The 68,602-nt window shown below is 40.0% G+C and overlaps 1 protein-coding gene across 1 annotated transcript; it reads left to right on the top strand.

Annotated features, from left to right (window-relative positions):
• The first annotated feature begins 12,368 nt into the window (after positions 1-12,368).
• On the top strand, positions 12,369-38,752 carry itga7 (integrin, alpha 7). Its single transcript, XM_052569927.1, has 25 exons — positions 12,369-12,707; positions 23,388-23,509; positions 23,617-23,696; positions 24,330-24,585; positions 24,667-24,768; positions 24,960-25,167; positions 25,246-25,439; positions 27,138-27,226; positions 28,618-28,745; positions 30,149-30,244; positions 30,375-30,436; positions 30,527-30,696; positions 30,819-30,968; positions 31,680-31,795; positions 31,977-32,160; positions 32,261-32,335; positions 32,411-32,490; positions 32,579-32,656; positions 32,861-32,963; positions 33,299-33,505; positions 33,588-33,704; positions 33,807-33,920; positions 35,233-35,331; positions 35,419-35,544; positions 38,363-38,752. The coding sequence occupies exons 1-25, from the start codon at positions 12,520-12,522 to the stop codon at positions 38,510-38,512; spliced, it is 3,294 nt and encodes a 1,097-aa protein (XP_052425887.1). The 5' UTR covers positions 12,369-12,519; the 3' UTR covers positions 38,513-38,752.
• The last annotated feature ends 29,850 nt before the right edge of the window (positions 38,753-68,602 follow it).

Below are 68,602 nucleotides of genomic sequence, written 5' to 3'. Positions count from 1 at the left end.
AAAGTTGGGACGCTGTACAAATTGTGAGTAAAAAAGGAATGGAATAATTTACAAATCTCATAAACTTATCACAATAGAATATAGATAACATATCAAATGTTGAAAGTGAGACATTTTGAAATGCATTGCCAAATATTGTCTCATTTTAGATTTCATGAGAGCTACACATTCCATAAAGGTTGGGACAGGTAGCAATAAGAGGCTGGAAAAGTTAAATGTACATATAATGAACAGCTGGAGGATCAATTTGCAACTTATTAAGTCAATTGGCAACATGATTGGGCATAAAAAAGAGCCTCTCAGAGTGGAAGTGTATCGATGCCTCAAGATGGGCAGAGGATCACCAATTCCCCCAATGCTGTGGTGAAAAATAGTGGAGCAATATCAGTAAGGAGTTTCTCAGAGAAAAATTGCAAAGAGTTTGAAGTTATCATCATCTACAGTGCATAATATCATCCAAAGATTCAGAGAATCTGGAACAATCTCTGTGCATAAGGGTCAAGGGTCATAACCATACTGGATGCCTGTGATTTCGGGCACTTAGACAGCACTGCATCACATACAGGAATGCTACTGTAATGGAAATCACAACATGGGCTCAGGAATACTTCCAGAAAACATTGTCGTGAACACAATCCACCGTGCCATTCGCCGTTGCCGGCTAAAACTCTATAGGTCAAAAAAGAAGCCATATCTAAACATGATCCAGAAGCGCAGGCATTTTCTCAGGGCCAAAGCTCAGACAAATCAAAATTTGAAGTTCTTTTTGGAAAACTGGGACGCCATGTCATCCGGATTAAAGAGGACATGGACAACCCAGGTTTTTATCAGCGCTCAGTTCAGAAGCCTGCATCTCTGATGGTATTGACATCTGGAAAGGCACCATCAATGCTGAAAGGTATATCCAAGTTCTAGAACAACATATGCTCCCATCCAGACGTCGTCTCTTTCAGGGAAGACCTTGCATTTTCCAACCTGACAATGCCAGACCACATAGTGCATCAATTACAACATCGTGGCTGCGTAGAGGAAGGATCCGGGTACTGAAATTGCCAGCCTGCAGTCTAGATCTTTCACCCATAAAAAAAAACATTTGAGAGAGTGAGAGAGAGTGACGTGACATTCAGCCAAGTATGGTGACCCATACTCAGAATTTGTGCTCTGCATTTAACCCATCCGAAGTGCACACACACAGAGCAGTGAACACACACACACATACTGTGAACACACACCCGGAGCACTGGGCAGCCATTTATGCTGCGGTGCCTGGGGAGCATTTGGGAGTTTTCCAGACTCCCTGAAAACTACAGTTGTTAAGCCACTTCTAAAACAGAGCAATCTTGATAACACCATTTTGAGCAATTATATACCAATATCAAATCTTCCTTTTATAGGCAAAATTATTGAAAAGGTAGTTTTTAATCAGCTGAACAAATACTTAAACTCTAATAGATACCTGGACAATTTTCAATCTGGTTTCCGACTGCATCACAGTGCAGAGGCAGCGCTCATTAAGAGAATAAATGATATTCAATTAAATTGTGAATTTACTAGATCTCAGTGCTGTATTTACACTATTAATCATAACATACTACTACAGAGACTGGGAAACTGGGTCAGGCTTTCTGGGATGGTACTCAAATGGTTCAGGGCATATACTTAGAAGGGAGAGGCTATTATGTGAGTATGGGAGAGCAGAAGTGGACGTCCCTGACATGCGCAGTCCCACAAGGCTCAATTCTTGCACCACTCTTGTTTAGCATGTATATGCTCCCACTAAGTCAAATAATGAGAAAGAACCAAATTGCCTATCACCGCTATGCTGATGATACCCAGATTTATCTAGCCTTATCTCCAAATGATTACAGCTCCATTGACTCCCTCTGCCAATGCATTGATGAAATGAACAGTTGAATGTGCCAAAAGTAATTGCATTTGGAAACAAGGATGAAGTTTTCAAGGTGAATGCATACCTTGATTCTAGGGGTCAAACAACTAAAAAATTCAGGAATCTTTGTGTGATTCTGGAGATGGACCTTAGTTTCAGTAGTCATGTCAAAGCAGTTACTAAATCAGCATACTATCATCTAAAAACATTGCAAGTCTTGGAGAAACTTGTTCATACCTTTATCACCAGCAGGGTGGACTATTGTAATGGGCTTCCAGTTATATTTAGGATTGATTTTAAAGTACTTTTATGCATTAATAAATCGATCAATGACCTAAGACCAAAATACATAGCAGATATGCTCACTGAATATAAACCTAACAGACCACTCATTAGGATCGAGTCAGTTAGAAATACCAAGGGTTCACACAAAACAAGGGGAGTCCGCCTTTAGTTACTATGCTGCCCGCAGTTGGAATCAGCTTCCAAAAGAGATCAGATGTACTAAAACATTAGCCACTTTTAAATCTAGACTCAAAACTCATCTGTTTAGCTGTGCATTTATTGAATGAGCACTGTGCGATGTCCGAACTGATTGCACTGTATTTTATGTATTGCACTGTATTTTATGCAACCCGAAATGATTGCACTGTATTTTACATAAAATCATTATATATTTTTAACTGTCTTAAATTCTTTTTAAGTACATTTTTCAATCGTTTTCAAAGTTTTTAAATTCCTTGTTTTATTTATGTGATTATAATAATATAAAACTTCATAATCATCGGGAAGAAGGAAACCTGCAGACAATCAAACAACTCTTTAATAATAAACACAAAACAGCGCGACAGCCCCTCGCAGACGACTGTTGCGCACAAACAAAAACCAAACACAAAATTAAACCCAGGCCTGGTCCTCTCTCAACCTTCACTGTCGTTGCTCCTCTTTTGTATCCTTCCAATCTCCTCCGTGGGACTCGAGACCGATGAGTGGAGCAGGTGTTGCTCATTTTCAATCACTCCACCGGCCTTGCTCCGTTCCCACGGCTCTCGGCCCCGCCCCACTCGTCACAGTGATTTTTTTTCACGATTATTTTACTTTCTTTTTTTAAAGCACTTTGAATTACCATTGTGTACGAAATGTACTATATAAATAAAGTTGCCTTGCCTAGTTAAAATCCTTGCTACTATGTTGTTGTTTGTTTGGTTTCCTTAAGCTTCCTTAAGTGTAAAGGAGGAACCATATCTAAAATGTTAGAAAAGAAAAGTCCATAGTTTGTGTTACTGTACATCTTTATTGGATATGCTAAGGAATTGAGAAATCAGTTTATAAATAAGATATAAATTCAGATTATAAATTGAGATTATTTACAATGCAGTGCTTGTGGTAGAAGTGATGGTTATACCATACTTGTAACAAGGAATAGAATTTACAATTTTATATATATGGATGGAGTTTACACAAGACTAGAAAATGATCTGAGATATCATCGCTTTGCTCTAGAATTTCAACACCATTAACATCAATTCAATGTGAAAGTATTAAATCTAGAGGATGATTCCAAAAATGAGTGGGTCCTGACATGTGATGTCTAACCCCAATAGAGTTCAAGGCAAGGCAAGGCAAGGCAAGTTTATTTATGGCGCTTTTCCACTGCATGGTATGGCACGGTACGGCTCGGTAAGGTTAACTTATGGGGAGGTTTCCACTGGGTACAGTACCTGGTACTTTTTTAGGACCACCTCGGTTGAGGTTCCAAGTGAACCGTACCGTTATCATAATGTGTAAACTCTGCTGATTATGGATTAGCCAGAGAGAAACATCAGTACCTGCATCACTGACACAAACACAAAAGAACCGCTAGATTTAAATCAGCACTGCCAGCCAAGGATCGAACGCAGCTGTTTTGAATGAGCGCACCTTTTATAAACAACCAAAATGTTTTGTTGTATGTTGTGGAGGTACAGACGTTCCTCTCGTTGATAGCAGAGCGAGAGCTTGATGGGGCAATGCGGAATGAAAACGTTTTTATTAGGAGTCGTGGCAGTTGAGGCGGCGCATCTATAGCAACTTGTGAGTAATCCCACCTGTTCTAAAGCGATACTAAACTGCAGTGGAAACGCAAACCGTGCCAGGCCAAGCCGTTCTGTAGATTTATTTATAAGTATCTTAGCCCATACTTGTGGCACAAATTTATTTTTTTCTTTTGGTAATCTATTAATTTAAGATAAATTTATTTTTGTGTAGTCCTACTTATTTCATTCTTATATATATTTAATCTGTTTTATAATTGTCTCTGTACACAGAAGTGCTTGATTTAAGGATGTGTGAATCGTCATGGTCTGTTGATTGCTGCTATTTATGTATATAAAGCTAAAGGCCTTAAAATTAATATACAAACAACATTATAACATTATAACATTATATTCTAATCTTACTGGTTACTGATTGACTAATGAGTTTTGGTTGTCAGTCAGGAAAATGAACAAAATGCTATCACTTTACAATTCTCCATCAAATTTATGCTGCACACAAGTTCAGCCTAACTCAAAAACTTGCATACACAAGCTGAGATCCGACATGCCATTTAATGTTCCGTAGAAACAGAACACTGGACACCCATTTTTTATTTTATTTTTATTTGTTTAATTTTTTTTGTCGTATGTTTGTTCCTAAAATGAGACTCATTATGCTTCACAAAGGTTATATTTTGATTTCAATTAGGTAATGTTGTAGAGTAACGCTTTAAAAATGTTTTAAAAGTATTTCGAAATCATGCCTAAATAAATGAATCTGAAAATAAAATGTTTTATATATATATATATATATATATATATATATATATATATATATATATATATATATAAAATATATATTATAAAAAAATCAGCCAAGCTGTCACAGTTTTTAGATCCATGCTCTGCAGCTACTGTTTACTAGCTGCACAAACTAAAGCATGATGGGAAATGGCTCGTTAACTACCTTAACTATACGCCTTAATGCCCATTAGTCTAGAACAATCAGGATGCTTTGTTCTTGTCAAGAATGCATGTCTAAAATGCATTTCTAATTTAGTTGGTCTGTTTTAATTATGCATGAATGTTCCCTACAGCTCACTCTTCTCCTGGACTGCAGCCACCTACTATACTCTACAGTCTATATTCAAGGTGAAGTGTCTGGCATTTCAAATGAGCCAATTTTGATTCTAAATATATAGGTTTATGATTATAGAGTGTGTGACTGTGTTGGTTGGGGTGCACAAAGATGAAACAGCTACAGGAAATCTCTTATAACTCTGCCAACTTTATGGAATAAGATGGAATAAGATGCATTTATTCCGTGATTGTACATACACATTACTCTGAATTTTGTGTTGTGCCAACACATTCTCACTCCTAACTTGTCACATATTGATGCCTGGACAGGACCCCTTGGAGTCATTTTTATTGCAAAGGGTCCCCTTTTAGCATATTTTATTCAGCGTGCAGGGCCCTCCATTGCATTAAATAAGAAACCCTTGGTGTCAATATGCCACACAAAAGGTACAGGGATTGTGTACATCATGATTAAATTATACATTGAATAATAATATTTTCTGTATTGCATATATGTTGGGGTGTGATTTTTCAATGTAAACAGTCATTACTGTTATATATAAACAAGATAGAACAGGCAGATACAACTACCATCATAATTTATTCAAAAAGTATTAGTATTCCAAGTGTTCTGAGGCAAATGATTGATTTGAGAAGAAAAGATTCAATTGCCGTCTCAGTGCACTATCCATCTTTTCCCTCAACGTGGAAGTTAGCCTATGGGTGAAACTTCTGTTCCATTAGCCGCTATAGGTAAATAACGAGGAGATGGAGAATAACAATGTGCAGTAAATGGTAAAACTGTTTGCAGTACAAACCAGTGTGTTCTTAATTAATATAATAGATTCAAATAATATGATAGGACATTGTCAATATCAAGCAGCAAAACTAACTGTTTCGTACAGCTAAAAATAGCTGGATGCAATTGAGACCGGAAGCTTTACCTATAGAATTTACAAATGGTGGCTCCCATTTTTCCGTCAGGAAAAGGTGGATAAAGCCATAGACAGTAAAAGAAATGGACACAGTGACCCCATTGGATTCAACGGAGACAATGAAGTCAATTAGAAGCACGCACTTCCTGGGGGTCAAGCGTACTGCGAAGACTCAAAATGAGCTGGATGACGTAGATGTCACGTGAGCAACCTGTCTGACAATTGTAAGTCTTCTAATCGCTGTGCCAAGAGAAATCTGAATCACCCACCGAATCTTGCAGACATTATTGAATAATTTTGTCCCGTTGCTTTTATGGACTCTCTATGGGCTTCTCCCTTGACTTTATGCCTCCATGTCCCCCCATTTGCCTTGTGGAACATAGACTCTCACTGTTTAACTCAAAAACCCCAGGAACACTTTCGTTGGTATATTGTCTTCAAATTCAATCAATATAGTTTCACTTTCCTCTCTTATTTATTTTGTAGTCTTTAACCTTTGAGCTTTGATTAAATCTTCTTGATTTCCTCCATTCCTACACTCACTGGTACTCCTGTAATGACTCCTTTCTTTGCTTCCACCACCATTTGTCCCAATTTTTCCTGCACTTTCCACCTTTATCTTCCCTATTTCTTTAATTCTGAGAGCTTTCTCAACTTGATTTTCATTTGCACATCTTATCAGTAGATTGCCATCATTTAGGACCTTTATTATATTATTATTACATATATTATTTTCCCTATTTTATTTGCCAGGGCTGTTGTCAAAGTAAATGGGTTGATTTTCTTCATGACACTTTGCGATTTCTCATTAAATCTTACTATGACTGTACACTTTTCAGGTCTTTCTCTTACAACTTTCTCTTCATCTTCATTCCACGATTTCTCTTCAATATCACTTCTAACTCTTTTGCTGCCTTTTCCTTGATTGACATATATCAATTTCCCTACTTCCACTTCATTCTCATCATTCTCATCATTACATTCCATGTCAGCCCAACTACCTACCTCTGATACATTCACGGAACAGTCGTGCTCAACCACCTCAAAAGAGATATTTCCTCCAAGACTTATTATTTTCGTAAAACTTACGATTAATAACTTTCCGATCTTGCCCCGCTGACGCTGCCGCCATCTTTCCCACTTGTCCGCAACCCAACAAGCCATCTGCCATTTGCTGCAGTCTGTGCATATTCAAAAAATGCTGCCAGGAGAAGCCTTAAAGGGTTAGTTCACCCAAAAATGAAAAGTATGTCATTAATAACTCACCCTTTTAAGACCTCCTTTTATCTTCGGAACACAGTTTAAGATATTTTAGATTTAGTCCGAGAGCTCTCAGTGCCTCCATTGAAACTGTGTGTGCGGTCTACTGTCCAGAAAGGTAAGAAAAACATCATCAAAGTAGTCCATGTGACATCATAGGGTCCGTTAGAATTTTTTGAAGCATCGAAAATACATTTTGGTCCAAAAATAGCAAAAACTACGACTTTATTCAGCATTGTCTTCTCTTCCCGTGTCTGTTGTGAGAGAGAGTTCAAAACAAAGCAGCTGGAAGCAGTCCCTCCCCTCCACTCAAGTAGTACACTGACTGGACTGCTATGAAGATGAACACCGAGCCGAGCCAGATAACGAACAATAGACTGACTCGTTCACGAGTGAAGAACCGGTTGCATGGGTTTTCGGATAACCAGTAGTTCTTTTGGACAGTTTGATACAATAAACCGATGTAATGGCATCATTTGCGATGATTTGCCCTTGATTCAAGACTTCGGTTTACCCGCGCTCATAACACTAGCACAGAATCAGTTCAGAATCAATCACCAAAAGAATCAGTTCGGTTCAGACGCTCTGTGTGTTGGTCTGTTTCATGCTGAATCACACATGCACAGTATCATCAGCTCCTCGGTTCATGAATCGGACATGTCTGACAGAAACGGCTCTTCACTCGTGAACGAGTCAGTCTATTGTTCGTTATCTGGCTCAGCTCGGTGTTCATCACAGCAGTTCAGTCAGTGTACTGTTTGAGTGCATGAATTAGTCCGGGATATTGGTTTGTTTGAACTCAGAGGGAGTGTCAGTCACATTAAAAAAGTTAACAGCTTAAGTCATTTGTGGATTAATGCGTATTAGAGATGCGAACCGTTTAAAACGATTCAGTTCAATTTGGTGAACTGAATGATTCGTTCTCGAACCGGATATCCAGACTGCTTTGATTTGAACTCTCTCACAACAGACACGGAAGAGAAGACAATGCTGAATAAAGTTGTAGTTTTTGCTATTTTTGGACCAAAATGTATTTTCGATGCTTCAAAAAAATCTAACCAACCCTAGGATGTCACATGGACTACTTTGATGATGTTTTTCTTACCTTTCTGGACAGTAGACCGCACACACAGTTTCAATGGAGGGACTGAGATCTCTGGGACTAAATCTAAAATATCTTAAACTGTGTTCCGAAGATAAAAGGAGGTCTTACATGTTTGGAACAGCATAAGGTTGAGTTATTAATGACATAATTTTCATTTTTGAGTGAACTAACCCTTTAAAATCAGCCTTGGTTGTGTAATGCTATTAACTCTTGTGTGTATCGTGACCAACTGCGTCATACTAAGGCATGGGAGTATCTTTTTGAATGGGATTTAAGCCCGTTAATGGAGTGGGATAATTTCGGGCGATTAAAACTGTTTTACTCTGGCTTCAGAAGACTTGGATTGCAACATGATTTGTTTTTAATGCTTTTATACTATTTTTTATGGTCAGTTTTAGCAATAAATACCTGTGACTGCACTTATATTTGTCCGTTAAGTGTTTTATATTGTTCAGAAGTGGGTAGGTTTAAGGTAGGGGTGGGGTTAGGTGCTTCAATTAAAGTATACATTTTTATTAAATTATTTAAAAAATTTTTTACAAATAAATGAATGAAAACCATTAAATTAAAACAAACAACTACAAACAACGTAGGACCTTGCACATCGAAAAGTGACACTTGGGTACCTTGAGAGTCAAAAGCAGTAGCCCCTACTGCGGAACACAAGATCCAGGGGGGTTGGTTGGAGCCACATCTAGGGGGTGGAAATTGGTAGGTTTAGGAATGGAGATGGGTGGGTTCAGGGATCAGGGGTGGAGACGGGTAGGTTTAAGTATGTGCAAGGTGCGAGGAGTTGGATCTGAATCCAACCTTGCCCCCTGGATCTTGTGTTCTGCAGTGAGGACCATCTCTCAAAAAGTGACGCCAAAAGGGGCCTGACCAAGCATCAAAATGTGACGAGTTGGGAGTGAGAATGTGTTGGTTGTGCATTGCATTTAAATTTATTCATTTAGGAGATGCTTTTAATCATGGTGACTTACAAATGTCCCATAACCTATAATGTAATGATTGTACACATTATAAACTGCATCAGGAGCAAATAGTTTGTCTTAAACACTCAAAGTACACAGTGGCAGGTACACATCCAGATTAGATTTTAAGTACATGATTTGTATTTTTCTAGGATAGTTAAGTGCTTGTGGAAGAGGTTTGTCTTCTGCTGCTTCTTTAAAAGTTCTGATGGTGGTATCAGATCAGGTCAAATTTAGTTCTACAAGAGAGACACGGTAAGGGGGTGAAGGTTTTGGAAAGTCACTTTGTAGCTAGTTATAAAGGAAAATCTAGGAACAAATGTCCATTTTGCATGTAATAAGACATAGTACTTATAGGAATTAATTGTAATGCTCACCCTTATAGGAAGATGTTACAATTATTAAAAGGGGTCAGATTATACTGTATGAGGTAAAATAAGTGTTTTTAAAAATATAAGACAAACAACAAAAGTAGAATGAATAAATAGTGCATTTACAATAGTGAACTTAAAACAACACAACAAGACTAGCATAACTTAGATTGTTAAAAGCAGATTGTCCAGTTGAATCATACCTTAAAATAATCCTTAAGAATCCTACTGTGCTGGTAAAAAAGTCAAAAAATGACCAAGGTAAAAAATGTCCAACAGTGTATATACAATCCAAAGAAAGTGATAATACAAGATGAGTGACATACTGGAATGGTAAATCCATTAAAACAAAAAAAACCCTCCACAATCCAGTGTGTTCAGTGTTTGGTCAATGACCTTGTTTGTTTTTCATGCTGCTTACTTTATACTGGTCTACAGCCTGATTCCTGTAACTGTATGTGACTAATCACATGATGGGCAGACCCATGAACATTTAAAGACATCCGCTGACTCGCTGTCTAGTCTCTGTTTCCCTGGGTGTCCCCTAGTGAGCTCACTTCCCCTTAGGCACTTCACCGTAGGCACTAGAATTCCTCTAGTCTGGTCCTGTCTTCACAGTAATTGCACTCCTGTTAATTACACCAGGTGCAGTCACTTGATTGTCATCAGCCTCCTTATAAATACCAGTCTTTCCCTGTTGTTTGTATGGAGTCCTTACCTTTCGTGTTTCCAGTCTTCTCGTCCTCCGAGACCCCTTGTTTTCCGAGTTCCCTTTCCTGTTCCTTTCCTTTGTTTTGGACTGTCTTTTTGGTTTTGACCTTGGCTTGAGTTTTTGACCACGATTTGGATTACCCCAATAAACATACCTGCGATTGGATCTATCTCTCTCCTGTGTCTCACTGGTCGCAATCGTCACATCCACACATTAAATAATTAAGAGGATTAAAAGGGCTAAGACAACATGTAAAACAATTAAACCTCAAATATATATATATATATAACCATCTTAATATATATTGAGTGGTAAAAACATGTCTTTGCATGACATTGTCACAAAATTATTGCATTTTATATATCATAATGCTACATTTGTTACTGAACAACTAAGTGAATTGAGCTTTTTATAATATCAAATAAAAGGGAGGATATAGCCCACTTCATGTCAAACCTTAAATTGGAACAAAGGCGTTCTGTTCTGTCTATTTATACCAGATAGTGGTCTGTAGAAAACAGACATTGCTACTATAGCAGATAACATCAAACATAAAGTACACTAAGCTTCATTGAAATATTAACTTTAGACAAAAAAGTCTATTAAGTATACTTTTGAAACCTTCAGGCAGTGTTGTCTGAATTAAAACATTGAAAAGTCATGGACATGCCTTGTCATGTGTGAACAGTGCTTTCTGATAATATCCCATCTTTTATTATTAACTGTTGCTAAAATGTGTTTTACTCCTGATGGACCGGCACTCCTCACTCTAAAATAGCATTTCATTTAACACGAAGCATTGAGGGCCACAGAAGTTCAAAATAACATTCACAAAAATAGCAGAGAGTTCAACAAACCTTAATCGTCTGTCTCAGTGTGGGAAAACAGAAATGCAACTGTTGTTTTTATCTTACAACATAACTGCAAATCAATCCATATTCATATCACTAGTAAACTAATTCTGAAACGCCTTACCATGTGCTTTTCAGTTCAGAAACTTGTATCTCTCTTTTCAGAAACGGGTTTATAATTTGTGAGATTTTGACTGACAGTTGCATGAGGCCAGAGAGGAAGAGAGGTCACGTGACTCATGGAAACAGCTGTGGGAGCATGTCACATGCATGACAGGCTGAGCTGTGATTACAGCACCAAAGCATCTTTACATTCTCTTCATCATTTAATGTTATAATTACAGCTCCATCATTGCCTCTTCATGCATGCTTTAGTTTGTATCAGTGAGATCTCATCTTAACAAAGTCAGTTTTGTCATCGTTTTCTCCCCTCATGATGTTCAGTGGACACAAAGGAAGATAACGTTCACATGTTTATGCAATGAAAGTGTAAAAGGGTGGATGCTATCAAAAATGACGAAAAGGCACTGTAAAGTTTCATTTTTGTGAAATGAAAGTGTTTTAACAGTAGTCTACAGTTTCATAGTTTTTTTTGTGTGTAAGGAACAGTCCAAACTGTAAATTTGCATTAATATTAAAAATAATCTTTCTAAGCTCACTTTATCTTACCGTAAGTTTTGTTAAGATTTTCAGTAGGTTATGACTGAAAATAGTCAACCCTAATATTATGATTTTGTAAAGTAAATAGATTATTTTGAAAAATGGATGTTTGTAGAAATAAGATGAACTTACAAACACACTGCGGTGTCAGGACCTTGAACACAAGGCTAGTATTGACATGAGCTGGTAAGTAATCAACCCTGTCAGGCTATATCACTACAAACTAACTATAACATTTTGCCTGAGATGCCACAATGCAATCGGATAACACTTCAGGACATCATGTGTCTGAAAGCATGTTTGAAAGGTTGCAAAATCTACAAATCACCATTTCAAACAGGAAGTTTTGTGGAGCGACCGAACACTGATCTGCAGATGCAGGTCCTCGTATTGTTCAGAGTTTAGTCGTATCTAGTGATCCTGATCAATGTGCCACGGATCGCTGAGTGATGATGTCAGCTGAGGGGGGTGTGGGTGGTCTATTCACGGCTCTGTGTGTGTGTGTGTGTGTGAGGAGGGGCGGCCGTGCACTTGTGCAGTCTTTCTTTGGCAGTCTTACTCCTGCCTGGAGCCCAGCTCAGACTGACACTGCTCGTTCTTCTAGTGTCTTGTGTTCATGATCAGCAGTTGCTCCAGGACTGTGGTGTTTATCAGAGCTGCTGAACTTTGTCATGTCTCTGTGGTGCACACAGCGGAGGTGCACGGCTGGACTCTGCTGCCTCCTGCTCACTCTCTGCTCCTGGATCTCAGCGTTTAACCTGGACACAACAACAATCCTCATCAAGGAGGGTGAGGAGGGAAGTTTCTTCGGCTTCTCTTTGGCTTTACACCAGCAGCTCACACCTGAACCTCACAGCTGGTGAGTCTATCGCTCGGCTTTTATCGAAGGCAAAAGAATGATTGTGAGCTGAAACATGATCTTATATAGCAGCACTCTTCATTGGTGTCAATACTTAAATAACACTAGGAATCCGATTTTTCTCTTGGAGATTTTGTCAGTTTGTTAATGTGTTCGTGTGAGATAAAGCATTAGATATCTCTCATGCTGAATCGCTTGTGATCAGAGACAGGTCTGTTCATGCTCAGAATGATGTTCAGTCAGTGACACAGCAGATATTGTCGTGCACAGAGACTGTTAAAGCTGGACGCTTGCGGTCTGTCAGACATACAATGAGTGTGTGAGATGAGTTACAGTCAGAAGCATTACGCTGTGCTGAGCTCACGGCTTATTATCAGCTATTATTAGTGGCCAGCATCACTCTTATTATTGCTCATATAAGGGTGATAATGTATGAATCTTCAAGCACTAAGCATTATTTATTTGAGGATTTGATTCCACAAATCATGTGTTCTTGTGGAGAGGTTTGTTGCTTTTCTAAGTGATCAGGTGCATAGTTTCTCCGACTAGTAAAGGGTGAAAAAGACAGCAAGACTAGAATCTAATAGAGACGTATACATTGTGATCATGTTTTAACTAATTGTGTGGTCCCACTTTATATTAGGTGTCCTTAACTACTATGTACTTACATAAAAAAATAAGTACAATGTAGTTATTGTGTTCATATTGTATTGTAAAACACTTTTGCTGCTATTGAGCTGGGATGGGGTAAGGTTAGGGAGAGGGTTGGAGGTATGGGTAAGTTTAAGGGTGGGTTAAGGTGTAAAGTATGGGTCAACAGTGTAATTATAAATGTAACTACAGAAATTAAATACAGATGTAATTACATGTAGTTTTTTTTTTAAGTACAATGTTAAAACATGTATGTACACAATAAATACATTGTACTAAATTATTAATTAAAATGTAAGTACATTGTAGTTAAGGCCACTTAATATAAAGTGGGTCCAATTGTGCTTTATAACATGTTCACTTCCTTTAAAAAACCTCTGTAAAATATACTGTTATATATTAAACAAGTCTTTTGTGCGTTGCATGATATCAGCAGTTGCATCATATTTAACACCTTAGAACCAATGCAAACACCAAAACACCATCACACCATAAACTATAATGCTATGTGACATACATGAATGTTCATCGATTTGAATGGAAAATAGCAAAGCATTTTTCCGCAGCTTGAATGGGTATATAGTGCCATAATACAGTATGTTAGGATGGTTGGCTAGCGAACCATTGGTCATCTAGTCACCTAATGAGGGTGCTGACAGTACCCGTTATACAGTGTGTCTCTAAACTCACTACTATATTCATCAATGCAGCACTTCTGTAAGAAATCTATCTCTGATTTCAGTACACATGTACACTGTTGTGCCTTTAAGATGTCAAGTTAGAGATGTTTAGAAAAAGTGTTTTCAGACACCTGTGATCTGATCTGATCTGATCTGTCCAGTGTCACGTCTGATCACATATGATGTAAATAACACCTGAGTTGAGTTCCTGTGGAACCATACCATTATCACAAAACGTGACGTGTAAACTCTGCTGATCACTGATTGGCTGGAGAATATCATCACTGAACTTGTGACAAGAAACCCAGCAGAACCACTTCATTTAAAACAGCACACAGCCAGCGAATGATCGAACACAACCGTTTAACGAACGAGCGCACCTATTTTAACAACTCAATATGGCTGAAACGTTTTTTGGTTGCTTCCGTGTCCTTGGGAAGTGGCACGTCTTGTCATTTTATTACACAGGGCTTTGTCATTCCCCACTGACTCATCTCTTCTGTAAATGTGATATCTCTGTCTATGAAGTTTAACTTTTTCCCCTCTCTCTTATGTAAAAGTATCGCTCTCTTCTCTATTCATAGTGTCCATCAGACCTGTATGTTTACTAGCGTCCCACACTCATACTGCAGTCTGTCTGTCTCCAGCGTCTAAAAGCAGCTTGTGTGTGTTCATGAGCTATACGGTTACAAGACACTTCTTTAGCAAGAAGCTGTTAAAAGACTTCACATTAAAAGTTTAATGTCTGACGCTTTAAGTGGGTTGAGTTTAACCTCATGGTTAACTGGCTCCCGAAAGCTACTACTTATGCATTACCGTTTAAATGTCTGTTTGTTTGTTTGTTTGTTTTAGTTTTTTTTGTCTTTGGTTTTATTTGTATTGTTCAGGTTGTTTAATTTCAATATATTGTTTATTGATCCTGGAAGGGGAGCTTCAGCAGTACAGCCAGACATAAACCCAATCTCCATGACACACTGACTTCTGGTGCTTTTCTCCCTCTTTATAAACGTTTTTTAAAAGGTTTAGAGTTTCATGTGATTCGATCCAGGGAATTCCCGAATATATGACTGTTGAACATTGACTACTAACCGCATTCAGTAAGTGTACATGTCGCAAAAAAATGTTCGCTGTTTATATCTCTTTGAGATCATCATTTCTAATGCCTCTGGTATGCCACTGATCTTTCTCTGACACACACACACACACACACACACACACACACACACACATACACACACGCACACACACACGCTCACACACACACACACACACACACGCACGCTCACACACACACACACACACACACACTGGTTTCCATGCTTTATAGGTTCATTCCATAGGCATAATGGATTTTCTATTATCCAAACTGTATTTTCTATCCCCTTACACTAACCCTGCACATAAAAATTGCCCCTCACACAAAACTACTATTTTTTAGATATTCAGAAAACTTAATTCTGTATGACTTATAAGCTATTTTCCTAATTTCCCTTTAAGGGCAATGATTTTGGATACGCACACACTAACACACACATGCACACACACACACACACACACAGTGACATCAGATCTTCCTTGTCTCAGTGTACAGGCAGTAAATGCACTTTTGGACACAAACGATTGGCCTTGTATAAGGAAGTCACATGGTGTCTGCTGTTACTGTGTTTGCACTCTATTTATACTCCGATGAGAACTGCTGCCTGTTATAGACTAAAAGAGAATTGACCCGACCTCACAGCCTTCTCCAATATAGGACAGACACATCAACTCATTATGGTCTGTTGACTACGTATTTATTTAGATTTTAGATTTGACACTGTCTTGAATACCTTCTCTATTTTTACAAATAAAATCCATGGGACAGGTTCTCATATTATGACTCAAGCTGGAAATCACATATCACATCAGTTCCATACACACACACACACACACAAACACATAAATATACAGTGGTGGCCAAAATGATTAGAACACTAGTATTTTCAGCAACTAAAAATGGTTTTAAGTCATTTATTTCTATCTTTTGCTGTAGTGTGTCAGTAGGAAATATAAGATTACATTTCCAAACATTCATTTTTTTCATTAATTGTAATAATCCAGGGAGATTTTTGTTTGCACAAGGAGTCTGACAGCAGAGATGTGATCTGATCATCATCAGTCTGTCTGGAGTGACATGAAGAAACAGAACAAACTGAGACAGACTCAGTCCAGAAGAACTGTGGCAATGTTTTAAGACGCTTTAAGAAACCTGTTAAAATTCCATTTGACTGAATCTGGGCAGAGAGAATTCTTCTAACTTCTTCTGTCCTCTGTCACGTCATCAATAAACCCCACTAACACCAGTTTCTTCACGTCATTCTGGTACAGGTAGATCTTAATGTAAATTATAGATGTTTTTTTCATTCTTAAAGTCTACTCTGGCCATGTTTGCACCTAGTAGTGAATCCTCTGTGTTTGTTCTGGTGAAGTCTTCTCTTGATTGTAGACTTTGACAGAGACACGTCTGCCTCCTGGAGAGAGTTCTTCTCTTGGCTGGATGTTATGAAAGGGTTTTTCTTTACCATGGAGAGGATCCTTGATCATCCAGCACTGTTGTCCTCCGTGGACATCCTTTGACTGAATGATGTGGACTCAACAGCAACAGCTTCCAAACACAAATGACACACATGGAGTCAACTCCAGACCTTTTATCTGCTTAGCTAATTTAGAAATAACAAAAGAATAGCCCACGCCTGTCCAGGGCTGTAGCTGGGGTTTGCGGGGCCCAGGTGCAGGTTGTGTCAGTGGGCCCTGTTCGAAATAGTTTTTTTTTTATGTTCATTTATATTTATTTATTTGTGCTATTTACACATTTATTATTTTTCCAATTTTGTAGGTGTCCAAGTACAAAAAACAAAAAATCTAATGTAAAATAGCACTGCATAGTCTTCATTGTAAAAATTTAATTCAGTCAAACCAAAATTTATTCAGACAACTTTAACATTTCACATTATCACAGTTTATTCACTATAGTTTATAAAATGGTAATAAAATATGACAAGAACTCAGAGTTAAACTGTGTCATCACAAATTCATCTTGATAACTTTGATAGAAAGGTATGTAGTGGATTATATGACAATATTTACACAACTATCAATACTCTGTTGAACAGTTAATGCTTAACTTTGTTCAGTCCGTGGTGTGAAAGGGTGCATTCGAAGTTAGAGAAGAAACACTTTAGCAAAACTTGGTCAGGTCAAAGTGTCAGAATAATTTTTGGTCCCAAATGTTTTAGCAGTTTTACTGCTAGTCCACTGTATAAAGAATTTTTGGGTGTAATATGTCACAGTTTACTTTATTTTGCTATACTCACTAACATAAATGAACTATAGTATTCTGCACCCACTATTAAACAATATATATAAACATTTGTATCTGGTGACTGAATAATTTTAGGTTTGACTGTGGATTAATTCTTGTTAAAACTAATAAGTAATTCAGTCAAGAGCAATGAGTGACTTTCATTTTCTTGGATTAATATTAAGGACACCGACAGAAGCAAGTAAATTAGACACGGTCAATGGAAGGCACATGCAAATTCTGTGTTCAAGCACTTTGAGACGCGTCTCTCTGCGTGCACCCTGTGTGCACAGGACACAGCACTCAGGTGCTGAATTGGGCTCTTTCACATCTTTTTTTGTTTGCATGATTCAATTGTAATTTGTATTTGTTCGTTCAGGTGCAGGGGGACGCAAAGGAGGATGTTGCTGTCTCTCTGTGTGGTGCGTGGGTACACAGTTGAGTTTTTCCACGTCTTGTGTTTAAATGCTTTAAACTCATTTGAATGTTTAAATTGGCAATTTGGCATGGCTTAAAACCCGTGCAAATGATAAGCTTTGTGATGATGCGCAGCAGTGGCCTGTCAAATGTCCTGAGCGTCTTTTTAGTCTGGACTCAGCCAGTCGTTGAGATCACCGGGGGGCCCTTATAAAGCACCCCACTAGCGACGGTCCTGCACCTGTCCATGACACAGCTTTTGAGTTAAATTTCCATTTACTTATTGTCCCTTGAAAAATGGAGGAGGTACATATTAAAGAGCTTTTTGATGAGAATACCATCAAATTAAATCTCAGAGTATGCATTTATTCCTATATTCATTATATAATTTGCTTATATGGGCTCTTTATATCATTTGGTTCTTTGTTGTCCTTTTAGAGTATCTAAGTGTCCCTTTTCGGAAAGACATCAAAATTGCGGGAAATATAGATTTTTGAGAATAAACCTTCAATCTTTTGGTTTACTTTGCTGGATTTAGCAAATGATGACAAAATAGACATTTGAAACAAGATAAATGGTCTATGCTTAATTGTGTGCAATTTAATCGCGATTAATCACAGAAAAAGGATGTGATTAATTAGATTAAAAGTTTGAATCCATCGACAGCCCTAATATATATATATATATATATATATATATGCAGAATTTATATGATTTCGGGTTTGAGCCATTTTGCTTTTCCAGTTGGAAAGAATTGTGTGTCTGTGTAATAGGATTAGCCCACTGTACTATATTGTCCACCATTGAGTTCTTTCTGTTGTGTGTGTGTGTGTGTGTGTGTGTGTGTGTGTGATTTACAGTCTATACTGATCACAGCCTTTACTAAAGGAATGCAAAAATGTGGAGCAGTAAATGTACAGCTGAAAGAAAGAAATGAAAGAAATAGAGCAGGAGGGGGGATCGGCTCATTGTCCTCCATTTAGATGCCATTCACATAGAGTCTTTATCATGCTAATGAGTTCCCAGGGTTTTTTGGAGATCTTGTACCACATCCAGGGCAAGACATGGTCCCTCACATTCTGTCTTCAAGGATCTTCAGCTTTCTTTCCCACTCCATAATACAAAGCTTGTTAAAAACAGTCAGGGGCTCAAAAAAAGGGTATGCAATATATTCAACGTCTGGACATTTGTGGTTCTTGCAAAACCCTTTTATCGAGACACAGTGCCATGACAAACTCTGGTAAATCTAATCCTTTTCTCTCTCTCTATAACAATTAATTTAACAGCCTTAACTTAAAAAAATAAATAAAAAAAATAAACAATAAACACCTGGTCAGCTTATGTCTTCAGTGTACAAAGTCAGATCACCAGTGATACAAACAGGCTAAAAGGTAACATGATAGTTATAGGGGATGCCAGCAAGAATGTCTGAATCCAAGTTTTCTACCATGATTCCATCAAAAAAGAGCATGTGCATCTCGTTTGAAAATATGTGCGTGTTTTTCCAACCACCTTCAATAGCGAGGAGCCATCTGTCTGATGAGCTGACTGTGTACAGCTGGAGAGTTTAAGGCCCAGTTTAGTGGCACATGCTGCTCTTATCATGTTTGCAGCAGCACTACTGCCTATCGAAGCATGACCATGGAAAGCATAGAGGCAGGGTGACTGCATGATGTGATTGACCTGTATCACCTTAGGATTGCAGGATATATCGTCGCTGTCATCCTCAGACTCGCCATTGTAGTGACACGGAGAGCCAGCAACTTGCCATGCCCTGGCACTGAAAGCTTTGTCTGGAGGAGGCAGGAAAGGACACTCACTGAGGAAGTGATTGTCCCTTCTGCGAGCCTCTAAATAGTGCTTGACCAGATGTTGGTAGCCTGCATGGAGGAAAATTCTTAGCCGCATTTTCCCTGCCCACGTGAGATCTAAACGGGCCAGCCAGGGCTAAAGCTAAAGCTTACAACTACAACCTTAGAGACCACAATCAAACAGCACACACTGATATTTATGATTATTTCTCATAGAAGAAGGACACGGGTATTGAATCGCATCTGCATCCGATTGGTTTGGTGTCACAATGCTACTTTAAACAGTTACATTTAGCCTTTAGACCCAGAGAGCCACATTTAGAAAGATAAGGTTAAATTTTAGTTTTACTTAGCCTCCTAATTGTCATTTTGTTCACCTGTGTTTTATTAACTCATTATTTGCTCCCCTACAAATACTCTGTTTTCCCTTAATTGGTATCCATTTTCGTTAATGATATGTTGGTTTTCTCGCCTATCTGCTGGATTTTCTGATTAAAAATACCTTTTGTTTTTCTCTCTCTTGAATATCTGCACAATCTCAAATGTACAATAAACAACTACTTACAGAGTAACTTTCAGACACAATTCAGTTTTGCTCTGTCAGAAAGAAAATAGAATAAAAACCAGCACAACTGTGTTTTGTTCCTTCACATTACATGGACCAGCAAATTAATTAATCGGGCTATGAATACAGTCGTTTGCAAAGTTAGATGAATCAGCTTTTAAAAACAATCAGTTGATTCAGCTCACTCATTAAGACAGTCACTTGCAGTAGTTTCATATTTTTTTTAAAAAAGTAGCTTATTTCATTTAGCAAACATTGAATATTTCTACATTAAAATCTTATATTTAAACTTAAAGGGGGGGTGAAATGCTATTTCATGCATACTGAGTTTTTTACACTGTTAAAGAGTTGGATTCCCATGCTAAACATGGACAAAGTTTCAAAAATTAAGTTGTACGTTTGAAGGAGTATTTCTGTTCCAAAAATACTCCTTCCGGTTTGTCACAAGTTTCGGAGAGTTTTTTTCGAGTATGGCTCTGTGTGACATTAGATGGAGCGGAATTTCCTTATATGGGTCTTAAGGGCACTTCTCCCGGAAGAGCGCGCGCTCCCGTATAGCAGAGCACTGAGAGCACAACAGACTTCACTGATCAGAGCAAGAGCGTCGCGAAATGTCACAAAAGGAGTGTGTTTTTGGTTGCCAGGGCAAGACAACCCTGCACAGATTACCAAAGAAAAAACAGCATTAAGAGACCAGTGGATGGAGTTTATTTTTACAGAGCATTAACGGAGTTGTGCAAGTGTTTTTGTTTGTTCCCTGCATTTCGAAAATGCTTGTTTTACAAACAAGGCCCAGTTTGACGACGGATTTGCATATCGTTTATTTCTTAAGGATGATGCAATCCCAACGAAAAAGGGTCACGATCATGTGTAGGAACTGCAGGCGGTGAGTAAAACTGCTTAAAATATGTCTGCCTCCTTGTTAGTGCGTCCGCCTCCCATCGGAGACCCGGGTTCAAGCCCCGCAGTTTCAGCCTCTGGATCTGATTCTGGATCATAAATATACGCTGAATCTGACTGTTAGCCATGGTTTGTTTTGGATGATGGTTGTTTCCTCACGGTAATGTCAGCTTCCAAACGCTCTCAACGCAAAAGCCTACTGGCGCTCGTGATTATTTAGCTCCGCCCACACGTCACGCCTTCAGCTGCTCGTGTTTTTCCGGGAAAAATCGGTACAGACTATCTTTCTCTTATGAATATAATAAAACTAAAGACTTTTTGGAGTTATGAAGGATGCAGTACTACTCTATAGGTACTCAAGATTAACAGGATATTGAGTGAAAATGATTATTTCACCCCCCCTTTAAAATTTATGCACAATCCATCTATGAATTGTTGATATAGTGATTTAATTTGATTGGTGATAGACAGAATGTGTTTTTATTCAAACTTATTGATTGAATAAGAACCTGACATAAGAGGACACATATATGACAATTACTTTTATAATACTAATAAGCCAACATCTCTGGTTTATTGTTTTGTTTTCGTTTTTTTGCTTAAAGTTATTTCAGGTTTTTGATCTCAACTGAGAGAACACATCCTGTTTATTATATTATAAAGAATATGTAATATTACATTCAAAGTCTCTGGATGTTGTGGGGCTGTCTTGGCTGACACGCCTCTGCAACATCGCATGGCTGTTGGGGACAGTACCTCTGGACTGGCAGACCGGGGTGGTGGTCCCTCTTTTCAAGAAGGGGGACCGGAGAGTGTGTTCCAACTATAGGGGGATCACACTTCTTAGCCTCCCCTGGAAAGTCTATGCCAGGGTACTGGAGAGGAGAATTTGTTCCGATAGTGGAACCTCGGATTCAGGAGGAACAGTGTGGTTTTCGTCCCGGTCGACGAACACTGGACCAGCTCTATACCCTTTCCAGGGTGCTGGAAGTTTCATGGGAGTTTGCCCAACCAGTCCACATGTGTTTTGTGGATTTGGAGAAGGCATTTGACCATGTTCCTCGTGGCATCCTGTGGAGGGTGCTCTGGGAGTATGGGGTCGGCGGCTCCCTGCTTAGAGCTGTTCGGTCCCTGTACGACCGGATCAAGAGCTTGGTTCGCATTGCCGGCAGTAAGTCAGACCAGTTCCCGGTGCATGTTGGACTCCGGCAGGGCTGCCCTTTGTCACCAGTTCTGTTCATAATTTTTATGGACAGAATTTCTAGGCGCAGCCTAGGGCCGGAGAGTGTCCGGTTTGGGGACCATACGATTTTGTCGCTGCTTTTTGCGGATGATGTTGTCGTGTTGGCCTCCTCAGACCAGGACCTTCAGCGTGCACTGGGACGGTTTGCAGCCGAGTGTGAAGCGGCTGGGATGAGAATCAGCACCTCCAAGTCCGAGGCCATGGTTCTCAGTCGGAAAAGGGTGTATTCCCCACTTCAGGTTGGTGGAGAGTTCCTGCCTCAAGTGGAGGAGTTCAGGTATCTTGGGGTCTTGTTCACGAGTGAGGGAAGGATGGAACGGGAGATTGACAGACGGATCGGTGCAGCTTCTGCAGTAATGCGGTCGCTGTACCGGTCTGTCGTGGTGAAAAAGGAGCTGAGCTGTAAGGCAAAGCTCTCGATTTACCGGTCAATCTTGGTTTCTACTCTCACCTATTGTCATGAGCTGTGTGTCATGACCGAAAGGACAAGATTCTGGATACAGGCGGCCCAAATGAGCTTTCTCCATAGGGTGGCTGGGCGCACCCTTGGAGATAGGGTGAGAAGCTCGGTCACTCGGGAGGAGCTCAGAGCAGAGCCGTTGCTCCTCCACATCGAGAGGAGCCAGCTGAGGTCGGGCATCTATTTCGGATGCCTCCTGGATGCCTTCCCAAGGAGGTGTTCCAGGCACCTCCCACCGGGAGGAGGCCCTGGGGAAGACCTAGGACACGCTGTCTCCTGGCTGGCCTGGATAAGCGGAAGATGATGGATGGATGGATGGATGGATGAACATTCAAACTTTGATTATAGCCTAGACATGTTGCATATTAATTGTACTATTTATGAACCTCAAAGCATATGTTTGTATATTTTGTGTTACTCCATAATGATGTTCTATTTGAAGGCATTTGTAGTGTAGGTATAGGGCCCAAACATAACCTCAAGCCCAGGAGCCAAAGACCACTGATCTAATGAATTCTAAAAAAAAAATGTGCAGCCATGATTTAATTTTCTTTAAACTGGTAACTGTTCGTGATGTCGTAACTACATTTAAAGTGTTAGTCTTCCTCTGCAGGATATTGGTTGGGGCGCCTCAGGCCCGGGGCATAGGAACTTTGTGGGGCAGCCGTCCCGGTGCACTGTATCGATGTCCGATTACACCGGAGAAGTGTGAACGAGTGGACATCGATGGACATGGTAACACTTATTAAGACCATTTTAGCTTCATTTTTATGTGATGAACTAAAATGTATGCTCTGCTCAACTGTATCCATTCAAGGAGAAATGTTTCTCGTTTTCTCAAGTGAGTCTGGACCGAGAGAGCAAAGACAACCAGTGGTTAGGTGTCACAGTCAAAAGTCAAGGAATTGGTGGAAAAGTAGTGGTGAGTATGTTTTATACCTGTGACAGGTAGATCAGACATGTATACAGTAAATAACATAATGGGGTTAGTCAGCCCTGCTCCAGGAAGGCTACCTTCCTGCCGACTTCAGTTATTGTCAGTCCTCCTGATCACTTTGATGAGCTGGTTCAAGTGTCTTTGTTTAGAATCCTTGTAAAGTGGCTTACTTCACCTGCCAGATCATCAAAGGCCACCTCAGTATGAAGGGTCCTTGGAAGGCAGCCTTCTTTTCAAGTTCTTCTTTCAACATTTCTAAAAGAATACATTTTGTGTCCCTGAAACACCCACAATCATCAGCATTGAGCACGCTCGAGATCAGCTCCAGCCCAGCAAATGTGTGACCCTTGTTGCGTTCTTCATCATGACCACTATGCACACTCAAAACACAACCCAATAGGAAATGAACATAGATTTAAACAAAGATAGATTTATTCCAGTTCTCCCTCAGAAATGGGATTCAAATCAACTCAAGTATCTCATCCATCCCTGTTTTCTTACAATGTGGACTTTCAATCTTAAAGTTTTAATTTGAAAATCAAAGCACAATTATAGAGAATGGGGACCTGGTCATCTTGGCATAAGCACTACATGATCCTGTTTGTGTTGTGATGTCAGACATGCGCTCATCTCTATGAGCTCAGACAACACGTCAACCAAACCTTTGAGACCCGTGACCCGATCGGACGCTGTTATGTGCTGAGTGAAGATTTGACCGAGAGAGATGATCTGGATGGAGGAGAGTGGAAGTTTTGTGAAGGTCGTTCTCAAGGACATGAGCAGTTTGGATTCTGCCAGCAGGGCCTGTCAGCGAGTTTCACACCTGACAAAAACTACATCCTCTTTGGGGCTCCTGGGACCTACAACTGGAAAGGTAATGAGATATGCTTTTGATGAGCTGATGTTTTTTTTCTCTCTCTCTAAATCATCCTTTTCTCATCTAAACTCATCTCAGGGCTGTTATTTATGGCCAGTCCAGTCGAGGATGCTCTGGTCTACAAAACAATGGAACCGTCCAAAAGCTCATTTGAGGACATCGCTCAGAACAGTTACCTGGGTTTGTAGACAAAAAACATTGACGTGTTGACATTTCAATACTTTGTTTTTGATTTGCAAATTCCATTACACTGGTATTGGCTATTGATTTTGTGGTACCCTAACATGAATAAACTCATATAACATAATCACTGACCAACAGGCAAGATCAAGATGTGTTTCCATTTGTAAATGTGTCCCTTCTCTTCACAGGTTTCTCTGTGGATTCAGCCAGAGGTATTATGAGTAAGTCTGAGCTGACGTTTGTCGCTGGAGCTCCTCGAGCCAGTCACAAAGGAGCCGTGGTTCTGCTAAGGAAAGACAACGTCTACCGGCTGATGCCTGACCACATTCTGTGGGGTGAGGAGCTGGCCTCCTCCTTTGGTTATTCTGTGGCCGTAGCTGACCTGAACAGTGATGGGTAAGACACTTTATATGTCAATGTGTAAAGCCATGAACCTGATGTGCATAAATTCTTACAGCATGATTCCACCTACAGTTGGACAGATCTTGTGGTGGGAGCTCCGAATTTCTTTGACCGAAAGGCTGAGATTGGAGGTGCTGTGTATGTGTACCTTAACCCGGCCAGCCACTGGGAAAAGGCACGACCGATCCGGCTCAATGGAACATATGACTCTATGTTTGGGATGACTGTCAGTAGTGCTGGAGATTTGGACCGGGATGGTTATGAAGGTAAGAATGAAATCAAGTGTGTTTATATGCTTTAGTTCATGGTATCTCAGAAAAACAGATTACATTGAATTCTGCATTTGGTTCTTTGTAAAAAAAAAATGCAATGGAATGTTGTATTACTGTTACAGCACAGAAGTGAGTACACTCCTGTGTAATTACACAATACTTATAAAGATCTTCTAATACGTTTTTTTTCTCTCTACATTGAGCCTACTTGTAAAGTGACCTACAGAGCAACATCATCCTCATACCTCTTTGACCTCAGATTCTATAATATATTAAAAAATAGACATGTAACAGTTATATCTGTCACGGTTTGCTAATGTGAAGAGCAAGGAGATGAAGGAGCGAGGAGTGGAATTCAAACATATAGGCTTTAAACACTTTCAGGGAACAAGGGAAACACACGTAGCTAGGGTTGACATAAACAACTCTGGACGAGGGAGAACAGAACGGGCTAGAAGTCAAATAGAGCAGACAGGTGAGGAGGTTACCTAATAACAAGGAACATCTGGAACTATTAGAACTAAATGGGGAAAGGAACAGAAAGGATCGAATAAGGGCTAAGAAGGCACATGGGGATCAAAACACACACAAAACAAGGAACAAAGTCTGACAACATCATTACCCATATAAGGCCTTTCCCTTAAATAAAGAAAGAAGAAGAAGAAGGCATTGTACTTAATATATGATCTTTACTGGAGGAGTTGTGTTGTTCATTTTCTTTAAAAAAAAAAACCTTTTAAAAATGGTGATCATTGGATTTCCATCAGATGACATACCTTTAAAGGTTCCTTCTTTTCATAATCATCTGTGACATTGGCAGTGTGCTTTAAATCACTGTCTTGCTGTAATATTCCTCATCTGCAGACTGGAAGTAATCTTGTCTGGCAGTATTTTGGTACATCAACATGCATTTATGGTGTCATCTACAAATGTCATCTCCTCAGACTCAACACTTATGTATCCCTGACCAGGTTAATGCCACATGAGATGAACATCTGAGATGAACAAATCTATCATGGACTCATCAGACCAAAGACCATGCTACCAAAATATTCACCTAGGCTTCTTTTCATGTTCTTAAACAAAGGTTATACTTATAGTTTTGTACTGAAGAGCAAACAAGAGCCTGGATATTATACAATGTCTACCTGAATTGTCAAATAAACTCGCATGATTTCCATTGATAACCCCTGTTCATTTTTTTTTTTTTTTTTTACTATATTGTGCAAGTAGTGCACTTTCCGTAGTGTTGTTTTAGGAGGATGGCCATTATCGCTCTGATTAGTGGTGCTCTGGCTCATTCTATAACTCCTGATTCCTGCAGCAATCACTGTTTTTAGTTGATCCCTGGTCTTCCTGTATCCTTTTCCATCTTTGTGAAGTCTCACAGTCAGATTTTTCAATTCCTCAGTCAGATATTCTCCATGTGGAGTTGTGATGCAGACATGCAGATAGACACAGCTCATAGGTCTATCACTGCGTTGAAAATCTCAGTGTTATCAGTTTTGTTTGTATGATGTTGGTGATGCATGATGAAGGTGTTTTCACGTTTATTGCGCTATTTTCTACTTTGGGACCTGCATATGTGGTTGTCCACAAGAGAAAATACTCTACTTGCCAAATTAGAAATAATGCAATTACAGAACTGAATTCTTTTTTATCATTTGATATTTTTTATTTGTTTGTTTTCAGATATTGCTGTTGGGGCCCCATTTGATGGAGATGGGAAAGTTTTTATTTACCATGGCTCTTCATCTGGCATTGATACCAAACCCTCTCAGGCAAACCTCTCTCTGAGACACACACACTCGCTCACTGGCTCACTAACTCACACACACAAAGGTGTGCTCAGGCGCTATAGACAAACTCAAACCTGGTCTAAAGTCTAGTGCAATATTTTTTCTTTGTTATTTAAAGAACATGTTAGTAATATGTGCCTATAGACGGGTGCACACGCAGCAGCACAAAAACATTTTTAAAAATGAAAAATTACATTCTGCCATGCAAGTAGCAAACCGTTCATGGTGCAAGGTTTATTGCACGTTACACCCAAAAAAATACCAATTTCTCATTAAGAGAATAGGGACAACTTATTTAGACCATGTACCCTGGCGTGCCGACCGTTTTCCCGTTGTTAAACTAGTAGAAATGGATTCGGACATGCCCTGAGTGCACCTGCACTGTGCGCTTTATACCATGCAATTAGATCATTAAAATAGGGCCCAAAATTCGAAAGAATCAGCAAGGTCTTAGATACTGAGCAATAGCCACTCCTGAGGGAAACTATCCCACAGAGTGTGTTTATCCCATTTAAAACACAACGCTCCTATATACTCTAATTGTCAATTAACATGGGGGGGGGGGGTCAAAAGACTCAGGGTCATCACACCCACACAAATTTGCTTATCCAATGCAGATTAAAGAAAGCTGTAACGGGAACATGCTACAATTGGCCAGCGAAATGTGGCTGTTATCTGATTGGCTTGAGTGGGTGGAGTCCATGCATTTGTGGATTTGTCAGCATGTCTTTTCGCTAGAAATGTTTCAAAATCCACACATGTTTGCAGCGATGCACAAATGCACAGAAAGCCATTCACTAATGTACAAGACATGATCCACAAATATGTGCAGTGATCTACAAATGCACAGAACCCAACTCACAAATCAAAGTTGTGTTTGTATGAAGCCCCTCACATGACATGCAAGAAAAAATTTATTATGCACACGATTTACTAATTTGTTCCCTCGATGTACTAAAACATGCACACGATGCGTTCACTATTTTGTTCCGTCGATTTGATAAATTGTGCATTTAATTTATAAATCGAGGGAACAAAATAGTAAAATGTAGCATACCTGCTATTTTTGTCCGGCATGCCATGTCCGTTTAATTCACGTTTGTGAAATCCTAAGATTAATTTGGGGATTCCACTCTATTTATTTGTTAATATGTTTATTTCTGATAATATTTATACATTTATTTTGTGGATCATAATCTATTAATTTGGAATAATGCAACAAAAATATCTCCATCTCTATGCACTACACTGAAGATATTTTTAAGTTCTTGTTCACACAAGAAATAAGTGCAAACTAATTGCTGTACTAAAGAACTAACATTCAGCCAAGAGTGTCATCTCAGCATTCTGAATTTATTTGTCATCATCTCAAGGTTCTGGACGGGCTTAATGCAGGAGTCAAGCGGCTGGGCTATTCCATATCTGGAGGACTAGATGTTGATGGGAATTTGTATCCAGATCTAGCTATTGGCTCTCTCAGCGATCAGGTTGTGCTTTATAGGTGAGATATGAACTGCCTATATATGTTATCGACATGAGCTGTGAATTGAAAGCACATGTCCTGTAACAAAAATAGCTACTAAATGTTTAAAAATAGATGCCTTGCAGTCATTATTACTCAAGAGACTTTAAAGGTGCCATCTGTCATGTCTGGCAAAAAAATCAAGTCATACTCCACATTCCATACCAGATGGGGGCAGTATGCCTCAATAAAGTGAATTGGTCTACTCTAGAGTAACAAACGAGAAACGGCATAGTCTCTATGCTCCGCCCCTACCTTCACAACAACCCTAAAGCCATAGCCGTAGCCTAAGAGGACGTTTTGCCTCCAGAGGAACGTTGGGTGATGTCAAGTGATTTTGAAACATGACATCTTCAAGCTACTCCCCTTCACCTTTACCAGTGAATATGTTCATATTCGTTTTGTTCATATTACATTTTGAGTTGTATATACACATTATTTGAATTAAATTAATTTGACAGACAGCATTCTGTCAACATCATTGGTAAACATCAGACAGCTGATGTTGACCAAGCTAGCGCCAACCAACGTAACCAGAGCTGCCAACTCTCAAGCATTCACCGTGAGACACACGCAAGTGACTCTTTTCACATGCTTTCACGCCACACATCAATTTTCTCACGCACAGAATAACCATGAAGCAAAGAGGCCACGGAGACCAACAGACTAGACAGAGCAGGTTAGTTATGATATAAAAAAATGGGTAAGTTATAGCTAGCTAATTATCAAACGCAGCTACGGTTAGCCATCGCTAACATTAGCACGTTTATCGAACAGCCTTCGATACATTTTTATGTTATAACTTCCCGAACAAAAAATACACAAACATATAAAACAAACTTCTAGCGAAATACTAACAGCATCTAACTTACCAATCCAAAAGAATTGTTGCAAGTTCGGAGTCGAACCTCATTTCTTTAGGTCCATCAGTTGTCTCCAGCGATGGAAAGCAGTGCCGATGTTTACTCTGGTTTGGCTCCTTTTCTTATCGGATTTAATTTGTGATTCCGAGGGCGGAATGTTGTATGAAGTAGTGTGCTGTACTTTCCACACGATTGACATCAGGTTCAAGTACACGCCCACAAGCCGTGCGAGTTATTCGTGTATTGCAGGTTGGCTGGTGGTTATGTTGCCCGCATACCGCCTCCCATGGCCGAAACCGGTATTACGACACCTGTCTGGCCGTGGCTAGTAATGCTAATGCTAATTAAGGTTGATATCTCTGCAGCACTATAACTTGACATTTTTTTTATGACATCATCGCCCTTATTTCTTCTCATTCTTTTGATGCGTGTAGGTCATTGTTTGGATATTTCTACCTCAATTTTTACAGATGGCACCTTTACAGATCTTTTTTGACTCTTTGATTGTTTGTCCATTAGGTCACGTCCAGTGCTCCACGTGATCCGAGACATTTCCATTGAGCCTCAGTATATTGATCTGACACAGCACAACTGCCAGGAGCAAGATGGTGTTTGGTCAGAAGTTACTTTTTATTGATTGCACTATATATTTTTTGCAATTAGATGAGTACTGAACAATATCTGTATTTATGTTCTTGTAATTCATCTTGTTTGGAAACTTGTAATGTGTGTGTTGTCTATCTAGTGTGGATGTGAAGGCCTGCTACACGTACACTGCTTATCCTGACTCCTACTCACCACATATCAGTAAGATAAACCACATCTACCATCACAAAATACAGCGTAAGTGCAGACATACACACATGTTTGAATGTTTGTATTGCTCTCCCACATCAGCACTTGGTGTACATTTTGAGGCAGACATAGAGCGCAGGAAGTTGAGTCTTCCTCACAGAGTTCACTTCCTGGAACGCAGTTCATCAGAGCCGGAGTACGTTCATTCGGTGGTAGTGGAGCTACATGGACAAAAACATCCTGACTGCAAAACAGTGACTTTGGTTGTAAAGGTAGAACATTCATTAATGCATGCATGCATTCAGTGATGTCAGATCACAAGTGGTCATGCATTTGAGATGCATGTTAATATTAGGTGAAATGGGAAGGAACTCTTATGTTCTCATTTCACTAGGACAACATTCGGGACAAGCTGCGGCCCGTCTCTCTGGCTATCACACACACTATACGAAGAAGCAGACATGGCCACCACACGGGACATAAACACCATAACCAGCTGAGCCCTGTCCTGAGCCTCAGTCCCTCAAACACACTCTACTCCGAGGTAAAACACATGGACTTTCTGTGCTCTACTCTTTGAATTTGTGATTGGTCAACCGCTGCACCGCTGACCCAATAGCTGTGTGAGTTTCATCTCTCTCATAGCACCAGGTGTTGGGTTGCACAATTAACTGGAAAAATAATCAAGATTATGATTATGGCCGTTGTGACAAATTATGAGCTTTTATATTCAGATCTAGTGCCTTTGGATGGATGGTTTCTAGTTAGACAGTCTCTAACAATGTATTCCACATGTGTCATGTTTAACTTCTGCTCCACTTTTACTTCACACATTCACTGGTGCACTTATCATTGATATTAGTATTCCCATTATATTTGTGTGCAGCTAGCAACAGTCATTACTGGTACAGGCTACATGATGAATATGAAGTGGTCCTCACAAAGTATTTTCCATTGACTTTTTTTTGTGCAATAGTCATGCAACCTTAAATCTTCACATAATACAATTATTTTCACTCAATGTTACATATTGCAATATTACCCTCAAAATGGCATACCAGTGTATTAATTGGTAAGTAATCAGATATCAACTTCATGCTTATTTTGTGAAAAGGACTAGCTTGTCTGTACATTATCTTTTATGTAACATTCGTGGAATGGTAATTCCAGTATCCCATCAGGAATTCAAAAACAGTGTCACAACAGCAAAAATGAATATGCAATGCTTAATACAAGCTTTCTGTCTACTACTCAGGTCAATTTTGTTCGAGAAGGCTGTGGTGAGGATAAAATATGCCAGAGCAACCTTCAACTCTCCTATCAGTTTGGCACAAAAGCACCCATTTCAAATGCCTTTATTCCTCTGCCACGGTAAGTGCTTACACACACATGTTCTGTCTGATTCACTGCATGTTTAGAGTGTGAGCTGACCACATCTACAGACAGTGCTGACATGCTTCATGGACGTCTTAACTCTGACATCTCACCAAGGGTTTAGCATTAATAACCCTACTCATCATTATTTAATTACTCCCACATGCTTTGTGTTTAGAGACGAGTCTGATGTGCCAGTGTTCTCTCTGTCGGATCAGAAGTCAGTCGTGCTGGAGGTCACGGTGACCAACATGCCATCTGACCCAGAAAACCCACAGGAAGATGGAGATGATGCCCATAACACCCAGCTACTGGTGTCTCTGCCCAACACTCTCTCGTACTCTGGACTCATGGGGCAGCAGGTCTACACGTGTCTCAGTGAAAGCCAATTGTCTTTCTTTTCTCAGTCATATTTCTCCTCGTTTCCTCATCCTGACTGCGTTGTGTGTTCGTGTCTTGAAGGTATTGTGTGAAGTGAATCAGAACGGCTCTCAGGCGCTGTGTGAACTGGGCAATCCGCTGAAAAGAGAGGCGACGGTAAAGTAAACTTCTCACAGTTACACTATTCTGACCTTCGAGAAACTGAGTCTGACCATGAATTCTTTATGACAGGTCAAATTTTATCTTGTTCTGAGCACTTCTGGGATCACGATAGAAACGACATCACTGTCTGTTCATCTTGAACTGTCCACGTGAGTCCAGACTTTTCAGTTCTGTTTTCTTCTGTTTATTTTGTGAGCGAAACAAATGATGTGAAATGCATGTGTGAATCACACGCAGGATAAGTGAGCAGCCTGCTTTGGCCCCCGTCACGGCGTATGCACGGATGGTGATCGAGCTTCCTCTGGTGCTCAGCGGGTAGCTGTTCACTTCCTGTCTCTGATTTTTGATGTTTACACCTGTTTTCTGAAACAACAGCTTATTTTCTCATGACTGATGCTCTCACTTCAGTTTATTTCAAAATGTTCTGTAAATAGACGTATTAATTTGTTTTTGAATATCTCATTAAATGTTCTTTAAATGTGTGGACTGGGGTTGATAAGTTGTCTTGGTCTCCTGCAGACTGGCTCGCCCCCATCAGCTGTTCTTCAGCGGAGCAGTGAGGGGGGAGAGCGCGATGACATCACTGCAGGACATCGGCAGCGCAGTGGACTATGAATTCATTGTAAGTTATTTTGCTCAGAAGAACCTGAATCATATCTCAAGTGCTGCACTACAGATATTTTTGTTCTGTTGAATTCCGTGTTAAATTCCACAATCTTGTCCGTAGGTTTCTGTACAAAGCTAGCATTTCTTCATGTTACGAATGAGTAACGAATAGTGTCATCTAGGTTATACAGTACAAGTCAGTAATGAATTAAAACAATGAAACTCAGGTGGGTTAGGGTTACTGAGTGGCGTGGTGGGAATCTATGGGGAAGTCGAGGCCTAGTGGTGAGAGAGGTTGTTTTTTTTTAAATAAGAATTTGCAATGATTATTGTTATCTTGTGTGATAACAGGTGTCAAATGCTGGGCCGTCTCTCCAAACTTTTGGCTCGGCCTCTATGAACATCCTGTGGCCGTACGAGCTGATCAATAGGAAGTGGCTGTTGTATCCGAGTGCAGTGCAGGTGGACGGTCAGCCCCCCACTCGCTGTGACCCCCAGTCAGCACTCGACCCCCTGCACCTGGCCCTCGACCAGCCGCCGCACACAGAGAACCTGAAGGTACACACAAACACCGTCAGTAGAAGCCGTGCGTCATTGATAAACGCAAGTATTGAGTGAGACGGACGGTATCTGTGAACAGGGCAGCAGAAAGGTGCGCTCGCATCTGGAGACCGAAGAAGACCTTATTCCCAAAAGCCCAGTAGGAAAAGTCACTCCAGCTGTTTCTGCTTCTGAGAGAAGGAAGTCTCTGACACTGGTGAGTGCCGACCAGGACATAGACCAAATTAGAAACTCTTTCCTGACGTATATTATTTTCTAATCTGAGGGTGTATGTGATGGATCTGTTGGTTTGTTATAGGATTGTTTACTGGGCTCTGCACGCTGTCTGCTCTTCCAGTGTCCTCTTCACACATTCTCCGGCTCGATCCATTTCAGGATCCGAGCGCACGTGTGGAACAGCACTTTCATTGAGGTGAACGATTGTTTTTAATAGTAACTCAGTGAGGAAAATAAAAGAGTTTGTATGTACTGTACATTATAAAAATTATTTCAAAAGACGGAAAACACATTTACACTTTACTTCAGACAAGAAAACAGTGCCAAAGCAATCACCGCAAACACATAAAGTACAAGCCCACAGCTAGTGAAATATAACCCATAAATGTGCATACTGTGCATGACAACCCATACATATATATGAACCAGATAAACAATGGATTGATGTACTTCACTGTGAAGCGTGGTGGGTTTTTAATGCAAGTAGCACCACAACTCCTAGACAGAGTAGTAGCATTCCTGCATACAACATCTCCGCCTCAGAGCGGTTTACCGATCATCCAGCGCATATAATGTGCACAAAACTTGAGAACACCGATCAGATTTCCTGACTGATGTACAACATAACAATAAAGGAATCCCTGGATTTGCATGTTTGAAAGATACTCAGACTTTTTATCGAGACACTTAGTAACAAGTAAACAGCATTTCCTTGTGCAGAAATGAGTATTGTAATATTCTAATTATGGTTTCTTAGTTTTAAATGGACAGAAATTCCCATTACAAGATTTGCACTAAAATATTCTCCTGGTCTGCTGTGGCATCTTTTGCTCATTTCCTTCTGTTACTGTAATATGATTCAGATACAGTCACCTCAAGCACCTTATCAAATTTATATAATAAAAGACACCAATTTTCAATATTAATTGCACCACTGTTCCCAAAAGTTCGGAATCAATACAATATTTCTTAAGAAAAAATACTTTTATTAATTAAGGATGCATTTAATGATCTATTTCCAGTAAAGACATTTATAATGCTACAAAAAAATTCTATTTAAGATAAATGCTGTTCTTTTGAACTTTCTATTCATCAAACTGTAAAAACGGTTACAGATAAAGAAGATATGAAGCAGCACAATTGCTTGCAGGATAATAATCAGAAATGTTTCTTGAGCAGTAAATCATCATGTTAGAATGATTTCTGAAGATGTGACACTGAAGACTGGAGGAATGATGCTGAAAATACAGTTTTCATGGGAATAAATTACATTTTAGCATATATTCACATAGATAACAGTTATATTAAACTGTAATAATATTTCACAATATTTCTGCCTTCGATGAATTTTTTTTCTACAAATAATATTTAATAAACTTGCTGCAAAGTTTATGATGTTTAATGCAAAGTGCCGGCGTATTTGTGCATTGTTTTATCGGCTCATCCAGTTCGACTGCCGAAGCAGAACTCTCCGTACAGTGTTCACTTTTACACTTTCTGTCCATTAGGAGTTTTCATCTGTCAGTGCTGTGGAGCTGCTGGTCAGAGCCAATATCACCATAAAATCCAACATTAAACATCTGGTGCTGAAGGACGCTGCTACACAGGTCAGACAACACACATCATTGGAGATCACACATCCTCACGTCTGAGCATCTTCATGTTAGCGTATTAACTGTTGTGTGTGTGTGCAGGTGTCAGTGATGATTTACCCAGAGTATGGGCTCTCAGACCAGCACAGCATCCCATGGTGGATCATTCTTATCGCTGTCCTGGCTGGAATTATTGTTCTTGCGCTGCTCGTGTGTTTACTGTGGAAGGTAAGTGTGCACCTGCACCTGCACCCGCTCAACAAGCATCTTTATTGCAGACGAAGGAGATAAACCATAATTCTACCACACAACTTGCATCGTTGAGCTTGGTGATTCGTCACTTGTTTGACTACTGTCATGGTGAATGTCCTAAAGAATATAAATTGGCTATAAATTTGCAGTCAGAACTTGATCAGAGCTTGATCACTGGTTGCCAGTTATGCTCTTTTCTGGAAACAGAATGACCCTCTCTTTTTTTTCAATTTATTTGTGTATAGTAAAACAGCTTTGTGACAAACAGAGCTGCTGTGGCTCTCTCTTTAAGATGCTTAAGAAAGAAGGAGCCGAGAAAACTGCAGTGGTCAGATGAAACATCTTTCACTTTATGAAACATCGGAAATGTGGTTCTCAAAAGTCAGTCTGCTGTCATTTAAAGACATGAAAACAAACCCTAAAAATAAACAATGTACTCGGCCTCATGTTGTTCCCAAACTCTTTTCCATCCACAGGAAATGATTGAGGGCAGTGCTGTAAATGACTGAAAACAGCATGAATGTTTCATAGTTTCATAAAAGCAGCCCATACAACTAGCTATATGATAGGAGGCAAGCACAGTTGTCATTCGCTCATAAAAGATGACTGAATTCTTATTCATGCATGTATTTAATGAAGTGCAGCCATGTAAAGAAAAGAAAATTATTCCATTTTCCTACCATCCATTCTATTGTCTTATATAACCTTCAGCATAATAGTTGCTCTCCTTTAATTACTAACCACCCATTGTTAGTTCCTTCTGTTTTCTTCTGTCTGTACCTACATTTGTTTGCATATTTCTGTTATCTATTCCCGTCTGGTGGAGCAGTGTGGTTTTTTCAAGCGCACGGAGAGGCAGCCTCAGTATGAAACAGAGTTTTACCGCGCTCAACTGCAGCTGCAGCCATCTGATGTGGAGAGGAAGCAGGCCGCTGAAATTCACTAAGAGCCTCATCCAGCCTGATCTTCCTCCAGCACAGCCGTCATGTGGTACAGCTCCGGTCTGCAGTGGAGTGTGCTGCTGTGCTGTGGCTTTCCAAACTAGAAGAGTCATGGCATGATATCCAGCATTTGAAAAATAATAGGCATGCCTAACAACTTACAAACGAGTCGCTGTCATTGAAGCGTCATTGAGACCTTCTTATTATGCTAAACCGCTAGGGTTTCTCTCCCTAGGAAATAGATTTAGCATGCACATTTACAGAATTACAACCCACTTGATTTGAGATTTACATTTGAAAAAAACTCTTGATGGCAGTGGTTTTAGTGATGCAAGGCAGAACAAGCAATTGATTTCCTGTAACTGAGCAAATTAGCAAATTAAAGAACACATCGTTTCCATAATGAGCATAGAGTCACAAATGAGTAGAACCTATGATAATCAAGTGCAGGTGACATTAAATGATGCGAATACCAATAAATTGAAAGTATCGTATTTTCCGGACTATAAGTCGCACTTTTTTTCATAGTTTGGCTGGTCCTGCGACTTATAGTCAGGTGCGACTTATTTATCAAAATGAATTTGACATGAACCGAGAGAAATGAACCAAGAGAAAACATTACCGTCTACAGCCTCGAGAGGGCGCTCTATGCTGCTCAGTTCTCCTGTAGTCTACACTGAACACATAGAGCGCCCTCTCATGGCTGGAGACGGTAATGTTTTCTCTTGGTTCTTGGGTCTAAATAAATGCGACTTATAGTCCAGTGCGACTTATATGTTTTTTTCCTCATCATGACGTATTTTTGGACTGATGCGACTTATACTCAGGTGCGACTTATAGTCCGAAAAATACGGTACATACCTTAGTAAATCGCCTTGCATTATTTATTCTAAATGTATACATTTTGCATCTGAAAGTGAAACTTTAACAAATGCATATGCAATAAGGTCAGCAACAAAAACAACTCTCTCTGTTACATACTCCTACTCAACATATAAACATCATTAAAGGGATAGTTCACCCAAAATTCTGCATTAATGACAAAATTTTCATTTTGGGGTGGAGCATCCCTATAGTCATTTAACCCCTTGTCGTTCCAAACCCGTAAAAGCTTTGTTCGTCTTCGGAACACAGTTTAAGATTTTAGTTTCCATACATAAACAACATATGCTTTTCTGTGTCAACAGCACCATACTTGGATACATTGTTTACATTGTTTACACTTTGATCAAAAAAGATCTTACTTTGTGTTTCCGAAGATGAACGATGGTCTTACAGGTTTGGAATGAACTCAGGGTGAGTAATTAATGACACCACTTTCATTTCTGGGTGAACTACCCCTTTAAGAAACATTATAGCCTTCTTAAAAAATGAAAGTCTACAGATCATTGATGATTAAGGATGATGGAAATCTGTTTGTATTCAGTGTATTAGGATGTGACATAGAGCCTGATGGCTAGGACATTCAAGCAATACAGGATGTGTAAAATACTGGATATAAGAGTTGTTAGACTCTTAGCTTGTGTGGGAAGGCCATCAAAAGAAGATCAGATAAGCAGCGGTTGTCCAGCACTAACTTTATAACTCTAAAAAAATAACAGATGAAAAGGAGTTTGAAGCTGAAATAGACCAAGCATGGTGTGAAGTAATGTCTTGCCAATGGAGTACATTGTTATTAGTACAATGGAATGGAAGTTTAAACCTTAGAATATCAAGTAAAATGATTTTAACCTGGTTATTAATATATATATATATATATATATATATATATATATATATATATATATATATATATATATATATATATATATATGTATGTATAATACCTCATTGTGCTTCTTTGTCTTTTACAGTGTGGTTTCTTCCAAAGGGTTCGGTATAAAGATAAAGTGCCCCAGTATAAGGCTGTGAAGATCCTGCGGCAAGAGACACAATTTCAGGACAAGACTTTTATTTTGCACAAAAAACAATGGGCTACCCACTGGAGTGATGGGACAATCTAATCTAGTATGCATCCTTTAGTCCTCAGCAACAGGGACACCGAATGCAGTGGACTCACACTAACTATATCTATATACTGCTATAGATTTGTATTCAGCATTTTATAAGTTGCATTTTTCATTGCTCTGCAGAATGAAAGAAAATTTCAGAAGGACAGCTGCATTTAGCTGGAGATACACAGTATATAAATGGAAATATATGCGCCTAGTATTAAAACCACTGTTTAATGTATTAATGTTGAATTCAGTGTAATGGTGTTTGTGAACTGTGGTTCTGTGTCAACTACAATTCAGTGCCTTTAGAACTTTGAAACGGTTCAATACTGAAACATATTTTAAGGGTCTTTATATCATATGAGGAACATAAAAGGTTTTCAATTCGCAAAAACTTAGCATGCTTCATTCAAAGACCCTCATGATAAAAAGCTATTATGTTTGTCAAAAAAAGCTAAGTATGTCAATTTAATTTGTTTAGAATTTTTTCATAGTATACGTCATTCCAAAGCAGATTTGCCGAAAGTCATACTGTTTTATCTATAATGCCGTAAGCCGAGTCCTTTAGATGTCATGCTGGTGTCATGAAGTAGATGGTGGTATGTGCCTTTAAGTGGGTTTGCCAAATCTTATTAAAAGGAAAAGACGCTCAAATATATACAAAAAAGAAGAAATGTGCATGTGTGACGCATGAGAAACTGCGAGGTCTGTTCTAGCGCTTCACATATGCTGAAGCTTCTATGTGCATTGTATTTGATGTGCACTTTTGTAACGAGCTCTCATTTATTTATCGTTTATTTGATCTGCCGTCAAACTATCTGAGATGTCGTTGTTACAGCATGCTGCAATGGGTTGCATCTTTGGATCAGACTGACAGACTGCTGTTAATGCTTTCTATTGTGACCACACACACAGTCTGTTACATTGTCTACCATTGTGACATGTTTCCATCTATGAAAGTCTTTATATAGTGTATGCATTCTGCTAACTCTGGATTGATTTGAATCATTTTAATTTACTTTAATTGTGAAACAGACACTAGGAATATATAAATATTGGATTGGGACTCTGTATTGGCAAATACCCAATAATCAAGGACTCGGATCGGGCACAAAAAACCAGATCGCGACATCCCTAAATTTCAGCATTGTGAGGGGATAACAGCCGACTGCAGCAGCCTGCCTCATTTATTTGAGAAACAATAATAATATAACAATAATAATGACGCAGCAGATAGTTTCATTTTACTGCCAAGCCTTTTGTATAAAGGCGATTAACAGGCAATATCTCCAGTACAGTTCAATGCTGCAAACTTCATATTCTATTGGACACAGTTATGTTACCATCAATGTTTAGGCTATGTATAACAATAATGTTAGGATAACTAGGTCTTGGAGAGCCACTTTCCTGAAGAGGTTTGCTGCTCTAATCAAAGACATATAAACAAGCTAATCATGGTCTAAGGGTTACTAGCATTGCATCCAAAATCATGTACTGAGTATACTACAATGTAATATTGAATATGGTTAGTGTAACACTCATTCTTTTCGGCAGAGATTAACAGTTTAACAGAGTTAAAAGGGGAATTGCTTTCAGTACTTGTACGCTGGGTGTAAACAATGATGACATTAATACACAATAAAACGTATTTTCCTCTGAACTCAAACAACACAACATCTACAAAGAGTCCTTGTGCAGTCTTCGGTCATTTCTGACCGGAGAATTTTACATTTTGAATTTTTGAAAATCATAGCTTCACCAATGGTACGAAACTTGGTTACTTTTATGGCACTTGGTATTTAACACAAATATAAAATAAAAATTGAGGGCATGATTCAAATAAGTTAAACGGACATAAAAAAAAAAATAGTCACACTCATGGTCTCTCATGGTGGACACACACTTGTACACACACATACACACCTATGAACAGGTGTGACTGTAACACTGCAACTATGTCAAATAAAATCAATAATCTGACCACAATGTAGTAAAAAAAAAGTGGCCAGCAAGGAAGGGGTTACACTCTAAAACATCAAGAGTGTAAAACGGATACATCCACTCACACACACTTACTTACACACACTCACAGACACACACATACAGAATTATACCTACTCAAATGAATTAGTAGCATAAATGGCTATAACCATATAGTCAGAAGAGTGAAACAATAAGTTAAAATAAAATCAGATCAGACTCAGAAGGATTGCTCTGACAAAGCATTCCTGTTCATTTTTGTTACATTTTTATAGAATTGTAATGTTTTGTGTAACAAAGTGCTTTCTGTGTTCAGGTTTGAATGTAGTAATAATAATGCAAAACAAATAAATAAATCAAATCAACATTTTAAACAACAAAAAATATAAACCTTGACAAAAAGTAGTCTTTGAGAATTCCTTAATATACATTTAAAGGGACAATAAGTAACTTTTTAGGTATTTTATTATCTAAAATCAATATTTTTATTCATAAATATGCCCTCAATGGTGTACAAATACCTATGCCAATGTTTAAACTAATCCTTGTAAATGAAGAATTTATTATCTTTATATACATGGGACGGGTAGGTCGACGGAGGCTTCCATGTAGTTCCGCCATCTTGCAAAACTATAATAGCAGAGAGGGACAAAAAGTACTAAGCCAACGCGTTTCCACAGCGCGTTTTCGGTCAGAGCCAGAAACGCAGGTGCAGAGCAGTGAGAGGCGCTTGAAACTGCACCGGCAAGTTTAAAAGTCTGGATTGCATTCTTATTATGGACCATACATATGCCGCGCCACAGGAGAAGAAAACATAGTCGCCAAAACAGTCAAAAATAGAACGTAAAAGGAAACGTGACCGTAGATTACAGAAAACAAGAGTTAATGTCAGGGAAGCTTTTTCTAGGTGGAAAGAGCTAATGCTGGATAAAGATTTCAAAAGAGACGCTGAAGTGGCCAGTTTTCTTCTCGACAGGTAAGTCAGTGTTACAATCTATATTATAATATTTTTTTTATATCTAACAATGCATATAATTCAGAAAATATAACGAATAAATTAGACATAACTACTAATTACAATATTTAATGTTTTCCACAGTCAGTAATTCATACTGTAACATTCGTTTGTTTATGGTCATGTTGCAGTTTGTTTGAAATAACACACCTGTTCACCTGAAGGAAAACTCGATGAAGTGCTATTAGAAGACATCCTGTCAAAGCTTTTTGGTACATATCGCCTACCGTAGATGCAACGCGCATTTGAAAAAGCGAGGCGCTGGAGAGCAAAATTAGTTTGAATACAAAATACAATTTCACCACTAGATGGGAGTAATTCCTACTTAGTGTCCCTTTAAATCTAGAGTCCTATACAGGAATCTAGTGGTTACACCATTCAATTACTGGTTTTTCTTTTTTTTGCTCTCACCAGGAGGTGCTTTTCTGCCTTCAAAAATTGGATTTCAAAGGCATAGTCTCTATTTTAATCTGAAATACTGCATTAATTGAAAAACATTTGTAAAATCTAAAAAAAAATTATATTTTCAATGGGAAACATCATAATTATCACATAAATGTTAATCAGTACCATGAAATTCTTTCAAAATACAAAATAAAAAATATTATTTAACACAAATATAATAGATTGATTTAACTGAAGAATAAAAGGTTTTATTTCAGGTGTCCGGTCACTTTTGACCATGAAGACCATGAGTGTGACTCTCAAATGAGGAGCGCACAAGGGATGGTTCTTTACCATTACACAGAATTGAGGAAACTATGTGTTGATAGTTCAATGTGTTCACCCGTGTAAATACAACCCAAAGTATTATAATCCAAGGTGCAAGTGTTAGTCCTTGAAGGGTAAGTATCCACAAAGTGTACCTTACAATCCAGCCATTAGTTTTCATGGACCTGAGTCCCATTTAAGGGTTTTTTTCACATATAGTTAATTTTAAAGTAACTAAACCCCATTCACTTAAAGTAAATCAGAAAGGGAACCAGTCCTTTTGGTGTTTTATATTGCTATATTGTTTTGCTGGATTCATTTACACACGTGCACACGCGCGCACACACACACACATCACTTACAGAGACACAGATTTCATGCACACATGGAAACATTCACGAGCATAGTGTGACGACTGGGTGAAGGAGGAGCTGGAAACAAGTGTGAGTTAAACAGTTTAATGAATATAAAACAAACAAACAAGAGTGCAACACGATGCTGGGAAGACGACAATCCAAGATGGCGGTGAGGCAGTGAGTAATCCGGATGGTGACAGTGAGAAAGGCAGCAGGAGTGGATGGCACAGGAACTGCGGAGAATCGAGCCGAAGGTAAGTCGTGATGCTTGTGGAGGTGCGAAGAGTGGATGAGGTTCCGGGGGAAGACACGGACATCCAACGCAGAACAACACAGAAGCAAGAGACAGAGATCATACATGAAACAACGTTCTCACAAACACAAGACGTGAGACAAGCCAATATATAGGGAGTGTGTAATGAGTGACAGCTGCTGCTAATGACAATTAACGGAGATGCCCACAAACTAATCAGTGCAGACACGAAACACACAGACTTCACCACAAAGTGCAAAAACCAGAGATCATGGTTTACCAACCGTGACACCAGAATACGATTAACCAAATAAGTCTGTTCTCCATCTATGAGACGCGGCGGCGGGGGAACCGGAGTAGGCGGATTAATACGTGCATAAAACAAGGGTTTCATTTTGGACACATGAAAGGCGGGGTGTATCCTCCTGTACGCTGGAGGTAGTTTGAGGCGGACTGTCACACTTTTTGACCCATGATGTAAACGGGAGGCTTTGACCGGTGGCGATCGGCCTTGGCCTTATCCGGAGCTGGGGCTCGCGGGCTCTGATCCAGGTGTGCTGGCACCTCTGGACAAACGCGTGAGCGGAGCGGACCGCGACTTCAGATTCCAGACTGGGAAAAACTGGTGGCTGGTAACCTAAACTGCACTGAAACGGAGAAAGGCCCGTAGCTGACACTGGTAATGAATTGTGAGCATACTCCACAATAGAGAGTTGTTGACTCCAGGAAGAAGGATTCTTGGAGACCAAACATCGCAAAGTCCTTTCTAAATCTTGATTGGCTCGCTCAGACTGTCCGTTACTTTGGGGATGATAAACTGAAGACAAGCTAACTGATGCTCCTAGCAATTTACAAAACTCTTTCCAAAATTTTGATGGAAATTGAGATCCCCTGTCAGAAACCACATCTACCGGGAGGCCGAAAGATGTGATCTAGGACAGTGACTGCTGTCTCCTTGGCTGTCGGTAATTTTGGCAAGGGAATGAAAAGTGCCACCTTCAAGAACCGGTCCACTACGATCAAAACGACCATCATGCCATTAGAGGGCGGGAGGGCAGTAACAAAATCTAGTGCGATGTGGGACTAGGGTCTCAAAGGGACCGACGGCGGTTGGAGGAGCCCATCAGGAGGTCCGTTGTATGACTTACCACTGGCGCAAACGGAGCAAGCCAAAACAAATTCGCGGATGTCACGAACCATACGTGGCCACCAGAATCGTTGTTTAACTAACCCATTAGTTCGACTTATCCCTGGGTGACAAGCCACGTTGGAGCAGTGAACCCACTGAACGACTTCGGACCTTAACTCCTCCGGCACAAATAAACGATTCGGTGGACAACCGGGCGGAGGTGCTACCCCTTCTAAGGCCGTCTTGACGTTACTTGACGATAAAGTAAAATCAAAGCGACCGAAAAAAAAGTGCCCACCGAGCCTGCCTGGAATTGAGTCTTTTGGCAGTTCTAATGTATTAGAAATTCTTATGATCAGTCCAAACAATGAAAGGTACCCCTGAGCCTTCCAGCCAGTGACGCCACTGCTCTAAAGCTAATTTGACGGCCAACAACTCTCTGTTACCAATGTCATAATTGCGTTCATCGGGAGATAATCGATGGGGAAAAAAACATGCAAGGATGTACCTTATCGTCCTTATCGAGTACTGGGAGAGGTCAAGGTTGTCAGAGGTGAGACTAGTTGGCTGAAATTGCGAATGAAATGCCGATAGAAATTGGTGAACCCCAGAAACCACTGTAGGGCCTTACGGGAATCTGGAGATGGCCAATCTATCACAGCCTTAACTTTGTCAGGGTCCATACGTATTCCCTCGGACGAGACGATATACCCTAGGAAGGAAACAGACTGTGCATGAAATATGCATTTCTCCACCTTGACAAAAAGCCCATTCTCAAGTAACCTCTAGAGCACTCATCTGACGTTTTGAACGTGTTCCTGGAGAGATGAAGAAAAAATCAGTATGTCATCCAGGTAAACATATATAAACTGATCTACCATATCTCTCAACACGTCATTAACGAGTGCTTGGAAAACCCCTGGCGAGTTGGTGAGCCCGAACGGCATCACCAAGTATTCAAAGTGCCCTCTAGGGGTATTTAAGGTGGTTTTCCATTCATCCCCCTTCCTGAACCTGACCAAATGATAAGCATTACGTAAATCCAATTCTGTGAATACGGATGCTCCCTGTAACCTCTCGAAAGCTGAAGACATGAGTGGTAATGGATAAGTGTTCTTTATCATAATGTTGTTCAGCTCTCGGTAATCAATAGCCGCATTTCCACTGTTGGGCCAGTGCGAGCCAGGGCTTAAAGCGGGCCGGGCGGGGCTCAAAGCCTCTGGCCAGTAGCACCAAGGCCAAAATAGTGCCGCGTTTCCACAGGCAGGGCTTGAAGCACACTGCGTGTCACTAAAACACGCCCTTTACACGCCTCTCATGAACAACGTCACAAAATCCCTCCCCTTTCAGCGGGAAGAATGAGTTATTCAGAAAGGGCACTATAGTGTGACTATTGAATGAGCAAAATGGAGAACCGAAGCAGCTGTTTGTTTGCTCCTTTTGGTGTTTTCTTGGTGGAAGATGAGGCAGCGAAGCCAAGATATGAAGATAGAAGCTCAGCGGCGTTTACGTCGGAAGCTTATGTTAGCTGCAAGGCGAAAAAGAGAGATTTTGCGACGTGCAAACCGGATGCAGCGAAAGCAGAAACGCATACAATTGATGGAAATGGTAAGAGTTGTTAAATTACATAATATAATGAATTATTCGCATCTTATATTCGGTGCGAACCTAAATTGATGACATATAACTAAGCCCTATGAGATATATTATGTAAGCAACATATGGAGTTGGTTTGATTATCGTTCTTTAAACAAAGCTTACATAAATGTTTAAACATTTATGTTAATATAGATCTTTATGAAAATTAAGTCAGTAAAGCATACCTTTCAGTGCACTATTTTCATATTCTGTACATCTTTTTATATCTGTGTATATTAATAAACAGATATTTAACATAACTAGGGACGTATTGTTTACCTTTTAGATTATCCTTCAAATGATGGATCTATTTATGTTTTGACATTTATATACATCTGTAGATATATAAAATAACTGGATAATTAATGTTTACCTTCCAATCTATTATTTTTCAGATGATGCATCACTACTACACCAATATAATGCGTACCTCAGCGGTGTGGACCTATCCCCGAACTAGTGACTGGTGGGAGAACACTGCTCAAAGATTCACAGATGAGCAGTGGCAGGAGGACTTCAGAGTTTCAAGAGAAACATTCAAATACATTTGTACAACTCTGAAGCCTGCACTACAGCAACAAGACACGTCATACAGATTATGCATTCCTCTGGAGAAACGGGTAGCCATTGCTTTGTATAAACTTGCTACAACCACTGAGTACAGGACAGTCGCTAACCTGTTTGCTGTCAGTCGGACCTCTGTTTGCCGCTGTGTGCATGCCTTTTGCAAGGCTGTGATTGAAATACTTTGACCAAAATTGATCAAAACACCTGATCAAGCCCAACTGTCTGTGATGGCAGATTATTTTGAGGAGAGGTTTGGAATTCCACAGTGTGTGGGTGCTATTGATGGTTCTCACATCCCTATTTTGAAACCTTCACAATACCAATCTGATTTTCACAAAAGAAAAGGCTGGCACTCCATCATTTTACAAGCAGTTGTAGATGGTAAAGGTATGTTCCGGGACCTGAATGTTGGACAGCCAGGAAGGGAACATGAAGCTAGCGTCCTCAAAAAGTCACGCCTTTGGGCTTGGGCCACAGACAGTAATCCTTTCTCTGGCAGATTAAGAAATATTTGTGGCACTTATCATTTTGACATTTGCTTGTCATTTAAATAAAAAGCTTTATGTTCTGACATGAATAAATGCATTGTGAACGTACTAAAACAAATGAATGACTACATTCAACAATGTTTATATTTTGGACAATGTGCCCCTTATGCAATAACTTCAAATAGTCTCTGGGAAAACAGCAAACGTATAACTTTATTTATATGTGGAATTTGTATCAGCGAACAAATACAAAGGTGCTATGAAAATGTGCAAACACAACAAACAGGTGTTTGTGCAATGTATATAAACAATTTACAAATAATTTAAAAACAAGTAATATGAAAAAGTTTGGCTTAGAGAACACAAAAACAAGTGCAGTGTTCATCTACTTTTTTTGTAGAGCTGCTGCCAAATGTGCAAAAACAGAAGCAAAAGAATCTGAGACATCTCTTCTCGTCTGAGTTGTGCCTCATACTCCAGCTCCTCTCTTCTCATCATCATGTCTTTGTTCATTTCCTCCCTTCTCAGCGCCCGCTCTTCTTCCAGCTGTTGCTGTGTAATGTCACGCATACACTGCAAAAATTCCCTCGATGCTATATTTGCAGCTTTGCGTTTGCAACTTTCTGAAATACAGAAAAGAGGAAAAAAGTACATGAACAATAAGCTCCACATCTAGGATGGTTACTCGCTTACCAGAGAAAGCTCCGCCTTTCACTTTGACCACTCCTCTAGCCCCAGCAGGCCCGCTTTGGCCCAAGGATTTCTTCGGGCCAAAAAACCCTGGCCGTTGGCCCCGAGGAAGCCCTGGCGAGGCACGATCAAGCCCCGGAAGTGACAGTGGAAACGCGAATGGCCCTGGCACGCACTAGCACGCCCGGTCCTAGCTCGATAGTGGAAACACGGCTATTACAAGGTCGCAGAGAACCATCCTTCTTACCCACAAAAAAGAATCCCCCCCCGCTGGAGAAGAGGAAGGACGGATGAACTAAGATGCTAAGGAATCAGAAATTTATTTCTCCATGGCCTCCCTCTCAGGAATAGAAAGAGAGTATAATTTGCCTTTAGGCGGAGACTTACCTGGCACTAAATCTATGGCACAGTCGTAGGGACGATGCGGAGGAAGAGAAGCAGCACGGGACTTACTGAACACCTCCTTTAGGTCCAGATACTCTGCGGGAACGTTTGGCAATACCATGTTCTCCTTCTGAAAGACAGAAACAGGGACAACAAGACAAGCAGAAACCAGACAAGATTCATGACAACTTTCACTCCACAATGTGACTGTGTTGGAACCCCACTCCACTCGTGGATTATGTTTCATTAACTAGGGGTGACCTTACACAATGGGAGCTACAGGGGAGTCCATGAGGAAAAAGGATATGGTTTCACAATGATTGCCAGAAGTGAGTAGAGTGATGGGTTCTGTGTAGTGTGTGACGTGAGGCAGTTCCTGGCCGTTGAGTGTGGTGACATGGATGGGAAGAGACACAGGCAGGACAGGAATGTTCAGGTGACGTGCCAGGAGTGAGTCGATGAAATTACCTTTAATTAACTCTGGAGTCCAGAAGGGCGTGACAGTCTTGAGTGTGATTCTCCCACTGCAGTTTCATTGGAAGGAGAGTCGTAGTTGATGTAGTTGAGGACTTCCCAGCGGAGATCCCACCAGATAGTAGCCTCAAGTTTACTACCGGGCTGGCTCTTTTACCTGGCAGGAGAAGATGGTATGTCCTGAGCCTCCACAGTACAGGCATAGTCCTTGGGACCTCCACCGCTCTCTCTCCCTCCGGGACAGCCGAGCTCTACCCACCTGTATGGGTTCGTGGTCGTCAACGGGACCGACCGCGTTCTATCGACTCGAGCGCCCCCTGTCCGGAGAGATTCTATGGCGCGTAGGACTGGTCTGACGACCCAGGCGATTAATCCGGGCATCAACTCGTAAGGCTAAGTCAATAAAACCGTTGAGTGTGGGGGGCAGCTCGAGGAGGTAGATCTCCTTTTGAACACGGTCGGCCAGCCCATGCAGGAATCGATCCCACTGCGGCCGCCAGGGTGCGGAACTGAATGGAGTAATCCGTGAACGAGGAGGTTCCCTGATGTAGGTCAGATGGCTGGTGAGCGGCTTCCCTGCCGGCCACGGCTCGATGGAATACCCTCCTCATCTCCTGCGAGAGGGTGTGGAACGAGGCGCAACACGGATGTTGATTTTCCCACACCGCCATCCCCCATAGGGCGGCCCAGTACAGTTCGCGTGAACGTGCGGGGCTGTAAGGCAAAGTGCATGAAACACTTATTTAGAAAAGTTCTGCAGAAACCTGGCTCACCGGAGTAGTTTTCTGGCGCTGGAAGTCACAGCTCTTACCAACCGTGACACATAGGCATTTGTTAAGTTTTATTAATGTAATAGCTTTAATACTAAATCGCTACATTATATTTCTCAGCAACTAGGGGGTTAAATTGATATTCTTGAAGCAACAAAACTCACAGCTTCACTATTTGCAGGAACAAGGTGCACAATTGCAAATGCAACTTTCATCACTCTCTGTTGATAATTAATTTGAATCAATTCTATAACTCATGAATCAAATAAATGTGATCTTTCAGCAGTACTTTATCTCTGTGTCTGATTTCAAGAGTGCAGAATTCTAGATCTGACAACAGCATTATTATGCTTGCTTGACAAAATATTGAGAAAACCAACATATTGTTATTCTATTTTTTTCTGAGACTTAATTTTCCAACTCTAAAGCCCTATCCACACAGAGACGCGTTTCACTGTATACACATACATTTTGTATCGTATAGGCACTTCCTCCACACAGATCCCGCGTTTTCGGAGAGTGAAAACAATATTTTTTTAACCCTCAGATGGTTTTCCGGGTCTTTTTGAGCCCAAATGACTTTTGCTCAAATTTAAAAAAAAAAATGTCCCTTTGTCCAAATGGTATGAAACCTTCTACGGCTCTAAACCCTTTCTAGATCTACAAAAAAATAAATAAAAAATAAATAAATATTGGAATGACATCTGTTTTAATGCTAGCGTGACAAAATTTGTGACACTCGTGGTCTGCAATCAAAATAAGACTAAATTCATCATCAAAATCAGAAACAACGCAGAACACATTGACAGAATTGGCACAAACAAAGTGGCACACTTCCACCAATGCAAAAAACATCCACAATGCTAAATTATATTGCTCACAACACACGTACACACACACACACACACATAGAGGAATACATTTTTGAGACTATAAAAACTGTTCTCTTATCATTTGTCAAATAAAATCATCCAAAATGCAGAACCAACACAAATATAAAGTAGTGACACTGACACCGACAATGTGTACACACACACACACACACACTTGTGAGGATATAAAACAACTGCTCTCTTATAATTATAAAAAAAAATGATGCAAAATGCAGAACCACCAAAGAGGGAGAGAGAGTGAGAGAGAGATGATAGGATGAGACAAAACAATTTAGCACGCACACACACACACAAACCTGCTCCAACCCCATCTACAGAAGTCATGCAGTCTACCATGCTTACTGCATGCAATACATTGATGCATAAACACCTGCAGTGCACTTTAAACGAGAGTGTATGAGATGAAACAACCAGTTATTGTTCCTACAATTATTAAAATTGTAGAATTATATTAAATGATTGAAATAAATGATAAAATCTTAAGACTCCAACATTTCTCTTTGTAACATTTTGTTCAGTTTTGATTCTAATCATAATGTAACATTATTGAAAAACTGGGGGTTTTTTTCAGTAAAAAAAAATACTAAACTTTGACAAAAAAATATTTTATTTTTGTTATAATTGTGATTTTATAATATTTAGATATTAATCCAACTGAATCCAACTTGTGAAAAGATATTGTTCAGTTAGTCAAATAGCAAATAGCATATAGTGGAGCTCTATAGCCATCTAGTGGTTAAAGTGATTTTTTTTATTTATTTTAAAACTGCATTTTCCACAAAAAAAAAAAATGGGTATAAATGTTAGATTAAATCATTTAAAATTATCCATGTTATGCACATGAATGAAAGTTAGAAATCTGGGTCTCTTATAAAGTGTATTTTACATCAAATGCAGTTTTTTTGTAAAAAGCCTATTTAAGTAAATAAATATTTATTTATTTATAGAAATTTAAAAGATATCACAAATCCTCCAAAAACTGCACAAAAGTTGAGTAAAAACATTAACAAACAGAGTAAAATTACATTTGTAAAAATAAAAATAAAAACTATTATCTTGTTACAAAATTAAATGTTATTGTCTGGGGTCTCTGGAGACCCCAAAAAACATGAGCGTGGACAGAAACGAAAACCATCAGAGGGTTTAACCTGTTGCCAGACTAGAGTAGTCAGAGTAAACACTTGCTACATTTTAAAATACTGCCCTTCCGTTTTTGCCTGTCCAAAATCTAGCACCCTAAATACACACTCGAATACTGTTCCAGAGTGGTATTCAATGCTTAGTGTGTCCCACCATGCATCATGTTGTGGAAATAAATCCCGAGACTTTTTGCCAAGATCACAAGAAATCACAGAAACCTTTCCAATGTAAGTTAAATATTAATAATAATTAGATATTACATATTATTTGGTAGTAAAACAAAGTGCTACACGTTTTTATTGCTGCATATATTAATATATTTATTTTGTACAACATTTGAAACTGCTTTTTATCACTTAGTTAGAAGCACCACAAATCAAAATTGTCATGTTGCAGGGACTTCTGAACAGACATTTAGAAGTTGAAGTATTTTTTTTAAATTATAATAAAGCTAAGTAAACCCTTGCATTTTTACAATACTATAAGTGTGTCGCATCAGGGGACAAGTTTGATACACACTTGTGGTCTTCACCTGCACTAGAAAACTTGGACCTAAAACAGGAAATGCATCATAGTAGTCAAGTGAAAAACCGTAAGTGTGGGTATTTGGACAAGGCTAGTGAATCTGTATTTTTTCTTAAATGATGATGTCATCAGCCCACATCTTGTCCCTAGTCAGACACCACATCAAGTAACAGCAACAAAAACACACAACAATTGTCTTTTTATTAACTAACATTAACAAAATTAATAAATGTATTGTTCCATGTTTGTTTGTAAACCACACGCTTGGTTTATGCACATAGTCCAAGTATTCTCCTCCATTTTTTGTGTATTTCTGTGGCAGAATTACAGCTGCAATTGCTGGTCTGACATGTATACTACATAGTTTTGTGTCCGTTTCGTGTGGATGCAGATATTTCTTGAGAATTCTTTTATTTTATGATTGGATAGAGAAATATCTGGCTTCGTGTGGGCGTTGCCTAACTCGTCCTAGTGCTTTAATGCAATAGAGCATCACAGTCCCGCCCACATCTGGTGCCAGAAGTAAAAATTCAATGCAATTTCTGCATTGACATTTGGGAAATAAGCCATAAAAGCGTAACCATACATGGTAGACTTAAAAACGGCTACGGCTGTACTAAGCGATAGTATATGCTTATATAAACGCCAAAAGTTCATGGGGCACTAACCTTGTTTTGAGACATTGCCTTTTATTCGCGATGTCTTGGATAAGTACTTCATTACCCACAATCGTGAACAATCCCACAATCCCACAGTGATGCATCTGATTGGTGGAGCTCGTGTAACCGTCTGGTTAAACCCCGCGAAGGTCCGTGAAGACTGAAGATCATTAATAAAAAAATAAAAATAAAATAAAAACCTGTGTTGCGTTTTTTTGCACGGTAGACTTATCAGTGCAATCGTGTGCTCCTTGGCTACCATGATGGCTTTTTTCAAGGAGGAAAACAAGTGTTCAAATGGGTGTAAACCACTTAAGATAGGGTCATGTAACGGTAGTTGAGTGTAGCGTGTCCGAGGGTCAGCTTGTGGGTTTTGTAAGGGCCAGCATGAGGGACAAGACCTACAAAATTTTGGTGAGTTTCGCAGGGAGGTTGGTAACGTTAGTTAGCATTATCGTCCACTTTAGCTAGGCTACTGTAGCCTTCATATGGTATGAGTCATATCAAGCATTTTATGATGCCACTGTCAAAACAATATTTAGACTAGGCATACCGTTTTGTCTAGTTACTGAACATTTGTGTAATGGCAACGACGTGTTGACGACTGAGCGGTGATTTTAATCAGGTACAAAGCACTGCACCATGTTGCTGTCGTTGTTGTTAACCGCTTTCAAACACGCAAACAATATATAAAATACACAATGATAAATATAAAAATCAATACACAATACCTATATAAAACACTATTTATTTACACGATTAATACTGAAAGAACTGCTATTACTGCACATTCACTATATAAAATAAAATTCACTGGAGGAAAAAGTTTGCGCGGGCAGCCGTCATCAGATTTGGAAGTCGCTCAAAAGGCTCGTTCGCGGCTGTGGGCTTCAGTCGAATTCAGTGAGGCGCGGTGGTTTATGGGATGAGTAGTTCCTGCGCACAAAATGAAAATATGTACACAGTCTTGTACCTTTGACTTTTTTTGGATTTTCTCTTACTTTTTTCACTCGAAATGATATGTTGTATGCTTATGAGTTCAGCCGTAGCTGGTTATTCTCAGACATGCTCTAAAACTCTTTAGATACGGATTTTTCCGAAAGTCAATGGGAAAAATGAATGGGAAATTTACTTCCTGCACCAGAGCTCTCTCGGGCTGTGGGCGGGACTGTGATGCTCAATAAGCCCCAAACTTGTCAGATACCCGATGTCTATTAGTGTGCTACATCTCTTCTGACTGATCAGACTTATAGTTTTCCGGGGGGCGCTAGTGAGCCAAGATGGAGTAAAGACGGACATTTCAGATCTCCTGCAGGTTTATGAACATTTATGTTTTAAAAATGGCAACTTATAACTAAAGGGTACTTAAACTGGATCGATAATAGTTTGGGACTTTAAAGAAGTCGGTCTTTGCCGACGTTTCATGTCAAATGGCGGATAAACTTCGCAAATTCAAGTATCACGGCAGCGCGTCAAAGCTAGAGGCTAACACCAGATCCACGAGGCAGCACACTCCAGAAGACAACGCTCCACAATCTACGAGCTCTGATATGAGCGAGGAGATAAAAGCTGATATGATATGTTTACTACACTTAGGGCCGACATTAACGCTGCGAGGGCCGAAATAGCCAGCAATGCTACCGCTATTCGAGCAGAAATCGCCACCATCGAGATGGACATTGAAGATGTGAAAGGTGATCTGTCATCATGGTCTGATGAGGTGAATACTCTACAGTCTACTGTGAATGAACTTCAGAGTGAGCTGGTCAAACTACGTGACAAGTGTGAGGACATGGAGGGAAGGCTGAGGCGTGGAAATATCCGAATAGTCAGCGTTGAGGAGCAGCCGGACTCTGCCAGCCCTAAAGAGGTTTCTAAAATTATCAAAGAGGCTCTGTGGATGGACCGGGACGTAAAAATCGACCGCTCACACCGAGCGTTCGCACCCAAAAAACCGAGAGATACAGAAAGACCCCGTGTCATCATTGCCAAGCTGCATTATGATGGAGACGCCGCTGACATCCTGAGGAGAGCCAAAGACCAATCCCCGCTGATCTACAATGGTAAAAGAATAGCAATTTTTCCAGATTACACCACCAGTGTGGCTAGGGCACGCGCCGCCTTCACGGATGCACGGAAAGCTCTAAGAGGACGAAGGTGTCACGGTTTTACGCTGCCGGAAGGAACACGGAGCCGAGGATAAACGAAATAAGGCTTTTAATATATCCAACACAGGGGATATCCAACATGGAGCACAGAGGTAGACACACGTAAGTAGCAAGTGAAGACCCGAACAAAACAGAACTGAAAGGACAAGGCTTAAGTACAAAGGATAATGGGGAAACACAGGTGGATGGAATAACTAAATTAACAGGGACATGGAACACATGAGGAATAGAATTGACACACCTGGGAACTAATCAAACTAAACACCGAAGACACAAACTGGGTCACGGGCAAAAACACACTAAATGAGTCCAGGTGTGTGACAGTACTCCCCCCTCGCACCGTAGAAACAACAGGGGGAGGCGTGGGTGGGAACTTGGGAGGAGGTTCCGGTGGAGGATGGACTCCCAGGAGGGGGCCAGCAGACAGGGACCACAGAAGGAGGAGCCAGGGAGGAGACGGAGGAAGGAGCCAGGGAGGAGACAGGAGCAGGAGGCGCCAGATGGTCCACCAGAGACCAGCCAGGACTGAGATCCAAGGTGGAGTCGACGGCGGGAGGAGCCATGGTGAAGGAAGGGTCGACGACACCAGGGGGCCGACAGGCGGAGACTGCACCGGTGGGTGAGGAGCCCAAGATGGAGCAGCACAGCCGCAGAGCCAGGGTGACGACGAGGATCCGGAGGGCCTAGGTGGAGCTGAAGGCTCAGGCGACCAAGGTGGAGGCGGGGTCCCGGCAGACCGCTGTGGAGCCGGAGTGACCGAGGATGGAGGTGGAACCGGAGGGAAGGAGGAGCCTGACAGAGCCGGAGGGATGGAGTGACGAGGTGGAACCAGAGGAGTGGAGTCCCGAGGCGGCGGATGGTCGACGACTGACCAAGGTGGAGCCGGAGGGACGAGGGAGCCCGGTGGAGCAGGTGGGATGACAGGCCACGGTGGAGACGAGGGAGCTAAGAGCCAAGGCGGAGCCGCTGGGTCGAAGGACCGAGGAGGAGTCCAGGGCTCGGAGGCTGGAGGCGGAGACAGGGCTTTAACACGCCAAGGCGGAGCTGGAGACTGGCAGTCCAGCGGCGAACCACCGCGCCCCGATGGCGCGGACTGAGGGTGAGCTGCGGGACTGGCTGGCACCAGCAGGGATGACGAGGAACTGGCTGGTCTAGGAGGAGGAGAGAGGAGAAGGATGGGAGGAAGGACAGGAGGATCAGGACTGGACGGAACCAGCGAAAGAGGAGTAGAGGGACCAGCAGGTTTGGGAGGAGGCGGGAGAGGGAGGCTGGGAGGGAATACAGGAAACACAGAAGATTCAGAGCTGGGCGGAACCAGCGGAGACACAGAAAATTCAGAGCTGGGCGGAACCAGCGGAGACACAGAAGATTTAGAGCTGGGCGGAACCAGCGGAGACACAGAAGATTCAGAGCTGGGCGGAACCAGCGGAGACACAGGAAACTCAGGGCTGGACGGAACCAGCGGAGAAACAGAAAACTCAGGGCTGGACGGAACCAGCGGAGAAACAGGAAACTCAGGGCTGGGCGGAACCAGCGGAGACACAGGAAACTCAGGGCTGGGCAGAACCAGCGGAGAAACAGAAAATTCAGGGCTGGGCGGAACCAGCGGAGAAACAGAAAACTCAGGGCTGGGCGGAACCAGCGGAGAAACAGAAGATTCAGAGCTGGGCAGAACCAGCGGAGATACAGGAAACTCAGGGCTGGGCGGAACCAGCGGAGACACAGGAAACTCAGGGCTGGGCGGAACCAGCGGAGAAACAGAAAATTCAGGGCTGGGCGGAACCAGCGGAGAAACAGAAAACTCAGGACTGGGCGGAACCAGCGGAGAAACAGAAAATTCATGGCTGGATGGAACCAGCGGAAATGGAGCAGAGGAAATGACTGGAGGAGGTAGGAGTGGGAGACTGAGAGGGTATACAGGGGAATCAGGGCTGGACGGAACCAGCGGGGAAACAGGAAAATTAGGGATTACCTCCATAGACCAGTCCATCAGATCCAGAACTTGCTCCATATGATCTTCAGAGACTGCATACAGCTCACCCTCAGTCGCAGGAGTGTGGGCAGGGCTTTCCTCCATGCCCTCGATCTCCACGAGGACTCCCACGATGCACGGTGTGGCCGGCTCACACACCTGGTCAGTCGCGCTCTCGAGATCCTGTTCCCTGTCAGTGGATGGCTCGGGCTCTGCGGCTGCGGTGGGCTCTGGCTCCGTGCGGCGTGATGGTGGCTGGCTGGTCTCTGGGTCGGGAGTGGGGCTGGCGAGGTCCTCTATGGGGCAGACGGTGAGAGGTGACCCATTTCTCGCCAGAGTCCACTCCACAAATGCGGCGAAATCCTCCCGAGGACCATCTTCGGACGACAACGCTCTGCATTTGGAGTTCAGGCTGGTGTTGTAGAAGGTGCAGAGCGCGTTGTCCGGGTAGCTGGTGGCATTAGCTAATAGAATAAACTGTCTGGTATGGTCCTCGAGAGAACGTCCTTCCTGCTTCAGCAGAAGGATGAGGAATTCGGGACGATAGAGGGGATCCATAGAAACACTACAAAACAAAAAGACTGAGAAAAAACGAAAGCAAAACGGAGGGAAAGACGCAGTTTTCTACTTTCTCTTTTGAAGGTCGGGTCTTCTGTCACGGTTTTACGCTGCCGGAAGGAACACGGAGCCGAGGATAAACGAAATAAGGCTTTTAATATATCCAACACAGGGGATATCCAACATGGAGCACAGAGGTAGACACACGTAAGTAGCAAGTGAAGACCCGAACAAAACAGAACTGAAAGGACAAGGCTTAAGTACAAAGGATAATGGGGAAACACAGGTGGATGGAATAACTAAATTAACAGGGACATGGAACACATGAGGAATAGAATTGACACACCTGGGAACTAATCAAACTAAACACCGAAGACACAAACTGGGTCACGGGCAAAAACACACTAAATGAGTCCAGGTGTGTGACAGAAGGGACGTGCGTTTTGGACTACTTTACCCTGCAAGATTCAAGATCACGTACAAGGAGGATAGTAAAGAGTTCAGCGATGCCGTTAAGGCTATGGACTACATAAAGAAGACCATCCTCGCTACAACCACTGAAACTGAAACGTAGGCTGTGCCTGAAGCTCAAACACTGATGTGGTACGAATTGGTCCAGTAAATTTCATTACAGATACTAAGTTGTTCAATCACTAACTTTAGAACCGCCTCATCGTTGGTATCAATACTATTGGCAGATTCTATGTGGTTAATTATATACTTTTATGTATACCTGCAGGAGCCTGAGCTCTTTCACCTTTTAGTTTTTTTGTTTTTGTTGTTCCCCTTAATATATCTTTCTCCTTTTGACTATTATTGTACACAGCCAACTTTCTTCGGCTGTGTTTGTTGCTGCTTATTATAGTGGCTAGGGACTTAAACCCACTTATCTGCACTATGTTATTAAGATACACCTTTAATTACTATTTTATTTGTTGCATTCTGATCCTTTTGTTCCCCCGGGGATCTAATTACATCTAAAAAAACAACAGGGCATTTGTATTTCAGTCTTCCTAAGTTTAGAAAAAATGTACAACAAAGCATTATTGTTTTCATTTGACTTAATCATCATGGTTTCCAGTATTCACTTTGCTCAAATGATTGGTGCTATGCTAGTCTCAGGTCTCTGCCTCCAGCACAATTTAATATTACAATACATCTCTTGAATTAGTCATGAGTACATTAACTGTAACAAGTTATAATGTGAAGGGTCTGCATAGTCCAATCAAAAGAAAGAAAGTACTATTGAAACTCAGACAGTTAAAGTGTCATCTAGCACTTTTACAGGAAACACATCTATCAGATGCTGAGCATCAGAAATTAAACAAGTCTTGGGCTGATAAAGTTTCCTTTTCGTCACATTGTTCTGGTAGGAAAAGGGGCATTGCCATCTTAATATATAGGCAAATTAACTTTACTGAAACATTAGTACATAAAGACAGGGAGGGTAGATTTTTATTGGTAAATGGGATAATTGATGGTACAGCTGTATCCATTATAAATGTATATGCTCCCAATGAAGATGTACCAGGGTTTATTAAGTGAGTTTTCAATATGATTGCAGAATACAGCTCCGGCCTTCTGATTATTGGGGGAGATTTTAATTGTGTGATGTCAAATTTAGATAGACAATCAGCTTCTCATACCCCCATATCTAAGATGGGCAAAATGCTTAGTAGCTGGGTTAGTGGATGTGTGGCGATCCAAATTCCCAAAGGAGAGAAATTTTACTTTTTATTCAAATCGATATGCATCCTACTCACGGATAGATTACTTTTTTACTGCTAAAGCCGAACTACATAGAATTGAAGATATCACAATATTGCCCATCACGATCTCTGATCATGCACCTGTTACTCTCCAGTGGGATATAGGCTTGACACCATCTTTCAAGCAATGGAGACTTAATGCCTCTCTTCTTAATGACAAGGATTTCACAGGCCTTTGCAAGGACTGTGCAAAGGCCTATTTAAGAGGCAGTATCATATCCTACGCGATGGCAAAAAAAACGACAAAAGATAGCTAAACAAAAAGACTTAGAAGATAAAATCAGAGACCTTGAACATAAACATAAAAAGTTTAGGGAACCAAGAATTTTTTAATGATTTAAATAAGACCCGCAGAGAGCTTCAAGACTTACTATCAGGAAAAATTGAGGGTAACCTTCGTTTTGCCAAACAGCAATATTATGACAATGGAAATAGAGCGAGCAGACTTTTGGCCTTTAGACTTAAAAAACAACGGTCATCAAATTTAGTACAAAAGCTAAAATCGGGCAATAAATCCATCCTTAAACCTAAAGAAATAGCTGAAGCATTTTCAGAGTTTTATAAGGTTTTATACCAAGACACTGATACCTGTCCTGATGAAACTAGAATAGCAAATTACTTACAAAATATACATGTCTCTGAATTATCTGATACAATAGCTAAACAATTAGATGAGCCAATCCGATAAGGGGAAATTGAAAACATTATTTCATCCCTTAAGAATAATAAATGTCCTGGCCCGGATGGTTTCATCAATGAATTCTATAAATGCTTCATGGATATCCTTACTCCACACTTATTAAAAGCATATCGACAAGGCATTTGACCGTGTGTCGTGGAAATACCTTATTCAGACATTAAAGAGTTTCAAATTCGGGCCCAAATTTGTAGAATGGATACAGACACTATATTCATCTCCACAAGCGGTTTTAGGTGGTCTAAAGAAGGCATTAAATATTTAGGCATTAGTATTCCCCTTTCATTGAATGATTTGTTTCACGCTAACTATGGTAAACGCTGGATATAATTAAGAAAGACCTGGAGCGGTGGTCAGCATTGCCCCTCTCCTTCCTAGGTCGCATCGAAACCATTCGCATGAATCTGCTACCGAGATTATTGTATTTGTTCCAGATGTTGCCAATTGTAGTACCAAAATCCACATTCACTGATTTGGATAAAACAATATCAAAATTCATATGGCAGAGCAAGCGCCCTCGTATAAAATATAAAACACTACAGAGAAGTAAGGGAGAAGGGGGGCTTAATCTTCCAGTTCTAAAATATTATTTCTGGGCAGCACAGTTAAAGCCTTTAATTTCTTGGATCCATGGTTTCTTAGATGAGGTGGCTTAGTATTGAACAAACAACGTGTTCTGAACCACTAAATGTATTACCATTTTTAGATATCCCAATAAAAGAACTGTTGTTGTGGACTAGAACCAAGCTTAACATTTGGAACAAAGTACGAGTTGCATTTAAGTTGCCAAGAGGTTTATAAATTTTAACAAGCATCGGATATATTAAATCCTTCACTCCTAATTCTTTAGACAAAAGTTACTCAAAATGGGCTGAAGAACAGCGGCTTACGTTTTTACATCAGTTAATCAACGGGAACAACCTTATGTCATTTGAAGAGTTACGTAGGCACTTCCATCTCAAGAAAAGTGATTTCTTTAGATATTTACAGTTACGCTCTTTTTTTGACTTCACATAAGGACTGGGGAAAAATACTAAACCCCACACCAATTGAGAACACCCTGATTCAATTCCAAAAAGGTGAAGGGGATAAGAAATTGATAACAAAGTTATATAAAATCTTTTTGTCAATGAATCTTAATGGGCCCACTCGGACAAAACAAAGATGGGAAGCAGAGACGGACAAAATTATTTCTGACGAAATGTGAGAGGGAGTGTGGACTGGGGCACATCGGGTTACAAGTTCAAACACGTGGCGGGAATATAAATGGAAAGTTATTAGTAGATATTTCAGGACCCCAGATGTAGTTGCTAAAATAGATCCCAAAGTTCCGAGCTTGTGCTGGAGAAACTGTGGGTCAGCAGTGCCCAATCATACACATATTTTTTGGTCATGTCCTATATTACAAAACTACTGGGATGAGGTGTACAAGGCTATAAACCAGATTTTTCAGGAGGTCATTCCGAAGGATGCAACAGTTGCTTTACTTGGTATTATGCCAGTTAGCATGCAAGGACATGCTAAATCATATCTATTAAATATTCTGTTCACAGCAGCCTTGAAATGCATCACAATTAAGTGGATGCAAGGAGAGCCTCCCTGTTACAACGTCTGGGTTCAAAAAGTACGGGAACTGTATCAAATGGAAAAGATAACATACTTATTACGACTTCAGAAATCTGTTTTTAGTTTACGATGGGGTCCAGCAGAAGTCTTATTCATGTAAAGGGCCAGCAAGTTAGGGTTCTGGTTTTTGGATTTCGCCTCTACCATCATGAATTTTTTTTTTTTTTTGGGTTGTATGGTGGTGCTAAAACGACATGGAAATGCAAAATGTAGTGCTGAAATATATTATTTTTTCTTTTCAAGACTGTACACTAGTAACATATTTTATAATTATTGCTGATGCATGTACTGCTCTGTCAAGAATTAATAAAAATGTAAGTTAAAAAAAAAAGACTTATAGTTTACTATAATTAATTATAAAAAAAAAAATGTCCCAAAGACATTGGCTGAGAAAAAAAGTTAACTTAAAATGTTTAGTAATATCTATTTTGTGCTGAATCTGGTATTAATGTGGAGGAAATTATCACTTCAGGCCGCGATCTCTCACTCCACATTAAAAGCCAAAATGGCATTCATTAATTATTAATTTATTTATTAGTATTAATACTGCAATACAATAGTACGGTGGCCGAGAAAACGCAACATGCTGCAACTTAAGAAAACACATGCACATTTAAAAGAAAACATCTTCATCAGTTTGACAACACAAGTGTTGCAAATCATCACAACACATGCATATAACGAAACGCGTTGCAAATCATCACAACACATGTATATAGCGAAATGCGCTGCAAATCTTCACAACACATGCAAATTAAGCAACGCTGTAAATCCTCACAGCACATGTGCACATTAAGAAACAATTAATGAAGCATTGCAAATTTACTTTCATTAACCTTGAAATTATATTTAGCTGACGATATTAAAGTTAGCCATCTTAAGTAACTTTTTACATTTAATCATGTAATTATTCAGCTAATTCAGGCTAATAATATCCAAAAGATAAAGGAAACATGGTGTTTAAAAAAACCTCACCTTTCAGTTCACCAAAAACAACTCCACTGACCAGTAGCTACTGCACGAAAAGCAAATCCCAGCCGGGTCCGACACTTTCTGAGGTTTCCTCGAAACATTTCCATTGAGGTCAGTGCTATGTGCATCGCTTTTGTTAATTGCATGTGTTGTGATGATTTGCAGCGCATTTTGTTTATTTGCATGTGTTGTGAGGATTTGCAGCACTTGTGTTGTCAAACTGATGATGTTTTTTTTTTTTATTTGCTGGTGTTTTTTCAATTTGCATGTGTTTTCTTAAATTGCAGCGCGTTGAGTTATCTCGGCCACCGTACAATAGAGATCATTTGAAATCTAAGACGTATGCTGAGTCCCAATTCGCATACTATCCGTCCTAAATAGTATGCGAAACTAGAATTAGTACGTCCCAAATCGTAGTATGTTGAAAATAGTATTCCAAAGATACCCGGATGGTCTACTATTTCCGGTTAGAATTCAAAGTGCAGATCAATGCACACTCTAAGTGCTAATATTGCCCACAACCCATTGCGTACGGGAGGGAGGAGCTTTGCGATGGCTTTGTGGTGATGTAAACATGGCAGCCGGATGCAGCAGGGGAGATGCGCCCTCAGCTTTTAAGTGTAAGAATTCAAATGTTTAACCCTAATTAAAGTTATATTTTATTTCATTACACACATTGCACATGAACGTCAGAACCAGCCGCCTCACAAACGACCTGCGTTTGGTTCTACGACGACGCAGCCCTGCTTCCTCACTCCTCAACTTGGTAGAAGTACACATAGTAAAATGTATTGTGAAAAAAAACGATGAGAAAAAATGATGGGAATAGTAAATAAAATTTTATTGGACATAAAGAATGAATGAAACGTTAACAGTTGTGGTGTGCGTAACTAGTCAACCACGTTGTCGTTCATGTTGCATGACGTCATCGAAGTATGTCCCAGAGCGTGCATACTCTTTTGCTACACACTCAAAAGTATGTACTTTTCCCTCACAAAAAAAGTACATACTTTTAGGTCGTAGTATAAGTAGGCGAATTGGGACTCATCAATTGTATCATATTAAAAGTACCAAAGCACATTGCATATTCAGACTAATCTATTCCTGAGATTTAAGAATCAACATTGTTCCGTAAAAATGAGAATCAATTAATATCGACATATCTATATTTTTTACCTAGCCATAACATGTGATGATTACCAGGTCAGGGCAGGATTTACTGTATGATGGAGAGAGCAGTGTGCACAAATCAGCGAAAGCATTTCGTACTACAGGCTGACATTTTTTCGGGAATCTTGCAGATCAAAGGAATCCAGGAAACAAAATCACTATTAATCATGTGATTTGGACGGCACAGGAAAAAAATCACTATTAATCATGTGATTTGGACGGCACAGGAAAAAAATTCAGCGGGAGCGGGCAGGCCTGGGAATTGTAATACCTCTTTGATACCCGACTTTATACAAAAATATATATTTATAAACTATAAACTGTATATTTTAATTCTGAACTCAATTCTAGCTGCTCTGTCTCTTTATGCGTTCCTCCTGTTTGCTTAGGCTCATTAACGGCTGGTCTGATGTGGTACTAGTAATACAGTACATTGGGCAGGACATCCAAACGCTCACCTATCATTCATTGACCTCAAATGCTTTTCATCTGAAAGATGTATGTAGTAACAACTTTACATGGCCGATCAATCTAATGTTAACCTAGAGAAATGTGTGCTTATTGAAGTCTTTGTGGAAGCTAAACAGCAGTGTGCTCATGCAGGACAGATGGAGGCAAAAGTGCGCTCACTTGCTCCTTATATACTCCACAATTTTTGGTCATACAGATAAAAGTCATTCATCTTTTGAATCTGTAAAGACTCTACGTTTATTTGTGTACACTCAGAATAACAATGAAACATTGTGCTTTTGTAAATTAAAGCAAACAGGATGCGCTTTCTGCCGTCTCGGTCTGTGAACTTGAACGAGAAAATTCCAAAATCTGTTTATGAAAAAAATATCTATAGAGAGTGAAATGTCTACTTTCAAATGAAAAAAAAAAAAATCTAATAGAAAACGCGTGTGTTAGCATAGTTGATTTACTTGAAATTGTATGTGTGTGCACTGCAATGCACACATTGCATTGTTTAAGATGGCTTTCCGTTCAATAAAATAAGAAAAAATACATTTAAGATTTTTATTTAAAAAAAAAGTGGGCATGCTGTGATCTGTACTTTTTTATTTATGCTAGATTCCGGCCAAATAAACACACAGAAGTATGAGGGAATGGGAGCGTTTTTCATTTTTTGGGGGGTGGGATGGGAGAGGTTTAAAAATCCACTCCTGTGTCACCCTCTACTCCCCACACTGATGACAGCCTGTGAGCCCTCAAAGTATAACAGCTGCGAATGGCAGAGGCTCCACGTAAGAAGGCGAAATCATGCAACTTCCACCAAGAATGGGAAGAGAAATTGCTTTTTACCATGGTGAAAGATAAGTGTGTTTCTATGTTGTACAACCAAAAACAAGCACTATGTAAAAGAGGAAATCATTAACAGCACACACCACAACATATTTTAAATGTCATTTGGTGGAATCCTTTATTGAGAAAGTAGATATCACACTATAGAGACTGTGTCTGTTCCTCAAACTAGAAAATACAAAAAAAGTTAAGAGTGAAAATTTAAATGAGGTTCAAAAAACAAAAAACAGATGCAATACGGATAAACAAATGATACAGCTTGAATATCAGATCCCTTTATACGAAAACACTTTTTGTAAATAATATGATCACTGATCATAATCTAGATGTGCTCTGTTTGACAGAAACCTGGCTAAAACCTGATGATTACATTATTTTATCAGATGTGGTCAAATGTGGAGTCCAACCCCCAAGATTACTGTTATAAACACGAGCCTAAAAGGCAAAGGGGGAGGTGTTGCTTCAATTTCATAACAACGTTTTCAGGATTTCTCAGAGGGCAGGCTTCAAGTATAACTCGTTTGATGTAATGGTGCTTCATATAACATTATCCAGAAAAACAAATGTTAATGATAAATCTCCATTTATGTTTGTACTGGCTACTGTATACAGGCCACCAGGGCACCATACAGACTTTATTAAAAAGTTTGGTGATTTTACATCCGAGTTAGTTCTGGCTGCAGATAAAGTTTTAATAGTTGGTGATTTTAATATTCATGTTGATAATGAAAAAGATGCATTGCGATCAGCATTTATAGACATTCTGAACTCTATTGGTGTTAGACAACACGTTTCAGGACCTACTCATTGTCGAAATCATACTATAGATTTAATACTGTCACATGGAATTGATGTTGATAGTGTTGAAATTATGCAGCCAAGTGATGATATCTCAGATCATTATTTAGTTTTTTCAAGTCAAGTCACCTTTATTTATATAGCGCTTTAAACAAAATACATTGCGTCAAAGCAACTGAACAACATTCATTAGGAAAACTGTGTGTCAATAATGCACAATGACAGTTAAAGGCAGTTCATCATTGAATTCAGTGATGTCATCTCTGTTCAGTTTAAATAGTGTCTGTGCATTTATTTGCAATCAAGTCAACGATATCGCTGTTTTTGTGCAAACTTCATATAGCCAAAATTGTAAATTCTACTTCTTGTTACAAGTATGGTAGAACCATCACTTCTACCACAAAAGACTGCTTTTTAAGTTATCTTCCTGATGTATCCAAATCCCTTAGCATATCCAAAACCTCAGAACAACTTGAAGATGTAACAGAAACTATGGACTCTCTCTTTTCTAGCATTTTAAATACAGTTGCTCCTTTACGCTTAAGGAAGGTTAAGGAAACCAGTCTGACACCATGGTATAACGAGCATACTCGCACCCTAAAGAGAGCAGCCCGAAAAATGGAGCGCAGCTGAGGGAAAAGAAAACTAGAGGTATTTCGTATTGCTTGGCGGGAAAGTAACCTATGCAACAGAAAAGCATTAAAAACTGCAAGATCCAATTACTTTTCTTCTCTTTTAGGATAAAACAAACATAACCCCAGGTATTTATTCAATACAGTGGCTAAATTAGCGAAAAATAAAGCCTCAACAAGTGTTGACATTTCCCATCATCACAGCAATAATGACTTTATTAACTACTTTACTTCTAAAATCAATACTATTAGAAATAAAATTGTAACCATTCAGCAGTCAGCTACAGTATTGCATCAGACAGTGCACTATAGACCCCCAGAGGAACAGTTCCACTCATTCTCTACTATAGGAGAGTTAGAATTGTATAAACTTGTTAAATCATCTAAACCAACATCATGTATTTTAGAACCTATACCAATTAAGCTCCTAAAAGAGGTGCTTCCAGAAGTATTAGTAATAGATCCTCTTCTGACTATTATCAATTCCTCATTGTCATTAGGATATGTCCCCAAAACCTTCAAACTGGCTGTTATTAAAGGGGGGGGGGGGGGGGGGTGAAGTGCTATTTCATGCATACTGAGTTTTTTTACACTGTTTTTTACACTGTTAAAGAGTTGGATTCCCATGCTAAACATGGACAAAGTTTCAAAAATTAAGTTGTACATTTGAAGGAGTATTTCTGTTCCAAAAATACTCCTTCTGGTTTGTCACAAGTTTCTGAAAGTTTTTTCGAGTATGGCTCTGTGTGACGTTAGATGGAGCGGAATTTCCTTATATGGGTCCTAAGGGCACGCCTGCCAGAAGAGCACGCGCTCTCGTATAGCAGAGCACTGAGAGCACAAACATTCACTGATCAGAGCGAGAGCGTCGCGAAATGTCACAAAAGGAGTGTGTTTTTGGTTGCCAGGGCAAGACAACCCTGCACAGATTACCATAAGAGAAACAGCATTAAGGGACCAGTGGATGGAGTTTATTTTTACAGAGCATCAACGGAGTTGTGCAAGTGTTTGTTCCCCTGCATTTCGAAGATGCTTGTTTTACAAACAAGGCCCAGTTTGACGCCGGATTTGCACATTGTTTATTTCTTAAGGATAATGCAGTCCCAACGAAAAAGGGTCATGATCGTGTGTTGGAACCGCATGCGGTGAGTAAAACTGCTTCAAATATCTCTGTGTTGTTAACTTAGCTATCGGCGTGTAAGCACATCAAGTAAACAACATGCAACGTTGTCATCAAACTGCACTTTCCACATGTACAGCTTAAAAAAAAAAAAAAAAAAAAAAAAAAAAAAACGACAAAGTGGAACTTAGTCATTTTCCAAAACCGCTAAGCAAATATATACAGTTTCAGTACATACCACACAGAGGTTTTGTCCTCACGTAATGTCACAGCTTCCAAAGCTCTCAACGCAAAAGCCTATTGTCGCTCGTGATTCTTTAGCTCCGCCCACACGTCACGCCTCCAGCCGGTTGTGTTTTTCCGGGAAAAATCGGTACAGACTATCTTTCTCTTATGAATATAATAAAACTAAAGACTTTTTGAAGTTATGAAGGATGCATTACTACTCTATAGGTACTCAAGATTAACAGGATATTGAGTGAAAACGAGCATTTCACCCCCCCCTTTAAGCATCTCATCAAAAAACCACAACTTGACCCCAACAAACTAGTTAATTATAGACCAATCTCCTTTTCTGTCCAAGATACTAGAAAAGATAGTATCCTCACAATTATATTCCTTCTTAGAGAAAATGGTATCTGTGAGGATTTCCAGTCAGGATTTAGACCGTGTCATAGTACTGAGACTGCTCTCCTTAGAGTTACAAATAACCTGCTCTTATCATCTGATCGTGGTTGTATCTTTCTATTACTTGTATTGGATTTTAGTGCTGCGTTTGACACAATTGACCACAACATTCTTTTGCATAGACTTGAACACTTTGTTGGCATTAATGGAAGTGCATTAGCATGGTTTAAATCGTATTTATAAGACTGCCATCAATTTGTAGTGTATGAAGAGGTATCATATCGATCACAAGTGCAGTATAGAGTACCTCAAGGCTCAGTACTAGGGCCGCTACTCGTCACGCTTTATATGTTACCCTTGGGAGATATCATCAGGAAACATGGTGTTAGCTTTCACTGTTTTGCTGATGATACTCAGCTCTACATTTCTTCGCGGCCTGGTGAAACACACCAATTTGAAAAACTAATGGAATGCATAGTCGATCTAAAAAAAAATGGATGACGAGTAATTTCTTACTGCTAAATTCTGAAAAAACAGAGGTGTTAATTGTAGGACCTAAAAACTCTGCATGTAATTGTGACGATTTGCGTAGCAGAGAGACACAGGGAGAGAGCGAGATCCAATCGCAGATGTTTAATATCAAAATAGAGTAATCCAAATCGTAGTTGAACAAGCAGAGGTCAAATCCATAGAGACTGTCCAAAAAACAAAAAAACAAATAAACAAGTAGGGAAGAGGCATGGAAAATTAACGGGAACTCGGAGGACGAGAAGATATTGAGGGAACTCGTAATACGAGAAAGCTGCATACACGAAGGGTAAGGACTCCATAAAAACAACAGGGAAAGACTGGTATTTATAAGGAGGCTAATGACAATAGATTGCCTACACCTGGTGCAATTAACTGGAGTGCAATTACTGTGAAGAAAGGACCAGACTAGAGGAATTCTAGTGCCTATGGTGAAGTGCCTAAGGGGAAGTGAGCCCACTAGTGGACACCCAGGGAAACAGAGACTA

Source organism: Carassius gibelio, chromosome B11 (genome assembly GCF_023724105.1).
Source record: "Carassius gibelio isolate Cgi1373 ecotype wild population from Czech Republic chromosome B11, carGib1.2-hapl.c, whole genome shotgun sequence".
Classification (NCBI taxonomy): Eukaryota; Metazoa; Chordata; class Actinopteri; order Cypriniformes; family Cyprinidae; genus Carassius; species Carassius gibelio.
The sequence above is the reverse complement of the archived record's forward strand: the minus strand, read 5'-3'. Positions and strand labels throughout refer to the sequence as shown.

Excerpts from the sequence above, each read along its gene's own strand:
- itga7 (XM_052569927.1), top strand. The coding sequence starts at position 12,520 with ATGTCTCTGTGGTGCACACAGCGGAGGTGCACGGCTGGACTCTGCTGC. Across the intron at positions 33,705-33,806 it reads GAAGGAAGTCTCTGACACTG|GATTGTTTACTGGGCTCTGC; the intron begins GTGAGTGCCGAC and ends GGTTTGTTATAG. Across the intron at positions 35,332-35,418 it reads TGAAGGACGCTGCTACACAG|GTGTCAGTGATGATTTACCC; the intron begins GTCAGACAACAC and ends GTGTGTGTGCAG.